We start from the raw sequence: 72,089 nt of genomic DNA on the forward strand, positions 1-72,089 counted from the left end.
CCCTCAAACTATCTTATTCCGCATTTCCTCTCATGGCTGGAAATAGCGTTTTATGTATATATATAATTATATAATTATATATATATATATATATATATATATATATATCATATTAAAAAGAACAAAATGAATAAATAATATATATTGACAAACCGTTTCTTTAATGTCCTTGAAATTAATGGTCACACCCATGGACAGCATCAGCAGTACCAAAACAGTAGTTGCCAAGATTTGTGACGCCAAGGTCAGATTCACCCCAACATTCGGAGGGCTCATAGTGGTGCCATTGCCAGTGATATTTGTTGTAGATGGCACAGTCGACTCGGTGATCACGATCTCAGTCACATCCGTTGCATACCTTCCAAAATCCATTTTGCGTAGGAGGGAATAGGCGGCAACGTGATATCCTAAACACCCTTTGCCTATTAAGCAAAAGATAAGAAGAGTACATGTAGTTCAAGGAGCTGAAGATAATAGCATCAATTCTCATTATTTTCTACAAGGGACCCTCACATCAGTCAAATTAATATTCATGAGAATTAATCAGTCTGCGTTTTCACGATTATTACGAACTGCGCAAATGAAAATTAGTTATATAATTCATTATTACTTTCCTCACAAAACTTACATACCGCCTAAAATGATGATGCCGACATTTTAGACTGAATGCTTTTCATAAAACGCCGCATTGAATGTGGAACGATATAAGCAGGACATTACAAATGGTATCATAATAATAATACATGTCTCCGTATGGGAGATGGAATGAAAGGGAGCATATAAGGAAAGGGGTATGGAAGAAAAGAAAAAAATGGGGGTCTCCAGGCGGGAACTCATAAAACGCCCATAGGATTGTGAAATGGATTCATATAACATAACAAAATTGTGACACAGTCTCCACAGTGATGGATTACTAGCAGACTAGTATATACCTTCGTCATCCAAATGCGAATAATTATTAAAATGGAATCAATTACACACACACATACACACACATACACACACACACACACACAACTGACACAAATAACAACAACTAAAACTAAAACAACAACAACACAAATCTAATCAAATCAAAACAATACAAATCGGCAAAGAATAGTATATTGAAAAAACAGCATTAGTGATAATCAACTTTCACAAGAATATGTTGTAAATCAACATTTTCACCAAAAATATCTTGACCATTACATGGTGGTCATGCGAATCATGCAATAATCATTGATGATCAATTCCACAAGGAAATTAGGTCGAATTTCATGTATCTCACCAAATTTGAAAACACAATAGAAGAGTTTTTTTCGCAAAAACCGATAAGTCCATTTTTGAAGATTTTGAAGTACGGTCTCTGTCATATAGTACAAAATAATACACATTATATTGGTCACTACATATAAAGGTACATGTTTGAAGTTATGGTCAAAAGAAGCAAAAATTTTCTTAATATCCTTTTTATTTGTCTTGACCTTTAATCGCAAATATCTCCATTTGGCAAATATGGACTTATCGGTTTTTGCGAACAAACTCTTCATGATAGTTCCCGAATTCAAACATTGTAGAATTCCTGAGGGAGCTTTGGTTCGAGGAAAAATCTGATGTAGTTTCTACGTCATAGCAGCTACGGTGGGTATGAACAGCAGAGTGGGGAAAGAAACCTGAACGTGTATAGTGCTTTAGGTCTTGTATTCTACTTCATAAATACTCGCAAAGATATATTAGATTTTGGTTCTGATGATGACCAGGTGATGATAAAAGAAAATGATGATAAGGAAGACGATAGTGATTGGGGTGATGATGAAAGTGTTGGTGACAGAATGAAACGGTGGGTACAAAAACATTGCGTACATTCAATTGCAAGAGTTGGAATACAATTTACAAAATATAAGAGAGAGCCTGTTCATTGCAAAACAAATGATGTTCAAAGATTACACAGTCTGATAGTAACATATATCCCAATCTAGCCTAAAAAAAAAAAATAGCATGGCTTAACATAATCTAGAAGTGCGTTGCAAAGGTCTGGCACATTATGCCTTATGGATTTTTGTGCAATATACAGTAGCTCGATGTTTACTAAATGAAAGTTAAGCAAATTGGGAGCAGAATAAGAATGAACGGTATTACACAATTTGAAAGAAACTAAAGGTAAATTAGTCCAATGTTTTAAACAATATTTAAAATAAATATTATGCACATTTTATATATCGAATATATTCAGCGATTTTAATTTTGCCACGATAGCTGCACCAAAACTAAATTTGTAGAATTCTTTTTTTAAACCATATTGATTTTGATTCGAAATTTTGTGATGATGCAAAAAATTGTAAAGTTCATCATATACATTTTTTTTTCAAAAAATGATACATTTCTTGCTTAAGATTTCAGAGCATACAAGTTTCATGGAAATCGAAAGTTTATTTCATAAAAATTGAGTATATGAATATAAGAACGACCCAGTCCATGGATGACCATTTCGAGTAAACTGAAAAAAAGTCATATCTTTTTTATTTGTCCAATAATATTCTATCTAACTGTGATGGGAAGGCAACATTGTATATACAAATTAGAACATATAATATTATGACAATTAACATTTACATTAATTGTGGAGAGGCCATTTTGTGTGGTGGACTTGGGTCGTTCTTTGATTCATATGGACTTGGGTCGTTCTTTGATTCATATACTAGTACATGATATTCTGCTATAGAGATGAGAGAAGGATGAGAGAGGGCGCTATGATATGAATGTAAGAATGACCCAGGTCCTTCATTCTTACATTAATATAAGATTTAACTCATTCATTTCAGGCACTTCCGGGGGTAATTAGGATTTATCATTTATACACAAGATGAGTCCATGCATAAGCTACAATTTCCCATGTCAAACTGAATTTGGCCAAAATTGGACTTGGGTCGTTCTTATATGTTCAGGTCTTCAATTGATTATGAAATAACTGAGATATCAAAAAACAAAAGGGTCCTAATAGAAGCTGAGACCTATCTTTTATTAGGATCACTTTGTTTTTCTTTGCTTTTTGATTTCCATTTCAAAACCAATTTTCGTCAAACAAACTTTGAATTAATTCCTCTTGGAATTCGTCTTTTAGAATTTTTCTTTCGAATCGTATGATCTTTGATATTTCCTAGGAGGTTTGTAATTATCTCACAATGAGTCAAAATCTGAATTCCCCATCTCAACCAAAAATATCCATCCCCGTAAGATTACATTTCAGAGGGGTCGATTTAAGATGACAAAACAAATACAAGCTCCTTACAAAGGATACAAGTCATTTCATGTAGCATAGCATCCGACAGCTTTTCATCAACTAGTATTCCTGCGACACCCCCCCCCCCCAATGTAAATTTGCTAGTGAAATCAGGAAAAGAGATGACTAAACAGCTATGGGTTTTTGTTCCTCGCTGTGTCACTTTCAATACCATTTATTTTTTTGAGCCCTTTTCCTCCGTGGTGTTAACGGTACATCAGAACAGGGTACACCAGTAGAATCAGTGGTACACATTCTGCGCAATTTCCAAAACATTTACAACGAAATGTACGGCGACAAAGATAAAAAGATAAAATGTTATCTATTCAGTGAAAAAAAAAATGTATGATATAAACCACAAAGGACATGCGGAGGACTTTCCCGGCTGTCTTCGCGAAATGCTCTGAAAAATAGGGACTTTGGTTGAAAGTGTTGTAATCTGAACAGATATTGCTATACTTCACGCCTCAGAAATGTTTTACCTGGTGAATCATAATGACAGTTATCTTTCGTCTCTGTGATCATAAACATTAACCCTACTATCCTATCATGCGGCTACTGGACAGCTTCAAAAGGTTTCTGTTGATCCTTATTTAACATTATTTAGTGGTATAATCAAAAGATACCAGTTATTTTGATAGTTTGCTTATAAATACATGACGTAAGATATGTCTCACCTCAAAGAGTTGCACAGAAAAGATAAGATTATTTAACCCTTTGTAGAATACACTGCTTCAGCTGTAAATGAAATGAACTTGTTTCGTGTACGGTCCACGTATCACGAGCAACGACCGGCTCTACAACCTCTGAAATCACTGGTCGGCAGTTTGTTTTGAGAGGTCGTCAAAAGGTGTCTTTTTTTTTTAAAGCCGTAAATTCTTGTCAGCGTTCGAGAACGTTGTTGATTCTGCAAGAGTATTTAGAGGTTGCATCGAAAACTTTTGCTGACCAAAGTAATAGTCGACAAAATTTAGAAATTCCGGTCTCCAATTGGTTGTCAATGATCGTCATTGGTTTTGGCTGCTAGAGGTTGGCAACGAGTCTTTATGTGCGTGTGTGGCTATGTGGGCCTAAGTATTTAATATCAAATTGGATGATAAGGGGTCACAGCTCTGGCAGTCACGTGTGAATAAGGTCCTCCAAACACTGTGCACCATGCAATACACACAAATATTGAGTGTATGATGTATACATACCGCGACAATATATTTATACAACACATGGATAGATGCTTGCCATCTGATTGGATGAATGCGAGTCACGTGACATTCAGAAGAATCAGCTATCCCACGCTCACTCTTATCGGCAGTGCAATAGACGTCTATAGAACGGTAAATCAAGAAGAGCCAGCCGATTGACTACTTGACTCACGATTGACTACTCACTGCGCATGTTGCGTAGGACATGTAAGATATGATCATAATAATGCACTTGTGTGTACGCATGATTATGCAGTATTATATACATATGATTTCTATGTGTGTGTGTGTGTGTGCGTGTGTTTGTACGTATGTTTGACATTATCGCATTCGCTTTCTTGATAGCATAACAAAACACAATCTATGCCACGAATCACACAAGCCTCATTCCAAAGCAAATGACACTGCCCATGGTCTACTTTAAGCAGAGGCCGTCTCGCTTTAACGGAGATGACCCCAGCTGGTACTCAGCAAATACAACAACAACAACAACAACAACAACAACAACAACAACAACAACAAAAACATCGAACAACACCGAACAACAACAACAAGACCCACAAGAACAACAACACAACATACAAACACAAAAAACTAGGCGTAAGCCACATATCCTAACACTGAACAGGTTAAAACTTCAGCAGATAAACACCGACCTCAACCATCGCAAGAATGAACTACGTCCTCGAAAACTCAGAATCATCAAAGCCCCCAAAGCATTGAAACATCATGGGCAAGCTGATGTAGGCATTTTTTTTTACCATCTAATCTGGAACAATGTGCGTCGAGAAATATTTTGAGATGAAAACTAGAAAATTCTCAGAATCGAAAGTTCTTCTGATACGTAAATGAATAATCAATACACGTACCACGTGTCTCTACTTAACTGTAAACAAGGAATTTAACGGTCATTTCACCACCGGGGCCTTGGAATGGGCGGGGCGAACCACATTTTGAATACGATTTCCACATCAGCTTACATATGTGACCCTGCACCTCTAAACAAACAAAATGTCGCCAGACATGAATTTTTATTTAAGACCATATTCTGAAAGAGCAGACTTTAAGCTTTAAAATGATGTATAACTCAAATCAAATGGACTCTCCTAACCTATCTAAATATTGGAAAGAAAGCACAAAATCAGGGAAAGTGTGAACTGAGAAAAGATGCTCTGAAGTACAGTGCCTATTCAAGCGCTTAATCTTTACCAAACCGTGCTGGCTGTGCGATGAATGGGACAAAAAACAGGAAGTAAACCACCAGAGTAACAACAATGAAGGTATTATCAGATTAAAGTGAAATTAAGCATGCCTCATTAACACATTCTGTCCATAATTAATGCCAACTTTCAAAGCAGTAGCACTATTTTTTCAAAAGTTATTAGAGTTGAAAGTGAAGAGTGTGGACAAGATTTTTCAGAAATGAAAAAGGGATTCTAAAGACACACCTAATCACACTATTCTACCAAAAATGTTCGAGATAAACTGCTAAAAAAACACACTTTCCTGCCCGTTTTATGATACCAAATTTTAGCATAATGTAAAAGAAGACCCGCTCTTTCAGAAAATATGAAAAAGTCAAGTTCGGCTAGGTTGACCCATTTCACTTATTTTCAGTCCTCACGCAAAATCAGTGTGTGCGACTTTATGTTCGTTTTGAGGTGCACAGTCACATATAACATGCACTCCGTACGTTATACAATTATGATAATATTTACTTCTAGTAAAGATCATCATCGTCATCATTCGAGCACAACCACGACTACATTTGTACTCGTCACTGATCTGCTGATGTCCACTCAGCAAGTCCTAGAGTTATGATGTACGTTGTAAAAGTTTCCTTCATGATGCAACATTACATGTCTGTATGGGGACATTTACCTATAGTCAAGCCTTGCTTATGAATTCCCCTCTACTTTCCTTACACTGTGTTTTCTGTACCTCCTTTCTTAGTGTGTATTTAATGTAGAAGTGTTCATATCCTTACTTTTTTCTATGTATTCGATATAATGTAGGATCAATTTTGCATGAACTATGCAGACACTTGATATATTTTGCCACAATATACGACATCTAATGCAGAAATAAATACAAACTGAATTGAAATGAACAACATGCCTCTCCCCTGCGATTACAAGAACTGTCTAGTATGGCAGAAGTTATCGCTACCAAAAGTTTCTTTTGTCCGTTATCCATCACTTATTGTCCTGTTCAGATAAGTGGTGAAAATCTTGTCGATCATGAATCAGTTAAACGTTTTAAGTATTTGGCTAGGGATTCAGCGCTTGCGACTGTTGTAGCAGATTTGATGTGCGGGGTATATCGTCTGTCTTTGCTGGATGGTCGTAACCATGTTTGGCAATTCATCAATAAAAGATATATATATATATATATATATATATATATATATATATATGAGTATATGAATATAAGAACGACCCAAGTCCATGGATGACCATTTCAAGTAAACTTAAAAACACTTCATATTTTTTTTATTTGTCCAAAAATATTCTATTTAACTGTGATGGGAAAGCAACATTGTATATACAATTTAGAACATATATTATTATGACAATTAACATTTACATTAATTGTGGAGAGGCCATTTTGTGTGATGGACTTGGGTCGTTCTTTGATTCATATGGACTTGGGTCTTTCTTTGATTCATGCACATGATATTCTGCTATAGAGATGAGAGAAGGACGAGAGAGGGCGCTATAATATAAATGTAAGAACGACCCAAGTCCTTCATGTTTACATTCATATAATATTTAATTCATTTATTTCAGGCACTTCCGGGGGTAATTAGGATTTATCATTTATACACAACATGAGTCCATGCATAAGCTACAATTTCCCATGTCAAACTAAATTTGGCCAAAAATTGGACTTGGGTCGTTCTTATATTCATATACTCATATATATATATATATATATATATATATATATATATATATATCATATCGGAGCAAATCATTGCAAATAACAGTTTTGGGGATAGATCTGGCTCTCTAAGAGTAGTGCTTTTGATTTCAGTTTTAACAATAATAATAATAATAATAATAAATCATTTATTAAGCGCAGAAACTATGTCTATATATTCTACAGCGCTTCAAGAGCTCTTAAGTTCCTATGTTGCACAATGCTGCATGGGAAGTACAAAAAGAAATAAGCCCATGCTAAAACAAAAAAGTTTTCACTTTTGATTTAAAACTATTTAAAGTCTGACATTTCCGAATGTCTAATGGTAATCTATTCGACAACCTAGGGGCTGCACAAGAAAATGATCGGTCACCTAAGGTAACTTTTGTTTTGATTTGGGGTATCTGCAATGTCAATCTATCATTTGTACTGCGGAGATTATGGCTATGAGTCTGAGATTTAAATTTTAATAAATTACTGATATAACTGATATAACTGATATAACCAGGGGCCTGACCATTCATTTAACATACATATATGGCTACTGTAGGGTGTGTAGCTGTGCTTTGTCTTTTGTCATCATTGAACGATGTATTGCCATGCTGGCAGTATTTTTTTCCTTTTCCTTTTCTCTCTTTTGATGAAGATATTACAAATTGCTAGCTGACGTGGCTGACTCTCCCAATTTTTTGAGCAGTGGATTGGACGTTTTCCGTGTGGGATTGGTATAGTTTATTGTTCTATCTCTTTCAGTGATATTGTTACAAATTGCTAGCTGATCTGGCTGACTCCCTCATTTCCTTTTTTTCTTTTCTTTTCTTTTTTTGAGCGGTGGATTCGAAGTTTTGCGTGTCGGATAGGTATGTTTTTGGCATCTGTTTTTCGTGCAAAGCACTTTTTTTGGAGTAAACAATATATAGATATATTGTAGTTTTTGAGTATTTGACTTGAAATTTCCTACATATTATCATCATAGTCGGTTGGCGTACATGTACAATGTATATTGTGTATATACATTTATTCATATGTACGTGTAAACACAACTGTAAGTATATTAATGTATCTCTTCATATTCTAAATCAGTTTATTCTATTTTCAGCTGTGATTATTATTGTATAATCAGTTTCTGATGGAATATTGCATTTGGAAAGCGAGTTGTATTTATAGTATATGTAAAAAGGCTCAATTTTTGAATCTGTTCTACAAATTGTCAGATGTGAATGATTATTGTATTGTATTGTATTGCCTTGTTTGTACATTTAAATCAAGAAGACGCAATTCAGCCTCTACCTGGGCTGCTATGTTGTTTCCTTTTGATGAAATAAACCAATATTTTATCTGTCTATATCTATCTATCCCCAACACCTATCATTAAACGATGTGCAAATTAATCAATCTTTTGGCATGTTTCGTTTAAAACCAACAAGACAAATAAAACCAAATATTAGGAACCAAAATGAAAGTACAAACATTCACCAAATAGATGAGTACCATTTGCCCCTTATATACTTAAGCTCCCTTCGATAAAGCATTGTACAAATGCATTGTATTAATGTATCGTCGTGAGAGGACTGCGTATACAAGCTCGCACTTTTAGCAGCCCCTCAATTTCCATTTCCTGCAGTCTTCAGTGAAACAAGGTGGTGGGTGATAGTTTGTTAACTGACATACACTATTATTTTAACGTTTGCAATATTCAGATACATTTTTTTTTTCAAATTATGATATGACAGAAATGAAATGAATTGCGTAGGGTCGACAGACCAGTTCTTTGTTCTTCGACGAGCAGTTTATTTCCAGAAAGAAGAACTCGCATTGATTTTCAAAATAAACTTTTGGGCATTGCAGTTGCGTGTACAACTTTCTAAGAGTAACTGGCAACATGTGTATGCTTAATATCAATAGCATTACTTTGAAGATGGTTGTTTTCAAAGGATGATTAATTTTCATAGTTTCAGGTTTGTCATAAATTCAAGGTCGTTGCGAAAATACACACACACAAAAAAAAACAACGATGACTATTACACGGCTGATGATGAATTGAGTATGTGACAGAATTTCGGAAAACAGACAAGAAAATGATTGCTCCTCCTGCCTTGAATTAGTAACGTTTTACTCTTTTTTGAAGAGTATGAGCTCGAATTTTCTTCTGTTTTGCCATACCATTCAATAAGAAATGATCATCATAATAGTCTTTTCAAGAGCTGCGTAGTTGAAAATAATTCTGTGAACATATTTAAAGAAGTTATTAAACAAGTCATCAACGAAAAAAAAAAACAACTCCCAATTTTTCAAATACTCACTGTTCATAATACCCACGTGCAATTCAGCACATTATTTAAAATGATCTCTTGGTGTATTACCTTATTATGCTGCTTCGCAAATAAACACAAACGCACATGCGCGCACAAACACAAACACACACACACACACACACACACACACACACACACACAGAATTTGACGTTTCTTGTAAGCCAAACGCTTGTAAGATCAGTCATTCATACGTCGTTTGTGGTCTTCTGTTAGTTCAACAGTATATCCAGCTAGGCAGACATTCACTAATGACGAGTATTAATAGGCATACATGCAAATGGTGTAGACGTATTAACAAATTTGAGGTTGTCTCTCTCTCTCTCTCTCTGTGGGTGTATGTGCGTTTGTGTGTTTGTGTGTTGTAAGCAGGTAGAAACTTTAGCTGAAATGGAAATATTGTAATTTCACTGCACAACCTTCGAGCAAAAAGTAAATTGCTCTTTTTTATATTTCTTTCTTTCTTTTAACGTTTTTATTCGACAAATACCTCGCTCTCAAATATGAAACCTATCGTAAACATACACCAGTTCTCTAAAGATTATTCTTCGTGGCTTTTGACTTCAACAGGTTCCTAACAGCTAACATATATTCGAAATACCTTTTTATTGCTTTTCTTCAGACTACCATCATTATAACGTAAACCTATTAAAGGATTTAATGAGGATCACAAGAGCTCTGCTAGCCATAGCATGGGGAAAAAATAGTCCACCCCAAATTTATCAAATGGAAATTTTCTTCAATGGACCTTTCAGCTGCAAATGAGAGGAGATGGAGATGGACAGATTCAGTCGATTTCCTTTTTCCTCGCCTAAAAGGATCAATAGTAGACGGTCAAATGGTCCATTGTTGCTGTCCTTTATGAATGCCATTACACGCTAGTCAGAATTAGCAGATTAGGGAGAGGTACAGCCATTATCAGTGAAGATGTATCACTTATTTTGTTATTATTTGAAAATTAACGCTTTCAAGTTGGAAATACGAGCACTCGAACAGTGTTATGAAATAATGATAGAGTTATGGTAATTTTCTCTATTCTGTAATTCATCACTGTGTGTGTGTGTGCTTTATCTAAATACTGTACATTATTTTGGGCTGACCCCTGATATTAGTATGTGTGTGCGTGGTTGGAGGTGTGTATGTGTGCGTGTCTGAATATAATGTGCGTGGGTGAGTTAGTGTGCGGTACACGAGCGCGTGTATTGTATAGTTATGTGACTGCCTGAAGAATATGAGGTATTCATCAACTTAGATATTATTGTCACTTTTGTATTGAGCTCAATTTTAGACATGATTAATATTCTTGATATTGGATAATAATATTTTAATAAATGATATTTTAATAGTTGTATTTACTATAATTATGAGCTCCCTTGTGGGACATGGTATATTTAATATTCTTGTCTAGTGTCTCTAAGATTTACAATGTTTGTTTTCTGTTACTATTGACTGGGGCAAATTATTTGTTTTATAGGGCCCCAATTTTTTTCTTTCCCTCTCTCTCTCTCTCTCTCTCTCTCTTCTTTCTTTAAACAACAACAACGAGCATTCTCATGAAAGAGTAAATAAAATCATGTCTTATGCGTCAAGATCAATGAAATAATGAATTCAAAAGACAAGCAACCATACACACGAGCACACACACATAATACATGCATATCTTCAAAATTGCGGGTTCATGCACATACTAAAAGCTCGTGATAGTATTCGCTTAATTGTAATGCTGCAACTATTACGAGTAGCAAAATGAAATAACGAATATCTGAAGTATAGGAGGCAGTCACAATACAGGTTCAGAGCAGAATGAGATTTGGTATTTACCGACGGACTAATATAAATGTTACATTTAAGCATGCACTGATTATGAAACTCAAGCAGAAAAAAAAAACACATAAAAAAAACACCATTGTATGTTGGAGGACTGCTTATTAAGCAATATGGGAGATCAACGCAATGAACAAATGAGAACAAAATCGAGAATTATCTTCCACCCTCACCGATCTCCGACTATTAAGGCCACCAGTTAAAACCATGAATCATACTGAGCAGCTAAATTTGTCACTTTATATTCAGCAGAAGAAATAAGGTGTTAATATACACTGGCTATCTTCATCTCAACTTAAGTTTTATTTATTTATTCATCTATTTATTTATTTATATATTCATTTATTTATTTATATACGTGTAAATATTCATTTGTTTATTTATCTGTTTATTCATTTTGGTTGCCATTGTGACATTTTATTACTTTACAAATCTAATTTTGACAACCCTCTCCGAAAACCAGACGATTAATTTGATAATACTCTAGTTCTTTACAACAAAATCAAGACACTCAGAGCCTGCGATATAAACACTTTGCACGTCTCAAAGTCATTAGATTTTATTTGAATGCTGCAAATATCTACTATACAAACAGCTTTTTTATTGTTGTTTTGATCCTCGAAATTAGTTAGTTTTAGCATGATAAATTTGAGTATGAATAAATCTATACACTTACATGATTTATATTGTGTTATGTTGGAAAGATGTCTATTACACACACACACACACACAAACACACACACACACAAAATAAATAAATAAGTAAATATAATTATATATAAAATTTATATCAAATGCGTACGTACTGCAAATATTTCTATATTTACACATCTTCCCATAACAGAGCTTTGTTTTTAGTACCTCATTCTCCTTTATTTGTCATGATTTTGTTAGTTATCTGCTTATTACTTTTGTGTACATCTTCTATCAGATTGGGAACAAAGCATTCCATCTCTACGTTCAAAACATGGAGAGAGATTGTATGACTCTTTTGCGTTTTCTTCTCTTTCCTTGTATACCTGTACTTATCAAGTTTTACATTTCACTGTCAATGAAAGAGAAAAATGCAACGAACTGAAAATAATTATCCGTATGAAACTGATACAATCAAAGCTACAGTATTGATGGTGCATTAACAGTATTGATTGAAAATCTAAAGAGACGATAGAAAACACTGTGAAAAGATTGTGGAATGCAATATAATATAGGTTTTCCCGGCCAATTTCGCACTTGTGTCAGTCCAATTCCTAATTGCTGCATTCAATTTAGCAAAATTTAGCGTAGATGACATGTTCGGTAGTTCAATTTTATGATCTCTTCATTCAAATTCATTTTGGAGCATTCAAATTACCTTTAGCGTCATTCTAATTAACACTTTTTCAATTGAAATTCGTAAAACTAGCACCATTTCGTTATTCGTTCATTCAATTTAGAATGATATAGTCACGTGATCACGGACATGCCGCACTCGTTCATTCAAATTCATTTTTGGGCATCCAATTTAACATCTTTTGCAGTCAATTTAGCACGCATGTTTATGCTTTGGTTCTTTCTTTATTTTTTTTTTGTCAACACAGTTGCTGTTTTGCAAGCGTCATTACATTTCATATTTTCGTACTTATTTGAAAGATTTTGGCAACAGGTTTTTTTTTTTTTTCTTCAATGTGCTTAGTGATTCTTCCAGTCCGAAGATTTAGTGCATCATGTGGCCACAACTTATTTGGCCGTTGAGTGCTTTATTCCTAGTGTGTCGGCCAGTTCTAGGAAGTCAAGGTTATGATCATCAAATGTTTCTATAATTCTTTTTCTGTCTTCTTGAGAAATACGTCTGTATCTAATTTGTGCTGTCATGACTGTAAGAAGATGAAGTTAGTATTGGTACATGTAGGCCTAAAATGACATGTATGAAAGAAAAGGGGCGTTACAGAACAACAAACCCGAGTTATGTATGGTAAAAAATATGATACTTTTACTGCTTAACAGTGCGTGGATGAAACAAAAAGTCACATAGAAATACGCGTTTAAATGTTATCACCTTTTCAAAAGAGAAATAACATGACGTTAATTTGAATGAACATGTTAGGAATTTGACTGCCCATACGCGAAATTGAATGACTGAAATACCCCTTTCGGCCAGTGTTGGCGAATTTGAATGACTGAAGAGCACGTGCCAATTTGAATGCTCGTTTTACGAATTCGAATGGCACATGTGCAAATTTCATTGATCGAAATGCTAAATTGAACGACCAACTTGCAATTTTGAATGACAGAATGGGCAGTGACGAGGATTTTCGCTAAATTGAATGAACCTTTTATCAAATGGACTGACAAAAGTGCGAAATTGGCCGGGAAAACCTATAAAAACGAAATAAGAACGGAGAAACCTTTTGAAAGGAACAAATTTTTATCATATAAAAAGGTGGAAGAAGCTAACTCTTTTCGTCTCCTTTCTTGGCAACAAAACTGCGAGTTTCTTGAATTGCAGATAAATATGTTTCTAGATTTCTACGATAAGATTTGCTCGAGGCTTTAGAAAGAAAATGAAGACGAAGAAAGAATTGAATGAAAACCTGCCAGTTGCCCTTTGTGGTGATATTTTATCGAACCACAGAAATTAAGGATTGTCCTGCCGTTTTTACATCCACAGTCAAAATTACCGACGGCAATCAAAAGCGAATGCGAAATGTATGGCATTTCAGTCTCCCGCCTTTCCCTGATGACAATCGTAATGTGACATTTAGCTCCATGGCCACAGATATTTGCACCGCTTTTGTCCACTTTCACCGTCGGATTTCTATTCAGCACCAAGTAACTGCGTGTGAACCGTTACCATTCATCCCTAATTTCTATACCATCTTCCGTCTCAAAGTTTTCCTTACAATGGCATCATAATAGTACCAATTAGTAGTCTCTCTTTATTTCACTGAAATCTGCTCTTTCTAGGTCATTGCTAGGTGACTTATCTATGTCTTCTTAAATTCTCCCTTCTTGATAAGAAGGCATACACTATAGAGGCATAAAAATGATTATAGACGTAGCACCGTGCATCGCGAAGCGCATGCGCATCTCACCAGTATTTCAAGTTTTCAAATCACAACTGAAGTACTTATTGACGGATTTTTGTGGGATTGCGATATTTGCTGTGCCACAAGCGATTACGAGAATACCTACAGCGTCTGGAAAGAGCAACGCTGTAAGTGAAACCCTTTATTTTGTTCTTTTCTCCCTGTCAAAAACCGTGAAAACTGTAGAAGCAATCTGTGTATACTTAATAATATTTGAATTAGTTCTTATATTACCTGTTTTTCTTTTCAAAGAATAATTGTGTATATATATATATATATATATATATATATATATATATAGTGACTCAGAGAGAGGGAGAGAGAGAGAGACAGACAGATAGATAGACAGACAGACATACAGAGAGACAAAGCTAGAGAGATTTTATTCAGGGAATTTTGAATTCCCCGTGGCAGGAGAAATGAAATGCCTGCTACAAATGATCCTCAAACATTATGTAGAAAATTCTTCTGATTAACAAATAAACGCGCCCCTTTTCCAAAATTTGATTTTAATTTGATACTTTATTCAATACAACTCAAATCGTCTTAATGTTTGCAGAAAATAAAACGAATCAAGTGTCAATCTTGTTATCAATGCGTTACACCTACATCAATATCGAAATGTGAACCCTGTTCGTTGATTCTTCCTTCAGTTAAAAATGAAATAAAGCATTTTCATTAACATTACTTGTCACAATCTTCGCTTTTATTTCATTTGCGATATTGGAGTTACTCTTTGAAATATTTCTGTCTTGATAGTACCTGTCTCACAACTGTAGATCATAACTACCTATTAGAAGGAAAAGGTTTTTTTTTTTATATTAAAAATCTCATGTCTAAGCATGCATATCTTAATGCACCTGTTGCTCTCACTTCTTCGTTTGGATTTATCAAGTCTGACATGTGTAAATTTTATGAACGATTATTTTAGTGGCAATGTGTTTTTATTATAGCTAACTTTGTATCGTTATGTTTTGCTCATTAAGGAATCACTACATTGCAACTGCCAACTCTAAAAATTATAAATTTCTACATGCGTAACATGTGATTACACTTTTGATATCTACACGCTGACGAAGAAAAGTTCTGCATTTTGTTGAGCCCTCTTCTTATCGTTCTCACTCTTGATACACAACAAATTTTGTCCATTCAAGGTCTGTGCTGACATGGACAGAAATCCTTATTATTACTCTCCTGATGTTGTAAATTCTCCCTAATATCAAATCTCTTTTTTATAATAGAGGAGTACCAATTCACGTTAGTTATTAAAGGATTTTGACAATATCCACGAATACTCTAGAAATCCTCAATACTCTAGAAATCCTCAATGATGTAAGTAATAAAAGGATAATATCTTAGTTTGTTAGTGTATTCGCCGGTGTGCTGCGATATAGTTATTGAATAATATCGCAGAAAGTGAAATTACGTCGCCCGTGGTCAAACATAAAATCAAACCAAATTTCCAATCTAAATCACACAGAGGAAGCACAGTCAAGATGAGCATCCGTTATGACTTCGGTTTCTGTTGCTGGACAATAGCAGTCGGTATTCTTGTCCACGGAGAACACGACCCGCCAACACCCTTCTTCACATCGTTTGACGCAACGACTGTTGATATTGTCAGTGACATTGGAGTGTCCACCAAAGTTGACGCAGCCTCTCCCGGTGATTTCCCGCAGAACATATCAGCAGGAACTGACATCGGAACGCTTCAATTAAACGACACTCAGCAGGGGTCATCGTCCGAGTGGGTATTGAGGCTGGAATGGTCTCTTGTTCATACTCTGGACGCAGTGTGTTCTTGCGTTGGCACGGTTGGAAACATGCTCGTGATCCTAGCCCTGGGAATGCAAGTGCGAGTCCTGAAACATTCCACTGACGTCTTCATTGGAGCTCTGGCAGCGGCCGATCTCTTGACTTCAGTCTTCATTGTACCCATCCCTGTTGCCGTGCGCGTGCCGTACACACCACTTGGCAAATTCTACTGCAAATTCATTTACAGCAGCTATTTCGTGTGGGTCGCCGTACACGCTTCGATCTACACCCTGGTAGGTATGGCTATTGAACGCACCATTGCTGTTGTCAGTCCACTGCACTTCAAAGCTATCGTCACTCCGCGAAAAGTTTACATCTACCTCTCCATGGTTTGGCTTCTGTCGTTCACCACTGGCCTTTACCAGGTTGACCTAGAGATCATTAACAACACCTGCACGATTCTGCACCCTCCAGTCGTCCGCAAAGCCGTCGTGTTTTTCTTACTGATTTTCCGATTTGGCGTACCCGTTGTTGTGATGATCAGTACCCAGGTCGTAACGGCCTGTTCACTCCACCGACAATTTCGCCTTTCACAGAAAGCATTTCATGTAACCAATGCCGCATCATCCGTTCACATAAGAGCTCGAAATCGCATCACTTGGATGACTTTTCTCATCGTAATGGCGTACATCCTTACATTCGCTCCACATCATATTGCCGCAGGGATCTACGTCATAAAGGGGAAACTGTTCTCGTCCTACCTGTTCAGTCCTCTACATAATGTTCTGTCAGGTTTGACCTTCTCCAACTCCTGCGCTAACCCATTTATCTACGCATCCCAGTACCCGAGATTCCGCTCCGCGATCAGAGATACATTTATGTGCAGATGTGCTGGAAAAAAAATCAACGCCCCTCTCTTTACGGTAGAATCGACTTCTTGTAAGCGTTAGAAAAAAAAAAAACCCAAGTCAATCAGAATCTTATGGTCAACTACGAAAACCTTTTGGGATTTAGGTGAGTGTAGTCATTTTGCTAAACGAAAAAGACAGGCCATCAGGTTAATGAGCAACTGCTGTTAATCCGGTATCGGACGAATATCACGTTTTTACAGTAATCATTGAAACAGCGTGCTACTTCGGGTGCTACACCCCTATAGGCTAAGCAGGGAGGTCCCTGGGCTAAGAGAGCGTTTATACAATTTTCGAGTGTCCCTGCAGGCAGTCTTCAAAGTGTGACATAAAAGTAATTCTTCGCCAAATGGTTTATTTTACGGACATGCCTCTAATCCAGCAAATTTACAGTGCAATGAAATTTGGCACCGAAACAATTATCGGTACTTCTTTTGAAACACCCTTTGATCCTTTCTAGGGACCCTATAATTGCACTTTTTTATCAAACCCTCTTGACATAGTCATAGATTTTATCTCAGTAATTGATGGTGTGTTTATGTTCTTTGCAAAGTTAAAAGTATATTCTTTGAAACAAAACATACAAATTCCTTCCTTTTCCAAGATGTTGGCTGTATTGATTAGTAATAGTACCGCAATGAATGACCTTTAATCTACAAATTGAAAACAAATGTTACTTTTTAAATTTTTTTCACAACAGAGTGGCATGATTTAGACTAGGAGTGTGTACTTTCATTCTAATGGCTAATTCCGGGGGAGCTAGAAGAATCTCACATATTACTTTCGTTATGTCTACGAAAGTTCTACGTCAGTTATGTAATGTGAATTATAAATTATGGCAAATTATCTTTTTTCAAGATACTCCTTATATTGTATTAGTAAACCGTAGAGTATGATAGCGCGAACATGCGCACAATATACTAATGTGGACTATGAGCACATTACGAGCGCAAAACGCGATGTTCTCGATCAGCTGTTGGCATGCATCTTCAGGTATGAAATTGATACGCTATACATGTAGTGAAGCACTTATTCATCTTATGATAAACTTTGCTATCAAAACAATAATGATACGCCTGCTGTTATTTTTTTCTTGTAGGAGAGTTTGCACATTATACAAAAAGTCTCGAGCACACACACACACACACACACACGTACACTAGGAGATACAATACATACGCACAATGTAGCAACACAACACACATGTAGCATTCTAAAATTTGTGTGTGAAATAGTATCTTGTTCAAAATAAAGGTACATAGACGTGATACTCTTGTACTCAAATTGTAAATATTTTCATTGTGGTAATGGTAATTAATGTTTCATGAATGACGTTGCCCGGGGGAAGTAATTTATACGTCATACCAAATAAGAGCACGAAACCAATCATTTTGATCAACGAATTGTTATTACAAGTGGAAGATAGAACTTGAGACCAAAGTAGAGGTACTCTCTAAAGTAGCATCATTGAAGAAAAAAATACATGCTATCTACAGTCATGACAGTTTCTATTCACATTCACCACTCTCACAATTGGTGAGGTATTTACATAAAGATTAGTAAGTTGTTGCAGTGGAATCTAAGGTCTCAAGCCATTATGCATCAGAAAACACACATTCAAGTACGATTTCCATCGCTTTATCCTTTACGCAGAGCATGTTACGAAATGTAGATCATGAAATTGCAAATCATGGTGTGATACTTTGTCACCGAAGTGAGTTCACAAGATTTTCCTTTCACTGCGTGAAAGAAGTATTGGTTACAAGATGTTGTCGACATGTTGTTTTTTTCCTCAAAAGTGATTACTTATATTATCTGATGAGAACTGTTTAAATGCTTGCTTTATTAGAACCAATATGAGCATAATATCAAACACTGTGAGCTGAAACGTACAATTTAAATCCTAGGCAGATTTTTCAAATGTCGTAAATAAGCGTGAGGACCGGAAGAATCACATGTTTTTGAGTACACTGGAATTTTTTGCTAAGTAGGCCCAAATTGTTTACTCATTGTATCTAGCTTTCAATCACAACATCGTGTGCTAAAGTGATTACTTATCGTACTTAACTTTCAGTCACAAGCTACTAATACTCACAACATCGTGTGCCTTGTCAAGTGACAACAAGATTTTGTGAAATTGCAAAAGTAAAGAAAAAAGAAAGAAAAACAGAGAAACCTTCAGTCCGAATAACTTTTGAAAGTTTGACATGTGTTTGATTGTGGCGACGTGCAGAATGAATTGAAAGAATAGGAAAATGGACTATTCAAGAATATTCCATGCTTTGACTCACTAACAGTACAATTATTGCTTCACTACAAAGTGGACACATTTTCTTTTTAAAAGGGATTGAAATTTGAAAAAAGGCACAAAATTATCATTATTTGAACAAACATACATGTAAGGAGAAAACATTACAATTGCAGTTTATTTGTCTGAATTCATTGGTAGCAACAAAATACGAGCCAGTGTCGAAAGTCTTGTACTTTCAACACTCGTCTTCAACACCTAAGCGGTCAATCTATACTCTACACTCGTTCTGACAACGTTTCTGAAAGAAAGTATGTAAAGGAGCATAATTTGTGTTTAAAAGAAAACACCAATCCAAACAACGATAAGAGTTGTTAGGAGACTCCAGGCATTCACGGCCAATTTCCGTGCAGAGCTGGTGTCGCAGGTATCGCCACATGGGATGTCTAGAGAAAATAAGAAGACAGGAATAGAGTTACTTTAAGAGAAGGATGTTACACCATTGTAACTTCATTCTGTTATAAATCTAACCAATGCTATTATGAACGTTCAAAATATCAGCATAAACCACTTTATCAAAGGTAATATGAATACTATAGTTATAACAGTTATCGAAATATATAATTATAATACGGTGGTTTCACAAAATAATATTGTGAAAGTGCAGTTTTGCTGTCATTTCAAAATGGATCTTAATCGTGTTACCCACGACGACCGTTAGCTATGGTTATTTATACATTTATTGGAAATTTGACATAATCACAACTACATTCAAAACGTCTTAAAGCTGGTAAGTTTTTTTTTTTAACGAAATTATCACCGCAGACAAGATGTAGATACTGGCAAACGTGTGGACTGTTTCAGACTTAAAGCACTTGCAAAATGTGACAGTACAAACTGTTCCCGATGACTCTGTTCTAATATTACAAATCAACAATAAAGCCTGATCAAAATTAAACTTGCTTAGATAAAATAAGAGCTTTCTGTCTTCTATCTTTCCTGGCTGGTGACTTGCGACTTACCTGATTTACTAGGATAGACAGTAAATCTCGTCTTGACACCGAATTTGTTGTGTTTGTTGGCATTGTCGTGAAGTAGCCATATACCGGCCTGTCTGGCTTCCATTTCGGCTGTCAGAAAATCACCTGAAAGGACAAAGATGATGGTAATGTTGATGATGACGACGATGAGAGTGATTATAAACATTTTCATGACAGTAATTACGACATACAGGACTTCTTTTGATTTTAATTGGATAGCTAACATTTTCAATTCAATTCAATCAATTCAATCATAGTTTATTTCCAATCATCGAAAATCATCGAAAATCAAAAAAAAAACATAGTACAAAGTATAAATGTGATGAAATAAGGTTCAAACGTTTGCAAAAGATTCATTTTACAAAGTATTCCTGACAAATGTAATGGAAACAGTCCAGTCAAACCTTTTATCAGTTGTTTCGCAAGTCTAGCCCTCAAGGATTTAAATTACCCCCACTTAACGTGAAAATAATAAATTCTCGTGTTCGTGTTTAATAAATCACAACAAATTTGAATAGTCCGATGGCCAACGAATTATCACATCAAAATTTACAAAGACGACAGCCACTAAAGTAATCATTACGTTTATCAATTACAATGTCAATTTCATGTAGATACAGTAGACAAAAGAATGACGATTTTCTCTTCTTTCATTCTCGTATGAAACGTGCGAAAAGTATGAGTTCAAGCGAACGATAGGCTGCAATTTGTTCTATGATAATGACACTAATCATGAACTCTGTCATTGTAATCAGTGGTTTGTTAGGGTGTATAATGTACTCCATTCGCGGATAGCCCCTTCAATAATCTTAACTAGATTTTCGAAATACATTTTACCCTATTTCCTTCTGACTCTTCCATTCTTTCTATTTTTCTGTTTGTCCCTCTCTTTTTGCAATCAATTATGCTTTGTTTGGGACCGCAGCAAGTTTTGTTTTTCAATCATCGACTTCCATTCGCTATTATCTATTACCATTGAAGTACTGGACATTGAGCAGACTTTACTCTCGACATTCATTTTTCTGTTTACATTCATGCTGAACCCCAAGTTTTCTCGTATAAATTGTATTCGTGAATTCTTTGTTTGATTGAATGTTTATCTTACTGACAAAATGAACAAAATCGAAACGATTTCAATTCAGATTCATGTTAATGTTGCGTTGGTAGGCAGCCCTTATCTGCCTATAGTTTCTCCAATCAGGTAGGGGAAAAAAGACAGGAGTGTAATCATATTATCACATTGGACTAGATGACTACACCCAGTTTATTGTTCAGCCATTTTGTTGCTTTGATTTAGTTTCTCCTTTTTTTTTCATTCATACGGGAAAACGATGAAAAAAGCAAGGAGACATTTATAAAATATGCAAGTTGCATTTCTAAGGCACGTGTTGACTCATAAAAATGAAATACTAGTAATTATTTTACAACTTTGGGTGATTTTATTCCGACTTAGCTAACAGTTATCAAGAGCTTCGAATATTTGCATTTGCTCACCTGGAAGACTAGTGACCGTATCCAAAGTTTTGGTGACTTGCGACTGGAAGGTGACGGTGTGACCGTGGAAATTTATGGCATGCACATCTGCACCGCCACCAACGGTGATCATGTACCAGGCCACTTGCTCGCCAACGGCCATACTGATGTTGAGTGGGAATCCAAATATGTAGCCATTGATTGCTGTTGGGATTTGAAGAATTGGAAGGCAGGTTGGTAATTAACGTAATGATAGTCTTTTCGGTTGTTTCAAAGCCATTCATGAGTGATTATACATACCAAGACAATAATAAAGCGCCTTACACGAATTTGATATACACATGGCAAGAGAGATAGTTGAGGATGTTGTTAAGAATTGCTATCAAAAAATAAGAAAAAAAAAGGAACGACAAAGATATGAAAATGACGTTAGTAGCAAGTTCTATAATTGGAAAATAGGGGTTTATGATAATTTTTATATAAAAACATTCTTCCCTGTGCAAAAGAAGAAGAAGAAGAGTTTGATGGGAAATCCACAGATTGTCAAAATTGTATATGATGCGTAGGCCTATATATAATCTGTTTAAGCCTTACAACCATCTTTCAGAAATGGTCCCTAGTGAAGTGACCTGCTATGAGCACAATCAAATAGAACACGATCGACACACTCGGAGTTAAGAGAGAGATTGACTTTATTGGAAGAGCTGCATTCAGCCAACGCTCGAGACAGACTGACCAAAACACTGGACTGCCTGGTCATAAATACGTCGGTACATTGCTACTACCAGTATGGTGGTCCACCATGATGTGAGGACACCTGTCTCTTTAATCCCTCCGATATACGAGTGATGTGATATTAAGCCCTCTGGCCGACAGAGCTCAGACACCCTGTCTGGTCCGAGTCTAGCCTGATTACATAATATACTACATTCCTCCCCCCTTAGATTACAACCTCCATTAAAGTGATAACTTGCAACTGCATCAAAATAGAACGAGTTTCTATAGGAGCTAGCAAAACTTGGAAAACGTCAGTCTTCAACAGTTATATCATTAACACTGCATTCACATAGCCAAATAACCTGAATAAAGTACTAAATGAAAAACACACACAAAAAAACTCACAAAATATTATCATTATATAGGTATTACTTATCATTCGACCAGGTAAAGAATATGGGGTACATATCCTAGACATTACAAACATGAAACAAAACAAAAATAAACAAAAGAAACATTCAGAACATATTAACAGATAGTACATGAACAAAGTTTCCTAGGACAACATTCTACATGAGCAGCCATGCACGGACTATTCGCTTATAGGGTGTAAGCGGCCTTATTGTCGTTGTTGTGAATAAGAGCATGACAACACAGGAAATAAACAAGCATTTGACTACGCTTGTTACTAACATTTACATAATGTACAATGGACTTAGCGTCCTTTGAGACACATGTTCACTTAAGCTATACTCTATCGTCAAATGATGGTGACCATTGCGACCCTCACAAACACAGAAAGTTTGGTCAGCATACCCCTGGAATTAAAATACATGTATTATGCAAAATATGGTCACCCTTTTAAACTGACCTGGAATTAACAATGCCAAATTAATATACGGAAGAAAGTCAAAACAAAACAAAATTGTCAGACATTTGCCCAAACAAACCAAATAAGGATAGCATCACCTAACAATTGTGTGAATGAACGAAACATACCAAATAATAATGATAATAATCATAGCATCTGAAGAGATGATGAGGGAGAGAATATAACTTCCAAACCATCACACTCACGACATGTATACACACAACGAAACTAAAACCCCAAACTGTGTACAAAAATGTAGTTGCCAATTAAGTACACCTTGACAATAAACTCGCCCAGAATTCCAGAACGAAGGGGTGGGGTTGAAGGCATTGTTCTAATGTTTCAATGTTCCTGACTATGGACGAATAAGTTAAAACAAACATGAACTTGACATGAAATGCTGATTTTCAAGTAAATTTTTCAACATACTCGCTGCATTTGGGATTATACTACCCCGAACTTTTACAGTATAAATGAAGGCATGCCTAGATATTACTCTTCGTTTCTGTGTAGGGATACAGACAACAAAAAACACATAAGGAAAGAAAAAAAACAACAACAACTCAACTGATATAACACAGTGTCATCTACCAAGTTTGTCGGCATTATGGAAATCCATATCGGTCAGGTGGATTCCGCTGCCTGATCGGGTAGGTTTTACGGTTCGGCGCTAACTGGTCTTGCCGTTGGAGCTCGCTGTCGTTCTGCGACATGACCGGGGGTGGTAGCTCCGCTGGTGGGTCGGTCGTCGCGGTCGCGTCTACACTTCCTTGGATATCTAGTCCTTCATCGCTGGTGATGTCGCGTGCGGTATTCGTCAGTCGAGATGTACCGCCACTCGAGGGCGATATCGTAGAATTGTAACGCTTGCGAATGTGGTCCGCGTGACGTTTAATTGCCCGACCGCTGTTGTCGGCGATAGCGACTTCGAATGAAACCGGCCCATTCTGCGAAACGATTTCTCCACTCCACCACTTGGGAGATTTCGAGGTGAAGTTTTTGGCATACACTTTGTCTCCCACAGCAAAGGTACGCGACTTCGAGCTGCTGTCATGCATTAGCTTTTGCTTTTCCTGACGATCATGCACGCGTGACGCGATATCGGGTCTCAAACGATCGAGTGCGGTCGTCAGACGACGACCCATTAGCATTTCAGCGGGCGAGATTCCTGTCGTTGAGTGTGGAGTTGTGCGATATTGCAGAAGAAATCTCGCGATATTTGTTTCCAACGAACTATCTCCCGTGCGCTTCATCGCGTCTTTGAATGTGCGAACGGCACGTTCTGCTAGGCCGTTAGACGCTGGGTGATATGGGGCCGACTTCGCGTGTGCGATTCCATTTTTCTTCAAGAAGACGCTGAACTCCGCGCTAGCGAAGGCGGGACCATTGTCGGAGACTACTTTATCTGGCAATCCGTGCGTTGCGAAAAGTAGCCGTAACTTCGCTATTGTCGACGCTGTCGTCGTCGAACCAACTGGGATCACTTCAAGCCATTTGGAGTACGCATCGACCACGATGAGGAAATATTTCCCCATGAACGGCCCAGCGTGGTCAATGTGCAGGCGTGACCATGGACGATTTGGCCACTGCCATGGATGAAGCGGTGTGGGTGCCGGCATTGGCTGATTTTCCTGGCAATTGCTACACGATTTCGATGTACTTTCGATGTCGTGATCCATTTTTGGCCACCACACAAACGCTCTCGCGAAACTTTTCATCCGAGACACGCCTGGATGTCCCGCGTGGAGCGTCTCCAACACTTGCTTCCTTCCCTGCCTAGGAACGATCACCCGATTTCCCCAGAGCACACACTCATCTAGCATTGATAGCTCATCGCGGCGCACATGATACGGCTTCATGTCGACATCGACGTCCTCTCGCTGCTCAGGCCAACCGCGCTCTACGTAGGTTAACACGCGAGACAAGACCGGGTCACGGCGCGTCCACTTCCGAATGTCGGCTGTAGTGATGGGCGATGATTCAAGCGTGTCGAGGAGGAGCACTGTTTCCGCCGGCAACGGCACCGTGGGCGGCACATCGGCGAGTGGTAGACGACTGAGAGCATCGGCATTAGCGTGTAATCCTGTCGGTTTGAAACGGAGTGTATACTCATAGCTCGCGAGAGTGAGGGCCCAACGCTGAATGCGAGCTGATGCTTGAGCAGGGATAGGGCGGTCCTCGTTGAACAGGCCGAGGAGGGGCTTGTGATCGGTGACGAGCGTGAAGTGGCGCCCATGCAGGTAAGAATGGAAGCGTGTTACCCCAAACACACAAGCTAAACCTTCCTTCTCGATTTGCGAATATTTCTTCTCGGCTTCCGCGAGTGTTCGCGAGGCGAACGCAATCGGCTTTTCTGACCCGTCTTCCATGCGATGCGCGATCACCGCGCCGATGCCGTATTGCGAGGCATCACAGGACACGACCAGCTCTCGGCTTGGATCATAATGTACCAAAACTTGTGATGATAACAGCAGCTTCTTGGACGAGTCGAATGCCGTTTGCTGAGCTGAGCTCCATTTCCACGGTGTCCCTTTCTTGAGGAGGCGTACACAGGTGCTAGCGTGGTCGACAAATTCGGGAGAAATTTGCCGTAGTATGTGAGCAGCCCCAGATAGGCTCGCAGTTCAGTGACGTTGCGGGGTGCAGGGGCATTCGTGATCGCTGTAACTTTACCCGAAGTCGGATGCAGGCCTTGCTCGTCGATGGTGTGACCCAAATACTCAACCGACGGCTGCATGAACTTGCACTTGCTTCGCTTCAAGCGCAGCCCAGACTCCTCCAGCCGCCCGAGCACCATGTCGATTGTCGAAAGATGGTCGTGGTCATTGACCCCGGTGATGAGGATGTCATCGAGGTATACCGTGACGTGGGGAATATCGCGTAGCAAATTCTCCATTACCCGTTGAAATATGGCTGGGGCGGACGACACCCCAAACGGGAGCCTGTTGTAGCGATATAGCCCCTTATGTGTGTTGATCACTACGTACTGGCGTGAGTCATCGTCGAGCTCGATCTGCTGATACGCTTGGGACAAATCCAGCTTCGAGAACTTTTGTCCCCCTGCAAGTGATGCGAACAGGTCCTCAATTCTCGGGAGTGGGTACTTGTCTAATTTCGCTACGCGATTGACTGTCATTTTAAAGTCACCACAGATACGAACTGACTGCTTATCAGCTTTCATCACGGGCACTATGGGTGCCGCCCATTCCGAAAACTGGACTGGTTCGATTACCCCATCGTGCTGCAATTTCTCCAACTCCTTCTCCACCAGGTCCCGCATCGCATACGGCACCACCCGTGCTTTGCAAAAGCGGGGCGCTGCATCCTTGTTCACGTGAAGCGTGGCTTGCAGACTTGTGAACTTGCCCAATTCCTCACGAAATACCGCGTCGTGACGTTGCAGGATGTCGTTGACGTCGGTTGTGGCTGCGGCGTTCATGTTATGCACACTTGCCCAATCCAGCCTCAGCTCATGCAGCCAACTTCTACCAAGGAGGCTGGGACCATCTTCTTTGACCACGATGAGCGGGAGCGTTTTCACCTGGCCATTGTGAGCGACGTGCACCTCGACCATGCCCACGACTTCCAATTCGTGGTTGGTATAAGTCCGCAGCTTCATAGTTGTTGGGCTTAGTCGTCGTTTAGGCCAATATGTCCGGAATGTCGTCTCCGACATGAGCGAAATAGATGCACCGGTGTCGATTTCCATTCCGACCTCTTGGCTGTCGATATTGACTTTTACTTTCAGTGGGGGCACATTTGACTTGCCGTCCACTCGATACAGCCTGAGATTGCCGTACTCCGCTGGTGGTGGAGCTGAACTCTCGTCCGCCGATTCCGTGCCGGCGTCATCGTCGTCCGCTTTTAACGCGTTCACCTGGCCACTGCTCTTGGGCGGTATTCCGCGTCTTTTGCTTAGACACACGCTGCTAATGTGTCCCCTTTTTTGGCAATGATGGCAATTGCTGTCCTTGAACCTGCACTTGTCAGATGTGTGTCCGCCCTTTCCACACCGGAAGCACGTTCTGGTCCTGGCTTGTTTCGGCTGAGGCGAGGAAGCCATTTGGTGTACTTCCTCCCTTGGAGCTTGCGCCGTCTGGAGGTCCCGAACATTATTGGCAGCCATTTCGATGCTGGTGGCGATTTCCACCGCCTTCCCGAGATTTAAGCTCTTCTCCGCAAGAAGCCGACGTTGGATGCGGTCATCCCGCACGCCGCAAACCAGGCGATCACGTAGCATTACATCAAGCGACGTCCCGAAATTGCAAAACTCTGCTAGAGAACGAAGTGATGCCATGTAGCCCGCTATCGTTTCATTATCCATGCGAAACCGGCTGTTGAATTTACATCTTTGCACTATTTCGCTTGGAATCGGGCAATGATGTGCGTTCATCGCTGCCACGAGATCGTCATACTTCATGGCAGAGGGCTTGGTTGGGGCCACCAGGTTCCGTAGCAATTTGTATGACGAAGGCCCAATGACTGTGAGCAGTGTCGCCTGCTTTTTTCCCTCAGATGTAATGTCATTGGCTTTAAAATAGAGGTCCAGCCGTTCGACGTACTGCGACCATTCCTCTCTCCCCTCCAGAAACTCCTCAATTTTCCCGATGAGAGCCATCCTATACAGTACATGTATAGGTGCATTCGAAAAATATCCTCGTCGCCAGTGAAGTGACCTGCTATGAGCACAATCAAATAGAACACGATCGACACACTCGGAGTTAAGAGAGAGATTGACTTTATTGGAAGAGCTGCATTCAGCCAACGCTCGAGACAGACTGACCAAAACACTGGACTGCCTGGTCATAAATACGTCGGTACATTGCTACTACCAGTATGGTGGTCCACCATGATGTGAGGACACCTGTCTCTTTAATCCCTCCGATATACGAGTGATGTGATATTAAGCCCTCTGGCCGACAGAGCTCAGACACCCTGTCTGGTCCGAGTCTAGCCTGATTACATAATATACTACACCTAGTGTAATTGGTAATCTTACCAAAGGCATCATTGCTGTGCTCAAAGGACAGGGCCAACTTGTCCACGCTGCTTGGATCTCCAGCATACGTGTTGATGTTGTCGTCCAGGTACCAGTTATCGTTTTCGTCGAAGATGGTGAGCAGGAGGGCGTATTCGCGGTCGACGTCCTGACGACGTCCACCGCGATCCAGGGTGGCCCTGCGGCAAATGATCAGCGGTCCGATCAGCCCCGAGTTGGTGTCCTTCTTCGCGATGGTGCTGGAGTAGTAGGGCCACACCACGCAGTTCGGCTGGTCTTCGGTGGGTCCCGCCTCTGGTCCAAAGTTCCACCTGGACAACACAACAAAGGAACGCATTTGCTGTGACTAGCGTAGTGGATGATGTTTACGACCTCCCTTTGTCCCGGATATTCTTAAAGTGCGCGCGCATCTTCTTTTATCAAAGTACGTCGTCTATGATCTTACATCCACAGTGGTTCCTTTGAAACAGAATGCTTGAAAGAGGCTTGCCCGACACAGCAACATTTAGTGGGTGCTATCTGGAATCCGTTCACTGAAATTATATGTGAAAGATGATCTCAATAGGCTGTCACTACATCCTGTTATTATCCTGTATCTACACATCTAGACCAAGTATATCAATCTAATCGGGTTGCCATAAATCAATTTAGATGACGTTTTACCAAGTCAGATGTCGTGATGAACAAAAAATTTTCAGTGACTCTCATACGTTTCTCATGTCAACGGGACTAACTACTGCATTGCTCTTACTTGTAGACTGCATTCTCCCCCGGCTGGATGGGGCGAGGCGTGTCGTAGGTTTGCCCGCCGTATTCCATGAGCTGGCCGGGGAGGTTATGGGCATTGACCGAATACGGCCTCGTGGCCTTGTTCTTGAAGAAGATTTTGAAGGTGTCGCCAATCTCAGTGCGGATGAACGGGCCGAGGATTCCCAGATGCTGGTCCCAATAGGAGCGGGTTTTGGGCTCTTCGAAAGTCATGTCCGTGTACTCCACAAAGCGCACCTTTTTGTACAGTCTTCCGATCTCGGTGGGTCCCTTCCGAATGAAATAATTTCCATCGCTGCAAAAACAAAGACACAAGAGATTTAAAGACATAAAAAAAAAAACACGAGATCTTAGACCTAATGATACAAGAATATTGGTTTTTTTTTTTTAATGGAATCCGTAATTAAGATACTTCTATTATACTCTGTAGTCTGTCTTCACTCTTCAGTTCTTTTCCCAACTATCAAACACAAACATAGGACCCGCATAATACTATACTAGTAATATCATTATACATTATGTATGTAATTTGATATTATACATGAATATATATGTGTGTACGTGTGCGATGAATATCAATAATCGAGACAATAATGAGGACAGAAGATGTCGCACGATCTTCTGTCGTCATTATTGTCTCGATTATATCATTCTGCCAAAGATGACAGAAGCGTTCGATAAAAATCATCCCACTATATATATATATGTATATTATATATATATATATATCTATATATATATATATATATGTGTATATATATACATGTATAATTATACATATATATATATATAATATATATATATATTATATATATATATATTGAATAAATATATATGTATATATATATATATACATTAATTGTGTGTATGTGTGTGCGTGTGTGTGTGTGTGTGTGTGTGAGTATGTAGGTGCCTATGTATAAGTATAATATTGAATATTTCCGTGTATTGCCAATAACGTTTTTACCTGGTAGGGTCGGTCATGCTCTGGTTTTGGATGTAGTCAAATTCTGTCGGGGCAAAGTCCCAAATGACCTCCTCCGCGGCCAGGTAGATGACACGTTCTCCCTGATCTCCATCACCGTGCCGATCTCGGTTCGGTCGATCTCGGTTCGGTCCGTTTTGCCCCTGGGCACACTGTGACACGGTGTAGTTCACCTCCAGGTCGTAGTTGTACACGTTGCCGTTTAAGATCCAAGTCCCTGCATGTACAAAACAGCAGAATAGAAGGAGAAAAAGAATTGTTGGGCCATGATATCAAGAGCAACAAACACACACACACACACACATACACACACACATTCGAAACAAGTGTCACGTGCCACATGTAGGCTACATAGGCCCTACATGTCATGGATATAGTATGTTACATTGTACACAGATACGCTGAAAACTTAAATTGGTTGTCACATGCGGACTAGCATAAAACTAGGTAAGTCCTTCATGTTCAGTCTAGCAGGACGGAGTAGCTTTTGTGCAAGTCCGGTAGGACATTAACTAACAAAATGCTATAGTCCAGGTGGGCACCATCTGGACTTTTGTTAGTTCAGCAACCAATTTAAGCTTATAGTGCACACATATTCATATAATTATATGCAAAATGTAGTCCCTATACAATAGTCATGAACAGTGACAAAGAAAGAGGGAGAGACAAACAGACAGACAGACAGACAGACAGACAGACAAACAGACAAACTTACCGGGCATTCCAGCTGTGAGGGCTACCTGCTCCGTTTCTCCGGGAAGGAGCGGCAGGGTGTTGGCTCGTCGCCCCTTGTAGAGGAACGTCTGGTACGGGATGTGGAGCCCCATGTATGTCTCATCATTGCCGATGCATGGGGCGTGCCAGCTGACACGATCGCCCTCGCACAAGTCCAGCCCGCGGAGGTTGTCACTGACGAAGCCGTTGATGGCTGTAAGTAAGCATTGCAGAGATTGATTGCCTTTCATTATTATGATTTATAGTACAGTTGTAAATTGATTTGAATTCAATTTATTTTCCTGACTTCATTTGATTTCATTTCATTTGATTTCATTTCATTTGATTCAAATCGAATATATCCCATGTTCTGATAGATTTTATACATTGATTTTCAAAACTAATTTGATTGTTGACTTCGACATGATAGGACGTTTTAAATTGATTGGAATAAACAGAGAAACTGATCAGAAATTAATATTATTTATCAGGGGGAAATTGAGCAAAGAAAATGGGATTCCATCGGGATTCGAACCCGAAACCTCCGGATTGCCAGCCCGGTGCTCTACCGACTGAGCTATAGAAAGCCCTAGTTCAGTGTTTGTCCCAGAAACCCTAAATTCTCAATGCTCGAATGGTCAGAAGCTATAGCAGTGTGTTTGTGTGTGACACACACGTACACACTTGAACCTGGCATAAACCCAATTTATGGTTGGAATTGATTTGATTTAATTTGATTTGATTTTAATTAGTTTCAATACATGATATATCTTTATAATATTGATTTTAAACAATTTGATCGTTGAGATTTGATTTGACTCAAATTGAAATAATCTTTCTCTATAGGCCTATCTTACATTTTGGCTTTATTTTGGCCTAGTATATGGTAGTGATACGGAAACTTACTAAATTCATGTAACTATCCGTTACGTCGATAGCAATCGGATTCTGCCCTTTCTTCCTTTAAAAGTTTTCCATACCAAATTGGCCAAGATTTCATCAAAATTTATAAATGACGGAATAACTAGAGACCATCTTACGGATAGAAGATCAACTTCCTAAACTTTCTAACCTTCAAGATCTTTACCTAAACTTCCATTTTTACCATTATTATCTACAATGCGAGTTGCATTCAGTGACATAATGCATTTGATGGATTATATACATGTATTGTCAAATCAGTCCAATGTAATTTCGGCAACAGATCATATCCATATACCACAGTGTTTCGATTACATTCTTGAATTTGAATTTGAATTTATTGCCACTTCATGGGGTGGAACACCTTGATCAGCAGAGCTGCTTTGTGGACCCCTATGGACCCCAATAATAACCAACCAACAAACAAAGTTATTGGTATTGCCCAACATTTAGTTGCAATTTTTTTGTGTGTTTTTTTGTGTGTTTTTCCTTCTTTTTGTGTGTGGATGATAGTTTCAAGATACGTAACATAAACGTCTAGATGGCTTTTAAAAATTGCATGTTTAGCACTCGACTTACTTCTCAGTTCCGCCACGGGGAAATCGTCATTATATGGGACATTTTGATTTGTTGGCCAATACCAGCTGAGTTCTTCGTTCAGCGAAACGATCATAGTGATAACCTCGCGGACCTCGGACGCCTGTGAATGAGTGGAAATAATCATGTTGATGATAAATGACGGCGACATTGATTACAATAACAATATTAGAATATCATAGACACAATAACAATGCTGAAATATCCATGGGAGCAGATATTATAATGGATAAGACTTATGACTATTAGTAGGAAGTTCCAAAATTAGATACGCGCTTTATAATACGAAGCCCCCTCGGCCAAAGTGTGAAGATGAATATAACTGCACTGTATACAATGTCATGGTATAATAACGACTGGGCCTCTGGAAAAACACTTCTCATATTATTGAAGAGAATAGCCTAGAAAAAAAAAAACATTGCATTATCTTTTTCCTCATCATCATATCAATATAATAATATTGACAATGATAATCATAATAATAACTATACACAATGAGGATGATGAAAATATTAAGAAAGGAAGAGGTATTTTTATTTCTAGTAGTTATTTCACTGCACTACGACTATGACATTACTACTTCTAAGCCCACTACAATTAATAATATTGAAAAAAATACTGCTTGCAAGGGATTACTTACAAATACACGTATCTTAACTTTCTCATCGTCTCCAATTTTATCCTATGGCCTCATAATATCCTAAATGTAACATTGTGATTGACTCATGTTACAACCACAGGTTTCCTTTATTTATTTTTTTTTACAATTGAAATGAATAAAGAATTGAAAGTATGCAGTGATAATGGCATTAAGAACAACAACCAATTATCTTATTCACTAAGGATATTAGCAACATTTATAATACTACTTACTGTCCCACTGTCCCCTATCTGTGCAGGGTTGGGCAAAAATTGCCGGAGTACTCTTAAAATTAAAACTGGTTGTCAAAGCTGAGGTACTATAGGCACAAAAACGTACTTGGAATCTAATAAATGAGTCCAGGACAACTCATCGCGCCTGTTCATTGGCGCTGTGTTGATACGGCAGGACATTCTCATGTATAGTTTTGTTTGAACTTTTGATGTTTGTTTGTTTGTTTGTTTGTTTGTTTTTAGAGAATAAGTGTGTATTACCCGGCTTCCATCAGCCCGGAGTGAGCCTTGTTTGCAGACGAGCAGTGGCCCGACCAACCCCGAGTGCAGGTCCTGCTCACCGCCCACCGTGGAGTAGTAAATTCCCGTGATGCACTGCTCGTCCATGTCTGTCGGTCCGTAGGATGCTGGGACGGTCCACGTGTAATTGCGTGATTGGTTAGGCCCGACAACATCATCGCTTCGACTGGCATCACCTCGACCGGCAGCACCTGTTGTAAACGACGAACATGCAGGTACGAGTCTGTTTATTCGTGTTTTTCTTAAGTCTTACCAACAGTGTTTGCTCACTAGAATGTCTGAATTCAATTCAATTCAATTCAATTCAATTCAATTCAATTCAATTCAATTCAATTCAATTCAACTCAATTCAAACTTTATTTTCACCTTTTTTGAATGAAGAGAAGCCGGAGAAGATTGAGCAATAGATAAACTGTAACTTATGTTTGCATAAATGTATGCACAATATAGTTTGTTTATTTTCATTTTGCGTTGTGTCAAGAGAAAAAATTAAATATTTGAATTAATCATTTATTTGTTTTAACTGTCAGATTCAAATTAAACTGTGCTCATTTAGTTTGTTCAATTGACTTTGTATTCATTTATGTATGAAAAAGAAATTCAGAAAAAAAAAATCAAATCAAATCAAATCAAATCAAATCAAATCAAATCAAATCAAATTAAATCAAATCAAATTCAAGATGAAAATACGTAGAATATGGATAGACAGACGTTACCGTAGCTATTATCAGGTTCACTGTGTAATTGGATTATAAATGATAGTGTCATGGTTTATATTTACACAAGGTGGCCTCTTCAGTGTTACCATGGTTTTTCAGAGGGCCCAGCTGTCATCATTACCCCAGCATTACCATGTTGTGCTACCAAGTTTTAAACCTTGCTCAAGAGGGACATCCGAGGTAAAAATGTCTTGTCCATGCAATGACTTACTCGGTTGGACTCAAACTCGAGACCTCCGGTCCAAAGTCAAGGCTTACCCGGTATAACATCGTGTCTCCATTTTGAAACTTCACTAGCTATAAGCATTATACTTGGTTTGTGGTCTGGTGCCAAACTTTCTAGGTCAGGGTTTGGTGTAGTATTTACTCCACTTTTCACGCAGTGTTTGGTGTAACGTCTAGTTCTCATTACTATTTTACTTGAGTGACATATTTTTGTTTTCCGCTAAAACATGCGGTTGTTGTCATTCTAGGAGCCTTTTGTGGTAAACAGACTACGCATTCAAACAGAAACTTTCCTTGATACACAAAAACCGAATCGTCGGCGGAAAAAAAAAAAAAAAATATATATATATATCTACATACCTTGCTCGGCTGGGTATGGCCACCCTTCGTTGAGCTTGTCATACTTGACGTTATTAGGGTGGATGTTGTATGACCTCGAGGCAAAGTTCATCAGCATCACCTCGATCGTATCCCCAACCTCGGCCCGAATGACCGGCCCGGCGAATCCGAGGTACTGCTCCTCCTGCGGCCGCTGCTTCTCTGTCGTGAACGTCTCGTCCGTGTAGGCAATGTACTGAGCCTTTCTGAAGATTGGCCCGGTACCAGTTGGCGACTTGCTGTAATACAAATTGAGAATATTGTAACACTACGCCTTTACTTGTGCCTTTCGTTTTAAAGATTATTCCCTTTATGAATACCTCATAATATTTATCATTCTCCTTCGTTTTCTTTTTTTTTCTACCCTTCATCCTACTTTTTTTCTTTGTCATCTTTTCTCTCACATTCCATTATCACAATTCATGATAATGACGTCTGTACAGTGGTGATTTTGATGAAACTGACAATGATGATTAGCGATGAGCATGAAAGGAGATTACGATTTTAATAATCTTAACATTTATCATTGGTATCATTTTTAAAACTAGTAACAACATCTTTAATATTTACAAAAATGATGATTTTCACAGAAACTATGAAGTCAATATCTTCTAGATGGCATGTTATCATTAACAGAGCTTCTAGGCAGAAATAATTACAGTCAAACCTGTCTATAGCGGCCACCCAAGGGAGAAGGAGAAGTGACTAGTATAGACAGGTGGCCCCTTGAGACGGGGTCTTTTTCATGGTTTTTCTCTTGGGGATTTTTTTAGTGGCCATATACGGCTGTTGGTCACCACTGACAGACGGATGGGCAATAAGGCGGGTTGATTGTATGCAAGTTTACCTGACGTAGGGGGCGTAATTCCAATTAACCTCTCTGATGCCAATGTAGTGTCTTATCACTCTTCCGGTAAGTGACGATCCTCCACCCGACGAACCAGTTGATCTGGTACAGTTTGGATTCACCGTGTACACAGCACTTCCTCCGTCTGATAACGGTCACCGCAAAAAAAAAGAGAGAAATGAAATGAAAATAGATTTAATGTATCATAGCCGGATAATTATATTCGATAAATTCTAGTGACGATGAAATTGATCATAGAAGTTACGTCGTCACAAAGGGATAATGAAATACCCTTCTTTTCTCCCGCCCCCTGAAAAACAAACAAACAAGCAAGCAATCATAATGGTATCGTTTGTGATGACAGACCACATATTCATTTAGGAGAAATCTACATTGATCATCATCAATTTTATTGCGGAGTTTTGCAAAAATATCATAACAAGGTTTACGTATATGCCTCGTCATCTACCATTATCAGAAGGCTGATCACAGATTACACATCGGGTCATAAAATATTCTTTTTAGTTTTTATTTTCTTTTGTAATTCGAACCCAGATAATACCTGTTGATAGAAGCAATGATTTCATATATACTGAATGGTATCATAGACTAAGTGGTATTTGTCCGCTATCTCAGAAAAAAAAAATCATGTATTATCATCCCATAAATTTAATACATAACTTGTTCGGTTTCCGTCAAAAACAACAGGTAAATAAATCAGAAACTTTACTTGTTGCATCCGAGGTGGAAAGGGAAGAGAGCAGCCATGTTCCCGGGTTCTCGGCAGTCATCCTGACCACGTTAACTGGTCCCGGAATTAGAGGGATATTGTCTGCCCGTCTCCCATCCTGTTCCTGTAAGGATGTGGAAATTGTTTGAGAGCAACGATTTCTAAAAGATGATAATTATGCGGCAGTGCTCTGGAGAAACTATTGGGAACTCGGAACTTCCTGCAAAATAATATCGGGTCATTTTCGAATTCCAGGAACTAAAATTCTGCGGTTATTTATTTTGTTATATTTTATTTTGCTCAATTCCACTCAAGGCAAGTTCCTTTTAAGCTGTATAACAAGTATAAAGCGGAGAACACTTCGCAGTAAGTTGTTGCTTCAGTTACCATATCAATGGAGACAACATTATTGATTGTTCAACACAACAGTACTACAATGATCAATGATGATAATAAAATATTGATAATAATAATGATGATGATGATAATAATAATAAGTATAACAAAACTACTTCTACTACTACTACTACTACTACTCCTACTATACTACTACTACTACTACTACTGCCACTACTACTAATACTACTACTACTACTACTGCTACTGATAATAATAATGTCTTCTTTATCCAGGGTAGCCTCTTCAGCGTTGCCACTGTTCTACCAGAAGGCCCTGCCATAATTATTACTTTAGCGTTGCCAGGTACCCATTTTATACGCCTGGGTCGAGAGGGACATTGTGGATACAAACATCTTGTCCAAGGACGTAAGCATGATAAACTATACCTGTCAAAAGGGTCATTCTGATCATAATCGCTGTCACATTTATTGTTATCATCATCGTCGGTCATTTATCTACAGTAAGATTGAGAGATCCAATTATTTCGTCACAAGAAACTGTAAAATATCATTATGCCATCATCGATCATAACTGAACCTTGCACAAAAATACATTCCCAGTTTTTATCCATTAATTTTCTCTTACTCTTTTAAAAAGATTATTTCTTCCTTTTATTTTGTTCTGATATAAAGTTGTATCTTACTAGTGGATTTCCGTTGAAGAAAACTGTGTAAATAGAAGTCTCTCCTCCCACAGTGAAGACGAACCATCGAGTGGTCTCGCCCTGGCAGAGCTCCAGATCGGGCAGGTTCCCGTACGAGTAACCGTTGACGGTGTACATCATGTTGCTGCCCAGAAAGCCCATTGTCTCTGCAAGTTTTGAAAGGAGTGACCGGAAAGATTTACCAGTGAGCAGTAACTCTGCCACTAGCATTTACACTGCTACAATCAAACCTACTCTGCGGCGAACGCCAGTTCTCAACAACCCCTGTCTACAATGACCACATTTCGTGCTACACAGGTTTGACTGTTCATTTTCCGTCTTCATCTTCCCTACTTCTCATTATTTACGGAATAAACATGTTTATTTCTTTTCTTCTTTATTTTTTTTTCTCATCAGCTTTGTTATTGTTATTACGTGTATATCTGCTATGTTATGTTATCATTGTTGCCATTACCATTACCATTACCATTACCATTAATCTTATAATTTCTCATTCCGTTCTCTTTCTTCCCTCTTCGTTTTACCTTTTTTGTTCCTCTTTTTTATTTCCTTCTTCAAAAGTGTACTAGCTTTGATTCACGCACAAAATAAAGGAATGGATTAGGTATACGATGCGCCGAAGACGCTCATTTAAAGCCAGAATCAACTGAGGCGAATTAGACTAAGGTTGATATTCTGCATTAAAGAAGACCGCATGGATGTTGTGGATCATCGCCATTCTCACCTCGCTCCTGGTCCGAAACCTGGGGCACGTAGGTCTGGATGTTCTCGTTGATGTACCAGCTCTTGTTCTCATCGAAGAAAGCATACAGGAGGACGTGGTCGTTGTCAGTGGTAGAAAGCCGTCCTGATGAATGAGAACAGAGTGATTCCGGGTTTAGTCTTGTTTGTATGTTTGCTTCATTTCCATCTGAGAAGATGGTTGAATCGAACCAGGGTCCTGGCTCATGAGACAAACGCGCTACCGACCGAGCTAACTCTGTGAGTGACATGGGAACATCCTGCTCCAGCTCTTCATTCCCAAACTCAAAGGTAGGCCTAATCTTTGAGAATCTTCGATCGAAATGGCACGCACACACACAAAAACAGGAAAACATGATCAAACAAGCAAAACACGCATACACACGAACCATAAAACACACACATTTGCACCCTAGGATGGAACGAATTCACATAATTTGCACCATAAATGTATGTAATCTAGAAATATGGTACTAATGTCTTCATATGCCCAATACATTCAAGTACAACTCATGTCGAAAGGTTTGCATTAATCTAAGCCATGTTTGTCGAGGGTATGACTTCTTAGCTTAGGTTTAGGTAGGTGCAAGTATTACTAGTATTAGACACCCACCTGCCATGTTAATGATAAAACGTCATCCTGTTTTAAGTCATGTGATAGATACGGTAGAAGATGGTATTCTTTTCTTTTAATAAGATAACTAAACAAATATTATCCTGATATGCTGCTTAATTGTATGAAAAATCAAAATTACGATAACCAGTGACCATAGTGATGACGATGATGATGATGATGATGATGATGACACTTCTGCTCATGGTAAATGGCAATGATTCTGAGCAATGACAACAAAAACAAATAGAACAGCAGTAACACCAACACAACAACACCCGTAATAGCAACAATAATTACACAATGCACCTAGAGATAAAGAATGAAACAGCCGACAAAGAGGTGTGGCCACAAACCTCGTCGGCAAACAATAGTAACGCCCACCAGCCCAGAGTTGATGTCCTGCGTATCAAATCGATGCGAATTGTACATCCAGGCGATGCAGTCCTCCCCACCGTCGCGGTTCGGGCCCGAGCGTTCTGCGTTGACGCTCCACCTGTACACATACGTCTGGCCTGGTCCAACATTGTCGTCTTCCTTCTCTGACCCTGAAGTACCGTCATTGTAGAGGGCGCCTGCAAATGTCAGAAAAAAATAAAAGAAAGCGAGTTGGGAGGGGGAATAATGATTACACACTGTAAAGGGGTGCATAAATGAGGCGAGTGCCTGTGGGAAAAACTCGGCATGAAAGAAGAGCATAATACTCCACACTAATTTCATTTTAGGTACACTTATGACTCAGATTCTTTGATGATAGTATATCACTTTCTTAATTTTGTTGAACTAAGGGCAAAAATGTCATTTAGCCTACATTGTATTATATTTGATAATCATGAGCATTATGCTGTTTCATGAAAGAAACAATAACAAACATTTGCTATGGTAGTGTGGTTGGAGTGTTGCTGTAGGGCTTGCAATTTATAGGTCTTCAGCCTTTGACGAAAACTGTTTTATGTTTCAGGCAGGTGCAAATCAAATTTAGTGTTATAAATAATTTCACCAAACGCCAATGAGAAATCATCGGGTCCTGTACAAATTTCTACGTGGATTCAAGAATCATGTCAGTAATTAATTAAGGTATATAATTCGTCATTTTCATTTGTAATGTTCTTTGCGATCTTCTGACCTTCTGAGGATTTTGTGTACGTCAGACCGCTTGGATTAATGGAGTAGGGACGGGACGCCATGTTCCGGAAGTGAACCGTGATGGTGTCGCCAACTTCCGCCCTAAGGGTGGGGCCCAGAATACCAAGCCATGCCGGGCGAGGGGACTGGGTGGTGAAGGTGTCATCGGTGTATTCCCGAAAGAGGGCCTTCTTGTACCGACTGCCGATCCGGTTTGGATTCGAAAAGACTCTATTCGCTCCCGCTCTGTCAAAGAAAAGACATTGAATAAAACACGAGAAAATATTACAAACGAGAATGACATGACTACCCAAGAAAACTCAACCACACAAAAAGGACACAGTCTTATCAAAGGGATGGTATAGTTCTGGTTCAGATAGGGGTGCAGGTTTCCAACTTTGTGTATGTGTGTGCGTGTGTGTGTGTGTTTGAGAAATAATGAGAAACCTCTTGTGAAATATAAAAGAACATCCAATTCATAGAAGATTTCACAGTTTACTTGATGAAGATTGGTCTTGAAATGGCTGAAATATAAAAAGAAAGAAATCCTAATAAAATGCGACAGGCCACGACTTTTATTAGGATCTCTTTGTTTCACCATATTTTTGGATATCTCAGTTATTTCAAAATCGATTTTCAACAAATGAAATTTCAATTTCCCTTAGAATTGCATACTCTTTAACATTAATACCCGTCAATACTATTGAGTGTTATCTTGCTGAGCTGAAACTACGGAACCCAGTGGGACTTATATACCATACAACTACTCTATATTAGAGTTTTTCTTTCATATTTTCTTTTTGTTTGTCCATACGTGGTTAAAACCCTAAAGAATCGTAATTTCATGCCGCATGTGTATTAAAGGTAAGCTTCTTTATACGGAAAAGAATTCTAATCTTTTGATGCTTGGAAAAGATCTGGGTTCTGCCGCCGTAATTCGCCCACAGGAAGGACTTTCGCAGTATAAAGAAAAGGGGACATAACATCTCCGATCAGATCATGGACCAGATGTCAGCATAATATCTATCGTCTTAAAAGTATCTCTGGCATTTTCCCGAACCTTGAAATGCTGAATTTGGCATCTGAACTATAACGACTGAAAAGCTGAAAACAAATGTCTTGATAATTAGAAAATCGTACCTTTGTTTTTCGTTTTGTGATCATTTCCATCAAGTGTACGGCAACATGTCTCTTTTTCTTGGATTGTAAGCGAAAGACAACTTCGTTATACAGCGAAGTTTGGGTGATATTCCAATGCTTCACCGTTCGTACTATAAAGACAAGTGTAATTACGTAATGCACCTGTCTTTGCTACTGTTTATCTACAGTGTCTAGACGACCTGGCATTTTTTCCAGTGTCAAAAGAGGACCTATAAGGTCAAAATGCAAACGGACGCCACACCTGCGATAAACTTCACAATCGCCAAGCAAACACTCGTCTCGAAGCTTGCAAAATATCTCAGACTACAGCAGAAGATAAGGAGAGCTCATGATCAGCCAAGTTTGTTGGAGGCAAAAGACAAGTGCACCTGCTGTTTGGGAATGTACCGCATGTCCCCCCCCCCCCCCAAAAAAAAAATAAAATAAAATAAAAAAATACAACGGTACGTATACCCTCCACAATGATAGCTTTAAAAATAGTGAATCAATGCAAATATAATTTCAGGGTATAAAACTATAACTCATTGCCCACATCTTACAGAAAACATCATTCGATTTGCTTCAGTGGTCAAAGAGAAATGAGGAATTTTGTAGAGCATGTTAGAAATCTCTTCCCTCCAAGTTCTGTCTATTGTGTTCACACATGAATTCGCATTTCCAAGAGCATCCAAGTCCGAAACTTGAAAGAATCAAACTCATGACATGCTTTACGGCAATTCACATTTCTCTGTGACCGCTTAAGCAAATTGAATGGGGTTTTCTGCAAAATAGACCTAAGATGTTATGTTTTAAGATTCTGAAGTAGCATTTAGGCGCTTTAATCATATTGGGTGTTATCAATGCGAAAGTGGATTGTATTTTTTGTTTTTTGGGACATACTGTACCGCGGATGAGGTTCAGTATTGGCTCGCTCCTCTGGCCATGATTTTGGCTGACTTGGCCATGCGTAAAGTAACTAAACTACATCACATGATTCAAGGATACATGGCACAGGGAAAGTGTTTTGTTGTTGTGTTTGTTTGGAATAATTGCTCCAGAATGTAGCAAGCACTTGACGGAAGAAACAATAAACAAGATTCGTATTTTCTTTCATCTGTATCAGAAAGCATGACATGCTATTGTTGCAACAGATATGATATAATGAAGGGGGAAAAAATGTTATCCTCTCAATGCTGCACGGAGAATTATTTCGTCGACACGAGATGTGCAAGTCCCTAAATATCAAAACTCATTTTCACCAGGTGATGATTATAGTACGGTGTAACAGTAATGGGAATGTACCGTATGCCCCCCCCCCAAAAAAAAAAATAAATAAATAAATAAAAATAAAAATAAAACGGTACCCTCCACAATGATAGCTTTAAAAATAGTGAATCAATGCAAATATAATTTCAGGGTATGAAACTATCACTCATTGCCCACATCTTACAGAAAACCCCATTCGATTTGCTCCAGTGGTCAAAGAGAAATGAGGAATCTTGTAGAGCATGTCAGAAATCTCTTCCCTCCAAGTTCTGTCTATTGTCTTCACACATTAATTTGCATTTCCAGGAGCATCCAAGTCCTAAACTTGAAAGAATCAAACTCATGACATGCTTTACGGCAATTCACATTTCTCTGTGACCGCTTAACCAAATTGAATGGGGTTTTCTGCAAAATATACCTAAGATGTTATGTTTTAAGATTCTGAAGTAGCATTTAGGCGCTTTAATCATATTGGGTGCATGTTATCAATGCGAAAGTGGATTGTATCTTCTTCCTTTTTTGGGGGGGGGGGGGGTCATACTGTACGGCGGATGATGTTCAGTATTGGCTCGCTCCTCTGGCCATGATTTCGGCTGACTTGGCCATGCGTAAAGTAACTAAACTTCATCAAATGATTCAAGGATGCATGGCAAAGGGAAAGTGTTTTGTATTTGTGTTTGTTTGGAATAATTGCTCCAGAATGTAGCAAGCACTTGACGGAAGAAAAAATAAACAAGATTCGTATTTTCTTTCATCTATATCAGAAAGCATGACATGCTATTATTGCGACAGATATGATATAACGAAGGAAAAAAAAATGTTATCCTCTCAATGCTGCACGGAGAATTATTTCGTCAACACGAGATGTGCAAGTCCCTAGATATCAAAACTCATTTTCACCAGGTGATGATCATAGTACGGTGTAACAGTAATGATTTGAAAGATATTAATAATAATCTATTACAAGTCAGAAGATGAAACGCGATGTCAAATGAACATAAATGTGTAAAGACTTTTGCCGTTAGGAGAAGACAAGTGTATACTAATACCTTTACCAGCTGTTCACCGAAACTCTCAATTTGCATTCATGTCGAAATACAGTCTTCGCATTAAGACTACACCTGACATCTAATGTTGCATAAGTTTGGCGGTTGGTGAGTAATACGTAGTATGACATGTTATTTAGTCTTGGTGTGATCTTATTTTTATATCCCATATTACGTTACGTCCCATGTTACGTTATGCCCCATAATGTAGGCTACCCATCGCTGCCAAAAATGCCATGTGGTCTGTTGAGATGCATCTTCTCGTTACCATTGGTCATAATTTGTTAAAGGGATGGTACAGTTTTGGTGGAGATGAGAATTGGGTTTTTAACTTTTTGCGAGATACCAAGAAAACACTTATGATATAGTACAGAGCATACCATTTTAGGAGGAATTCAAAGTTTATTTGATGAAAATCGGGTTTGGAATGATTGAAAAATCCAAAAACAAAGTAAAACAAAGCAATCGTAATAAAGTGTGGGTCCCACACTTTATTAGAATTGCTCTTTTTTGGATATCTCAGCCATTTCAAAGCCAATTTTCATCAAATAAAGGTTGAATTCCTCATTGAATCACATGCTCTTTCATATTTCATGAGAGGTTTGTCATTATCTCACCAAAAAATGTAAGAAACCTGAAATTAGGTCTCAACCAATACTATATGATCCCTTTAAGGAAAGTGAGTCGAGTACTAGGCATACTGGACAAGGATTGCAAAGTGCTTTGCAGATCATACATGGAATTCAGAATGTAAAAAGTGTCGTGGAAAAATCTCTCACGCAAGGGCAAAGAAAAAAGATAAAGAGACGAAGAAGACCAATGACGACTTTTCTACTGAAGACATCGAGGAATACACATCCCACAGGGCAACGTGCTTGATTACAAATGGGGCAAGTTGGCGTTAAGTCATGTCATACATGGCATAGTTGCTCAGCGCAAATTTGTGCCAACTGACATGACTATGACAATAATGAACATGTCATAATATGTACAATGATAATATCGTTGTACATCAAATGTATCAAAAATAATGAACATATTATGTTCATTTTTTTTGATACATTTGATATCCCATATAGTACTCGCATATATATATATATATACATATATATATACATATGTATATGTGTATTATATCTATGTATGTTTACATAAGGCTAAAGATGAGAGAAGAAAAAGAGATAAGGGATGGGGCAAGAATAACAAGAACGAGAAAAAAAAGAAAATTCAAGACTCGACAAAATACTTGGACAGAGATATTACATTTTGTGTTGTGAATGAGGGGGTGAAAAGGACACACAATAATATTATAGATAAACATCAAGTTTGTGTATGGGTGTGTTGGTGTGTGTGTGAGTGTGTGTGTGTGTGTGTGTGTGTGTACGTGTGTTATGACAGAGTAATTTCTGCGTCCCAATGATTTTTGTTCTTTTTTTGTATTGTTTATTGACGACTGATGTACTGATATAACAATATAAAGAACAAAATTGTCTTGTTCCCAAGGATCTCTGTGTACTGAGTTTGACTGTACTGCACGCCTGTATACATGCATGTTTGAACGAGAAGTGAGGAGACTCCCTCGCTCCAGGGGTCGAGTCAGGCCTACTTCCGGCTTGAAACAGGTGTTTGCCAACATCGAATCAAGGCGCAGGAAGACATCGCATCAATGTGACACAACGCTGCCATGCCAAGGGATATGTTCCCAGGCTCTACACTGTGTCAAAATGGCACATCTTAAAGGATGATCATCATACGCATCAACCTTTAAAATCACGTAAAAGAAGATACCCTTCAGTCACTTTACGAAGAATTGAGAAAATAAATTATGTATGCATTCACTTGGTGTTATCTTTTTGTCGGTATACTGTAAATGAATGATAACAGGAAGGAAAAACGCGAAAACTAGGCATTTCTTTATCATATTTTATCCAAGATAACAAAACATCTTGGCATTCTCACCATACAATGATCTTTGTTTTATGTGGGATTGCGTGAGACATAGACAGAGATGAACAATGAGGGGAATAGAGATCGTGTATATCTCCTGTATCTGGCGATACTCTCTGACCTTAACACGATATCGCCATGCGGGTACTATAACTGTATGGTATGCTGTAGATGATATCAGATATAGAGTGACATTGTCAAAATATATATTACGCTTGCTAAACAGGGCTTTTTTATCAGAGCATTTTCATCTTTAATTCACTTAAAGTAACACCAAGTTCTAAAGGTATTGTTTACCCTTGGGAGCAGTGACTTTATAATGTTCGAGATATTATATTTCATGCATAAATTATGTATAGTTCAACTGTATCACGTATCTTATAAAAATTTTGCAAAAAAAGAAACCCGAAGATATCAGAAGATATCATTGTTTTTCTCAATAAACCCTAACTGTAGACGGTTTAGTCTAGAAACATTTTTATTATAATTATTGTTCACATTTTGTACATTAAACAATACTTAATATTGATTATATTGATTCAAAATTTTAGATTTGTTGTTTTGGTCCATGACTCACATTTTATAAGTATTTTAAAGCATTAAAGCGAGTTTTTTGTTTCATCTGCAAATGGTAAATAAGGCCTCCAAATACGCCTATATTGCTTTTGCCTTGTTTCGCAAGTTTTGGGGATGATGGCGACTAACGATTGGAATTCTGTGAATGTGCGCTGAAGTCCTTCATTGCGGTATCTATTTTCAATGTGGGGTTGCAATTCTGTTTATATGTTTTAGGTATTTTCACATGCATTTGTAATTCAAGAATAATTCACCTATTTTGGAATCTTTCACGGATCATCTAAAAAAAATAACAAAGAAAATGAATATAAAATTTCCCAAAAAGAAAAGTAAACTTGCCTCTCACTTAAAAAAATTGAGGTTCGAAATTCAAACTGAAACTCTATGATGAACTTACTGGGTATTTTGGTCACATTTGATATGTAAAATCTAATGTATTCATTTTGTAACGCTGAATGATTTTTTTCCCTTTATTCCGTGATTATGCAATTTACTGGATTTTTATTCCTTGCTGTAAATACCATTTGTTCTGACCAATAAATCATATACTATGATAAATGATATATTATGATATATAATATTATATCATATTATATTATATTATATCATATTATATTAGATTGTATTATATCATATTATATCATATTATTTCATATCATATTATATTATATTACATTATATTATTATATTATATTATATTATATTATATTATATTATATTATATTATATTGTATTATATTATATTACATTACATCATATTGTATAATGTTTTAAAATATTTTTATATGTTACATCCTATGGGAAAATAATGCAAGGATGTAGGTCTACTTACGAATTGGGCGGAAAGCTCTGGCCAGTGATGTTATCAATGCCACTTGGCACGTAGTCCCAAGTTTCCTCCACAGCCGCTATGTAGTACACGCGATTGGCTGCGCAGGCGCATCCGATCAAGCAGCCAATCACTGCCACTAGGAGGAGCATGCGCAGAGCACGATCCATCATGTTGGATTTCACACGACCTATTCCATGAAAGAGAAAGAGAGGTTGAACGTAAGTAATTAAAGTTTAGATTGAAGTTCTTCGGATTTTGTACCAAAATCGAATCAGAAAATCCAAACCAGGATATAAATATTGAAGGGAGTAACAAAAAAGATCCCATAATCTTGATATGCACGCTTTCAGGATTACACCACGAACTTATCGTTGAATTCATTGTGTGTGTGTGTGTGTGAGGGAACTGTGGTGGTCTACCATTACCACTAGGCCCCATGTCACAGTGGAAATTGACAAAAGTTGCCAAAAATTGACAAAATTGACCAAAGTTGCACAAAATTGTACAAAATTGCATAAACTTTTCACAAAGTTGCTCAAAATTGCGCAAAGTTGTACAAAGTTGCATAAACTTTTCACAAAGTTGCACAAAATTGCGCAAAATTGTACAAAGTTGCACAAACTTTTCTCAAAGTTGCACTAAATTGCGCAAAATTGTACTAAGTTGCACAAACTTTTCTCAAAGTTGCACTAAATTGCGCAAAATTGTACAAAGTTGCACAAACTTTTCTCAAAGTTGCACTAAATTGCGCAAAATTGTACAAAGTTGCACTAAATTGCGCAAAATTGTACAAAGTTGCACTAAATTGCGCAAAATTGTACAAAGTTGCACTAAATTGCGCAAAATTGTACAAAGTTGCACTAAAAATTGCGCAAAATTGTACAAAGTTGCACTAAATTGCGCAAAATTGTACAAAGTTGCACTAAATTGCATAAACTTCTCACGAAGTTGCACAAAAATGTGCAAAGTTGTACAAAGTTGCATGACCTTCTCACAAAGTTGCAAAAAATTGCGCAAAGTTGTACAAAGTTACATTAACTTTTCACAAAGTTATGCAAAATTGCGCAAAGGTTCACAAAGTCACATAAAATTGTAGGGGCAAGCATGGTGTCACCGGACACCATGGTATTACCGGACACGCACATTTTTGCGTACTAATGACATTCTGTACGCGCGAGACTTCGTAGATTAGCCTCACAGAACTTTGTGTGGACCGAAATCGCAAAAAACGCCACATAAAAATGTAAAAAAAACGAAAAAATTCACATTTTACCTCAAATTTATAGTTGAGTGACCCGTACCTTGTTTATAGTTAATATTTATGCATGTTTGAATCACATTTCGCGACTGAAATTCTATGAAATCCCACTCACATACAGGAAAAATGCTGAAGATTCTATTAGAACCAAAAGTTCACTGATCAATATCGGAAAAATTGTAGCTATCGTCCTCAAACGCGAACGATGCGGAATAGTTGTGCGCTAAGGGGCACGCAACTCATCACCCGCGCGTGCAGCTCCCATAGACAAAGCACGTATACTCTAACCAGTTGTCGATTTCTCACAAGGTTTTATTGCGTGAACTGTTCGAAATGGTCAAGACAGACATTTTACTGTAAAATACGAAATTTGAGCTTCATTTGCAGATTTTTTTGTGTGTCATCCGCTCGGTGAGAATGTGTATGGTGATTTGTGGGATGAATTGTGATTCTGGTGCAAGGATTAGGTGCGAAAGACCTCGATTATTCGATTACGAAAATAGCGTCCGGTAATACAATGCGATTTTGCACCGCGCAAAAAACCACTATTTTTAGAGGGGTATGTTTGAAGCATATTTTCTAAAAACTGGAACGAAGAAATGACGTAAGTTGGCTGAATTCGTAATTTCCATGAGTCTGTGAATAAGTGGTGTTGTTTTTAGCCGAAATTTCACTCTATGAGTACGGAATTCAAAGCCACAAAGAAAAGCGTCCGGTAATAGGATGTTCCACCCTACTAAGTTCCATTAACCCGTTGAAGACGAGCTGATTTTGCTATTACACGCAATTCTTATGACCCCAGCCCGATTATACCCGGGACTCGTCTTCAACGGGTTAACTTCTCACAAAATTCCACTTTAATTCTTCTCCCTTCCCCAAATGAGGTCCAAATGTGCTTGCTCCGTACATTCTGTGCGTTTTCCTATCTTGTTAACTCTAATATCTTTGGTACTATCAAAGAGTTAACAAGATAGGAAAGCGTGCAGTATGCATGGAGCAAGCACATTTGGACCGCAATCGGCAGTCAGGCACAAGATCGAAATACCGTTCTTCCCCAAAAGAACGGTTTATGGTTGTTTTGGGGCCTGATGAATAATACATAAACCTTAGTCCCGTCATGCTTTGCGATGCGTTGCGTGTTATACCTATGGCCAACAAATGTTTGGTTTGCAGTACCGTTTTTCAAAAAATATTTACGGAAAATGTCATGGCTCAATATTTTTTACAAAGCGCATGAATCATGAAGAATACATAATGATACTTCTCTGTTAATATAAAAGAAAATGAGCCATGACATTTTTGAGAATTTCCACTGGAATACGTAATTAGGCTCGATATTTTTGAAGATTTGAACGAACCGTTCCTTATAGACGTGTTCGAACAGGCGCTTTGTCAAATAACGCAATCTGGTAAGGGTATTGTTTGTTATCAGTTGGGTTGCAACTCGCTAATGTTTATCAATGTAACATCTTATCGTGAAGCTCAGAGACATAGAGTAGAAGGGGGGGGGGTGGAGCAGAATAGATGATTTGGTAATGTAGACAAACTATGTATTCACCTGTCAAATACAACCACATCACAATAGTCAGAAGGCGAACTGCATACATTAGTATTGCCAAGTCGGACAAACATTGTAGCTTGTCAAACCTATAGCAACATTCACAGCGGGTGACGATCATTCCATCCATTACAATGTTATTGTTTGTTATCAGGTGAACAAATGTTTGCTTATCGAAATTTAACAAAGGTGTGTGCATAAAATTTGACATTACGAAACCCCTCTATTGAACCGGGGGGTAAGATTATGTAATTGTTCTTGTTTTGATTTCTTATATACCAAGATATGCAATTGAATTATGACAAACGAGCAGGGGAAAACATTCTAAAACGGTACTAAAAACATCTCCCGCTCTGCGTATGGGTCAACACCCTGTTTGGTTTTCAAATTATGGGGTTTGCTTCTCCTGCTTGACCCCCCCCCCCCCCACCAAGCATGCACATCAGGCCAGGTAGTTTTTGGACCATAGTAATCGCGAAATGGAACTGCATTGTCTTAGAATAAAAGCGCTACATATTGAGACACTAAAAATATGTGTGTTTGTGTGTATGTATGTATGTATGTATGTGTGTGTGTGTGCGTGTGTGTATACTACTAATAACGTAACAAAACTGCAATACCTTCAAAAAGAAACTATACTGAGAAATATTCTGTGCATGTGTGTGTGTTTGTGTGTGTGTGTGTGTGTGTGTGTGTGAGAATGAAGTTACCATGTCACCCGTTCACGTATACGCAACTCCTATCATTCTTGCGTGCAGATCGATTAATAATTTTGATGTTTTTGGTTGTTTTGAATAAACGACTGCGTAGAGTCTATGTAGCACGATCTCTACGCCATCACGCGGCGGGTGATTGAAAACAGCCAAAAACCATTCTTTTCCATAAGATCGGTAAATCGATCTTGCGCCTGACTGATCGGGCAGAACTATAATCACAGAGCTAAGAACACAACTCAGTCCGCCCGCAAGCATTGATTATTTATAAGATAAATGGTGTTAATATTATCTTTAAAAGATTTTAAAATTATACACGATTTTTGTGATATAAAGTGCTTGAATCGTAACAAAATATTTTAGAAAAATAAGGATTAATTCGTGTACATGAAAAATAGGCAATGCCACAATACGCCAAAACACAATCAGTGACAAAAGAAATAAGCGCATCAATCACCAATCAGTTGCGTCGAATTTATTGATCACGCGCCTTGCCATGATTAAGTTTCACTGCGCAATATATGGGTGATTGCGCACGCGTCCATTTGTATTGTACATTAATTGGATTTATAAAATGGGTTCAAGAATGTAGCCAATTGGAAGCGCTGAAATGAGTCACGTGTGCGTGCATTATTTTCTTCAGGTAAGCACTAAGAAGAGTCTCTCTTCCACCTCCCTGGCCTGACGTACGTCACAATAGCCGGGTTCACACGTACACCAATTAGCGGGATACAAATCTCGAGATTTGCATCGCGATCGTCATCCCGAGTTTTTTGCACGTGTGGACAGAAAAAACCCGAAAATTAGCGGGATAAGCATCGCGATGCTAATCCCAAGAAATCTTGCGCTGGTTCGTCAATTAGCGGGATAATTGGCCGCGCGCTGGTACGTGTGAACGGTCGGGATTACAATCTCGAGTTTTTATATCCCATCATGCAATGCGCACATCACAACAGCGAGGCCTCTGCGAAGAGGTCCTTCACCTCTTTGGAGCACAACAACAACAGCGCGCGAACCACACCACTGACGCGTAAAAGACAATGGACAAAGGTAAGTGCGCGCAAGCAGTGACAGAAGCCGGGTTCACACGTACACCAATTAGCGGGATACAAATCTCGAGATTTGCATCGCGATCGTCATCCCTAGTTTTTTGCACGTGTGGACAGAAAAAACCCGAAAATTAGCGGGATAAGCATCGCGATTCTAATCCCAAGAAATCTTGCGCTGGTTCGTCAATTAGCGGGATAATTGGCCGCGCGCTGGTACGTGTGAACGGTCGGGATTACAATCTCGAGTTTTTACATCCCATCATGCAATGCGCACATCACAACAGCGAGGCCTCTGCGAAGAGGTCCTTCACCTCTTTGGAGAACAATAACAACAGCGCGCGAACCACACCACTGACGCGTAAAAGACAATGGACAAAGGTAAGTGCGCGCAAGCAGTGATAGAGAAGGGCGGTGCGTGACCCAGTTTGCAGGCTTTGTTGTTGTCTCTATCGGCACTTAGCGGGATAATTCGGTACGTGTGGACGCTCGCCAAATTAGCGGGATACCGATCGCGATCGCCATCCCGCTAATTTGGTACGTGTGGACGCTCGCCAAAAAACTCGGGATGAGCATCGCGATCGTCATCCCGCTAATTTGTACGTGTGAACCCGGCTAGAGAAGGGCGCTGTGTGACCCAGTTTGCAGGCTTTGTTGTTGTCTCTATCGGCAATTAGCGGGATAATTCGGTACGTGTGGACGCTCGCCAAATTAGCGGGATAGGCCTACCGATCGCGATCGCCATCCCGCTAATTTGGTACGTGTGGACGCTCGCCAAAAAACTCGGGATGAGCATCGCGATCGTCATCCCGCTAATTTGTACGTGTGAACCCGGCTATTGTTTTACACTAGCAGTGCGCACTCAGTTGTTACAAGTGCGTCACGCGCTACTATACGCGCTGTCAATCCTGTAAACAACTTCTAGTTCGGGCCGCGGACTGCCACAACAGCCGGTGTAGCGGCAGATAGCGTTCCGCGGCGTTTTTTTTGTTCTAAAACAGTATCCGCCGGCAGATCGTGTCCTAACACTGGCGGATACTGTTCTGAAGCGCAGGTATCGTTACTATCGTTGCTTCTCACTGTGGTTTCTTCTTTTCGCTGATTCTGCCAATGCGCCCCTGCTTGTTCGCTGCTTCCATTTCGAGTTTCACGTACAATAACTCTATATTTGCTGCTTCCGCCCCTCGCTGCTGCTGTTTCGCTGCCTCCACTTACACTCCAGACCGGTATTCCGAGGTTACAACAGCTAGCTCTGGTCCGCACGTATCTTTTTTTTTCGTAGCCATGCGAGAAATTATCTTATAGATATATGCTTTTGAATAGCATTATGATCCCTCCCCCTCCCTCCCCCACCCCCTCCCCTCGGCTCCCCCTCAAACGAGAAAATGAAAGGGAGGCAGAATTCACTCCAGTGCACATGGTGCAGGTATCATGCCTAGGTGAATGCAGCACTTTGCCTACTAAAATGTCCGCAGATTATAAAAATATCAACAGATTATAAAAATGTCAACCGTGAGTCCCTGTAACGTATTCAAAGAGAGGAATAAGTCCGCCCTGTTGTGTATTCATAGGGAGGCAGAATTCACTCCATCTCGTGACGATTCATGCAGCATTTTGCTTACTAAAATGGCTGCAGTAGCCACTTGGAACCTAATCCGCGCAGCGCGGAACTCTTTCGACACAGTCCCTGACGAAGATCACGTGCACGCGGCAGGTTAAGCAACGCTATTACAACGTAGTAGCCTGTACGTACAAAATCCGCCGCTGTACAGTATCTGCCGTCACTAATCGCGGCAGATTTCAGCCCATGTCGGAACGATAACTGCCGATTGAAACGATAACTGCCGGCGGATACTGTTCTAGAACAAAAAACGCCGCGGAACGCTATCTGCCGCTACACCGGCGGCCTTTCTTGTGCATAACAGTACGTGGCGTACGTATACTCTTATACGTACGTACAGTACTTACAGTGTGCGGGATTTCCGAGTGCGACGTGCGTAAATGTTTGGGACGAACATCTTCGGACATCTTGACTTTTGAGCGAGTGCTACATGTAGCTGACTGGTATTGACCCACAAAGGTACGTGAATAATGCTGTTAGTTTTCGACCCATTTTATAAAACTAATGATGCACAGGATTATTTCGTGGCGTTAGTGAAGGTGCGGCTCACTCTCGAGTATTGACAACGGTTGCAAACATGCACTCGGCTGCGCCTCGTGCATGTCGCACCATTGTCAATACTCTCGAGCGCGCCGCACCTTCACTAACACACTCTATCCTGTGCATCATTAGTATATTATAAAATGGGTTCAAGAATGTAGCCAAGTGGAAGCGCTGAAATGAGTCACGTGTGCGTGCATTATTTTCTTCAGGTAAGCACTAAGAAGAGTCTCTCTTCCACCTCCCTGGCCTGACGTACGTCACAATGTTTTACACTAGCAGTGCGCACTCAATCAGTTGTTACAAGTGCGTCACGCGCTACTATACGCGCTGTCAATCCTGTAAACAACTTCTAGTTCGGGCCGCGGGCTGCCACAACAGCCGGCGGCCTTTCTTGTGCATAACAGTACGTGGCGTACGTATACTCTTATACGAACGTACAGTACTTATAGTGTGCGGGATTTCCGAGTGCGACGTGCGTAAATGTTTGGGACGAACATCTTCGGACACCGTTTGAGCGAGTGCTACATGTAGCTGACTGGTATTGACCCACAAAGGTACGTGAATAATGCTGTTAGTTTTCGACCCATTTTATAAAACTAATGATGCACAGGATTATTTCGTGGCGTTAGTGAAGGTGCGGCTCACTCTCGAGTATTGACAACGGTTGCAAACATGCACTCGGCTGCGCCTCGTGCATGTCGCACCATTGTCAACACTCTCGAGCGCGCCGCACCTTCACTAACACACTCTATCCTGTGCATCATTAGTATATTATAAAATGGGTTCAAGAATGTAGCCAAGTGGAAGCGCTGAAATGAGTCACGTGTGCGTGCATTATTTTCTTCAGGTAAGCACTAAGAAGAGTCTCTCTTCCACCTCCCTGGCCTGATGTACGTCACAATGTTTTACACTAGCAGTGCGCACTCAATCAGTTGTTACAAGTGCGTCACGCGCTACTATACGCGCTGTCAATCCTGTAAACAACTTCTAGTTCGGGCCGCGGGATGCCACAACAGCCGGCGGCCTTTCTTGTGCATAACAGTACGTGGCGTACGTATACTCTTATACGTACGTACAGTACTTATAGTGTGCGGGATTTCCGAGTGCGACGTGCGTAAATGTTTGGGACGAACATCTTCGGACACCTTGACTTTTGAGCGAGTGCTACATGTAGCTGACTGGTATTGACCCACAAAGGTACGTGAATAATGCTGTTAGTTTTCGACCCATTTTATAAATCTAATGATGCACAGGATTATTTCGTGGCGTTAGTGAAGGTGCGGCTCACTCTCGAGTATTGACAACGGTTGCAAACATGCACTCGGCTGCGCCTCGTGCATGTCGCACCATTGTCAATACTCTCGAGCGCGCCACACCTTCACTAACACACTCTATCCTGTGCATCATTAGTATAATTGCGTACCACTATAACTGAGAAACTACCCACCAAGTGCGACTGAGTATACCCGCGTATGAATTAATTAGCACGCTTGATGACCGCGCGCTGTCCATTTGTTTTGTACATGAAAATCGCGCAGTTCCCAGTCTTTTCAATTAAGCGTCTTTGGTACTATGCTATATCCAGTGGTTAGAGATCGAAGGATAAAACCCAAACAAACTAAGAGATGACGTCATTTCGATTCATGGTGCGCCGGACGTGTCAAAACTTGAACTACTTGAAAAACGATTCTTTGCAAATTTGCGGCTGTTTCATTGGTTGAAAGTTAAAATGAGGTCTGTATCGATATTCACAAGAGATATCGATACGCCATCTTCATTCTTTTTCTCAAGTCGAATACTGTATAGTCGAGTCGAGTCAAGATACAAAAATATGTCGTCAAAAGCGAGCCCACTGCTGAAGAAACTCATGGAGTCTCATTTAGATATTAGACCAAGTGACTTGATCATTATTAATGATAAACACATAAAACAAATTATTTCTGATTTACGCGATTTCTTTAATTTTAAAGTGTTTATAATTCCATTTGATCAATTTTTTTTTTTAAATCATGATGATTATAATTTCATAACCCACATGTTACCGGAACAAGATAACACAGGAAGCCATGTACATGGCATCTGATATAAAGGTAAGCCCTAAGATTTATATTACTATTAGTCTATTCGAATTTGGAACAATTTAAAAAAATATATATTTATTTATTGTTTTGTGTTTGTTTTTATTTACATTTTTTTGTGTGTTGTGGTTGTAATAGAACGTGGCTCTAAAGGCAGTTTGGATTATTTAGGAATGGGGTGGGGGTTTTTCATTGCATTAGGCAGCTTTCTAACGCCAGACCGAACGTCAAGCTTAGTACGAGGTGACGTCTCAAATTCTTACCCTCGGGTCGTCTTCTAAATCTGAGGACGGGAGTCGGTGGAGATTTCCCCGATTCCACGTCGTCGCGACTTGTAACGACGTGAGTGACACTGTATTTCTTTGTAAGGCCTAGATCTATATGATTATGGATAATAATCTAATTCTGCTAGGTTTAATCTTCACGGGCCTAAAAGATAGATTGAAGTGTTAAAATTCACATAAGTTAAAGAGAGAGAGAGAGTGAGAGGGTGGGGGGGGGGGGGGGGGGGGGGGTTATGAGGCATTTCCCCCATCAGAAATGTTCCCCCCCCCCCCCAGTTAACCCAAACACTAAAAATGACCTCTAACATGTTGTTAGAGACTTTAGAGGTCACAGTCGCCAATTCCCCCGAAAATGTCAATCCAACTTAACACCCCAGGTTCTTCCTTCCCCTTGGCCTTCTTCTTCTTTCCTCTTTTTTTCTCTTTTCCTTTCCCCTTTCTCTTCTTCCATACCTAAAGAAAATTTGTGACAAATTTTAGACAAGTTGTCTGATTTTACCAACATCAGCAAAGAATAAGGGGAAAGCACGAATGACAATAAATCAGAGCGAAGAGATTGTGTTACATGCAGTCTCTTCGGCTCGATAAGAAACTTGACACCCCACCTCTCTCCCCTTGTGGAAATTTCCACAAAAGCAGGTGCCACACCCAGGTGCGTGCCAGACGAAAGAATGCGCGCGCTGGAATAAACAGCGTGTAAATATCCTGGAAATATCGATCGAAGAACCAGCTCATTAGTTGAATTAAAGGAATCATTGCAAAAATATCGTGATTCTATAGCCTTTCTTTTGGCGCATAGTAGGAAACATCAAACAGTCGAATATAGTGTACTTGATCGAATATCTTATGTTCCCTGAACACTAAAAAAAAAAAAGATCGATTAATCAGTCAATTAAAAATGCAATCACAGAAATAAAAAGGTCTCGTATGCCCAGAGAAATTCACTACGAGTAGGTTCAATGAGATGCAGTCATCACCTGGTTAGACAGCAAAATCGTGACAATTAATTTCAGTTCACGCTCATCATAACTGCTTATTACTTATCAAAGTTTTGGCCAGGGAGGTCTTTCTTCCACCTCCCTGGTTTTGGCTATCAACATTCGTTCGTACGTGTTTTTTGTTTGTTTGTTTGTTTTGTATGTTTTTCCTCAAGTGAAAGACGTAATGATTTCTTCGTATCGAACGTAGACTATGTTTACCGTTTATCCAAACAGTAGGCGCCTAGGCGTACTTTCTGAATATATTCAGAAATTTCTATCAACATTTTAAATATATTACAAGACTCCCAAATACCAGTTGAAAAAAAAATAAGAAATCGAATTTTTGAGATATGAACAACAACAAAAAATAACTAGATCTGTCGTCTTTGGGACACGATACATACATGGTATAAGTATGAACTTGATAGGCATATCACTTTCTGAGCTAACCTCTGCACAACTTTTGGGGAGAAATAAAGAAAGAAAGAAAGAAGAAGAAGAAGAAGAAGAAGAAAGAAAGAAAGAAAGAATCCGTACAGATACAGAAGGTGATTCGAGAGGATACTCGGATCACCTAAAAATGCATAGGAAAAGACCACTTCAACTTCGAATGACTTCGAATTTCTCAAAACCGTTCCCTAGTTCATGGACATCCCATAGAAACGCGTGTTTTGATATATAGGCCTACACGTTGCTATGGCATGTCCTCGAACTATTATATCTAGTTTCGCGAAACTACGGCCTGGCATGGCCACAGTAATTTTTTTCCGTAACCTCCCGCCTCCCCTTCCCCGATTCGAAAACAGCTTGATTGAAGCCCCTGCCTATATTTAAACACGAACCTTATTAAACCCTAAGTTAGGTACATGGTTTATATGGCTAGTGTTTGAATAGAATTTACTATTTTAAGTTAATAATAGACTGTCAGTATTGCAACTGATTAACAAATTGCCCTACATCGACGTAAATATTTTGTTCATAAATATGAATAAGACTCTCAGTAGTTCCATAATCGTTTGTGTGTCGATCGGCAGGTTAGGGTTACGGAAAAAATAATCGCGGCCTGGCCTCTGCTCTGCCATGCCTCGTCTTCTGTACACGTGTATGTACGCCTGTACTGTACGCCTGTACTGTATACATGTACAACACGGTCCACATCACGCACATGGTTTTGCAGCAGATTTCACGGTCGACGGTCGGTCGATGCTACACTACAGCAGTGAATGCGATTGAAGGATAGCGAGCTTCGCGATGCCGCGGGCTGTATGTGATGATTTTAATCACAAATCGTGTTTGGTAGTGTGGTTTTTTGAGCAAATTTGTGCTCAAACCTTCTGAAAAGACCTTTAGTCTGACATCAGATAGAAAAAGAAGACATACGAGAATGAAGTGAGTATCAGTACATGGGCGTCACCAGGGGGGGTGCGTTGGGTGCGAACGCACCCCCTTCAGACAAAAAAAAAAAAAAAAAACCAAAAAAAAAAAAAAAAACTTCAGTCTGCGAGCGACCTCAACGCCGGACACTAAATGATTATTATTTTTTCTTATATTGTTTTTTTTTTATTTTGCATCGGGGACAAAAACAAAAACAAAAACAAAAAAATCGTGCGCAAAAGCAATTCGCACCCCTGGTTCTGGCAGCACTGATTTTATACATAATTATCTACTAGTACAAGTGTATTCTATACAGTGTTGACTATATACATAGATTTTGGACATCCTTCCCATACTTGGTCACTTCGACGCCACCTCGCTGGTCATACCTCCCCCAGTCATGAACATAAACCGACACCCTTGACTACCAGTGGCGGATCCAGGGGGAGGTGCGCAACGGGCGTCCCCCCCTCCCGCCCCCTCTTAATTTCCAAAGCGAAAAAGTATAGCTACAAATGGCAGTTTTTGGACTGTAAAATGTCAAAATTTTCAATCTCGCTCGCTGGCATTTAGTCGTAATGCCATTCTCCTGATGTTGCTGCCAGTAATTGCCGGCAGTTCCACCCGGTGCGCCCCCCCCCCCCTTACTGCAAAGAATATTCTACAAACGGCAGTTTTGAGACTGTAAAATGTCACAATTTTCAAGCTCGCTCGCTCCGCTCGCTCGCATTTGAATTCTCCTAATATTGCTGCCAGTAATTGCCAGCAGTTGCGCCCGGTGCGCCCCCTCGATTTCGAAAGCAAAAAAAATATATATCATCAAACGGCAGTTTTGGGAGTGTAAAATGTCAAAATTTTCAAGCTCGCTCGCATTTAATCTTTATGCAATTCCCCTGATGTTACTGCCAGTAATGTCTGCAGTTGCGCCCGGTGCGCCCCCGCCCCCCCCTTAATTTCCAAAGCGAAAAAATATAGCTACAAACGGCAGTTTTTCTACTGTAAAATGTCAAAATTTTCAAGCTCGCTCTCTTCGCTCGCTCGCATTGAATCGTTATGCAATTCACCTGATGTTGCTGCCAGTAATTGCTAGCAGTTGTGCCCGGTGGCATGCGCTCCACCCCCCCCCCCTTAATGTAAAATTTTCAAGCTCGCTCGCATTTAATCGTTATGCAATTCACCTGATGTTGCTGCCAGTAATTGCCAGCAGTTCCGCCCGGTGCGCCTCCCTCCCTTAATTTCCAAAGCGAAAAAATATGGCTATAAGAACGGCAGTTTTTGGACTGTGAAATGTAAAATTTTCAAGCTCGCTCGCATTTAATCGTTATGCAATTCACCTGATGTTGCTGCCAGTAATTGCCAGCAGTTCCGCCCCCCTCCCTTTATTTCCAAAGCGAAAAAATATGGCTAAGAACGGCAGTTTTTGGACTGTAAAATGTAAAATTTTCAAGCTCGCTCTCTTCGCTCGCTCGCATTTAATCTTTATGCCTTTCTCCTGATGTTACTGCCAGTAATTGTCTGCAGTTGCGCCCAGCGCACCCCCCCCTTAATTTCCAAAGTGAAAAAATGATTACAAACGGCAGTTTTTCTACTGTAAAATGTCAAAATTTTCAAGCTCGCTCTCTTCGCTCGCTCGCATCGAATCATTATATGCAATTCACCTGATGTTGCTGCCAGTAATTGCCAGCAGTTGTGCCCGGTGGCATGCGCTCCACCCCCCTTAATTTCCAAAGCGAAATAATATGGCTAAGAACAGCAGTTTTTGGACTGTAAAATGTAAAATTTTCAAGCTCGCTCGCATTTAATCGTTATGCAGTTCACATGATGTTGCTGCCAGTAATTGCCAGCAGTTCCGCCCCCCTCCCTTCATTTCCAAAGCGAAAAAATATGGCTAAGAACGGCAGTTTTTGGACTGTAAAATGTAAAATTTTCAAGCTCGCTCTCTTCGCTCGCTCGCATTTAATCTTTATGCCTTTCTCCTGATGTTACTGCCAGTAATTGTCTGCAGTTGCGCCCGGCGCACCCCCCCCCTTAATTTCCAAAGTGAAAAAATGATTACAAACGGCAGTTTTTCTACTGTAAAATGTCAAAATTTTCAAGCTCGCTCTCTTCGCTCGCTCGCATTGAATCATTCTATGCAATTCACCTGATGTTGCTGCCAGTAATTGCCAGCAGTTGTGCCCGGTGGCATGCGCTCCACCCCCTTAATTTCCAAAGCGAAATAATATGGCTAAGAACGGCAGTTTTTTTGGACTGTAAAATGTAAAATTTTCAAGCTCGCTCGCATTTAATCGTTATGCAATTCACCTGATGTTGCTGCCAGTAATTGCCAGCAGTTCCGCCCGGTGCGACCCCCTCCCTTAATTTCCAAAGCGAAAAAATATGGCTATAAGAACGGCAGTTATTGGACTGTGAAATGTAAAATTTTTAAGCTCACTCTTCTTCGCTCGAGCGCATTTAATCTTTATGCAATTCCCCTGATGTTACTGCCAGTAATTGTCTGCAGTTGCGCCCGGTGCCCCCCCCCCTAATTTCCAAAGCAAAAAAATATAGCTACAAACGGCAGTTTTTCTACTGTGAAATGTCAACATTTTCAAGCTCGCTCTCTTCGCTCGCTCGCATTGAATCGTCATGCAATTCACCTGATGTTGCTGCCAGTAATTGCCAGCAGTTCCGCCGGTGGCATGCGCTCCACCCCCCCCCTTAATTTCCAAAGCGAAAAAATATGGCTAAGAACGACAGTTTTTGGACTGTAAAATGTAAAATTTCCAAGCTCGCTCGCATTTAATCGTTATGCAATTCACCTGATGTTGCTGCCAGTAATTGCCAGCAGTTCCGCCCGGTGCGCCCCCCCCCTCCCTTAATTTCCAAAGCGAAAAAATATGGCTAGGAACGGCAGTTTTGGGACTGTAAAATGTAAAATTTTCAAGCTCGCTCTCTTCGCTCGCTCGCATTTAATCGTTATGCAATTCACCTGATGCTGCTGCCAGTAATTGCCAGTAGTTCCGCCCGGTGCGCCCCCCCCCCTTGATTTCCAAAGCGAAAAAATATGGCTAAGAACGGCAGCTTTTGGACTGTAAAATGTAAAATTTTCAAGCTCGCTCGCATTCATTCGTCATGCAGTTCACCTGATGTTACTGCCAGTAATTGCCAGCAGTTCCGCCCGGTGCGCCCCCTCCCTTTATTTCAAAAGCGAAATAATATAGCAACAAACTGCAGTTTGTTTTTTTTTTTTGGTTTTTTTTTTTTTTTTTACTGTGAAAATGTCAAAATATTCAAGCTCGCACGCTCCGCTCGCTCGCATTTAATTGTTATGCCTTTCTCCTAGCTACGCCGGTGCCCTTTCCCCGCTTGGTTTCCCTCAACAACAGTAGAAGTCTAGGGATTGAGAGCTTCCTATATTCCAAATGTCGGTCAAAAAAAAAAAAAAATCTCGTTACATTAGGGTCAAAACGCACCCCCCTTGAAAAAAAGCTGGTGACGCCCCTGCAGTATGTTATAATAAAACTGAATGAAAATTGTGTCAGTTTCGCGTTTTCAGGAGCCGGTGAATTTGCCCGGCTCGCGATCGCGAGTTTGTTTTATTCTGTTACGGAGGGATACCATGCAAGAAGCCTCGCAAAATTACATGACGGTCCTATTATAAAATGGGTTCAAGAATGTAGCCAATAGGAAGCGCTGAAATGAGACACACCTCCTTCCTTTACTTCAGTACAACTGCACTGCCTGTAATCCTATGGTAGATTGCCGATCGTCTGTGCGCGCGGCGGCTCCTTTGATGAATTGCGTGCATACGCGTACGCGCCGTCAATCCTGTAAACAACTTCTAGTTCGGGCTGCCGGCCGGCCGGCCTGTCTTCCCTTGTGCATAACATATGTGGCGTACGTACGTATACTGTACTATACGTACACTTTGTACAGTACAGTAGACCAAGCGTTATGGGACCGGACACGTACATGGAGTCACTTTGAAGAGCAAATCCAACGATTTAGCAGGTTAATTCTCACGCCGTTTTCAGAGTATGTTGTCTAGTAGGCCTATATGAGAAGTCTATATCAAGTCTTTAAGGTAAAGGGTGCATATTCTATGTAAAATAAGTAAGTTTTCATGCGGGTGTCCGGAAACCCAACCCCCCATTATACTTATACTGTATGTGCGGGACTTCCGCGAGTGCGACGTGCGTAAAAGTTTGGGACGAACATCTTCGGACGTCTTGATCCACAAAGGTACGTGAAAAACGCTGAAAAATGATGTTAGTTTTCGAATTTTCGACCCATTTTATAAAACAAATGATGCACAGGATTATTTCGTGGCGTTAGTGTAGGCGTAGCTCACTCTCGGGTATTTACAATGTAGTGCATGTTTCCCAATTGTAAATACCCTCGAGTGCACTACGCCTACACTAACGCACTCTATCCTGTGCATCATTAGTATATTAACGAACCTTTTGACACACTCTGGTTAAATGACCGACTATGACGCACATAATGGGTCAGTATGTGACGGACATTTTGCTCCCGTGACGGTACCACGCATCATCAAATTGGTGGTACTTGACGCGACCATGACGCACTATTCCCGGGGGTCAAGAGGTGCGTCATACAAATGACAGCTGCATAAACATATACACTCGTGGCTATCTGGTTCAATGCTCAGACACTTCTGCTTGGAGAACAGTTGCTCTAGTTTGCGTTCCTAACAAGAAATATTATCCGTAGTGTTGCTCCACATAACAAGTCATGATGTACAATTTTATTATAACTAGCGGGTACCCGTGCTTCGCAGTGGCCATGGCCACTGTGCACAGTGAACGCGTCGCCGCAGTTACCGTGCATTCGCGTCTGACGCGAGCATCACCGTCATCGCGCGTATAACATGACCCTGATGTTGCAACGCGTAATCCATGTGTAGGACCGCATAGCAACCGGCTTGTGCCGAAAGGGTGGGTTGGGTGGTGGCGCGTCGCGTTAATGGGAACACCACCCTTCGTCCAAAGCCCCCCCCCCCCCCCCCCCCCCCCGGTTTTGCCGAAAGGGTGCGTTGGGAGCGTTGGATCGCGTCGCGTTGACTGGAACCCCACCCTTCGTCCAAACCCCCCCCCCCCCCCCCGTTTTGCCGAAAGGGTGCGTTGGTACTTTTTCTCTTTTTCTCATGTAACCCTATAAAGCCCAAGCTATCTTGATGTTATTGTTTGATGTTTCATCGTCACATTCGGCACATGGGTAGAGCAACTCATAGTCTACATGACCGCATACTTGATTTTTTTTTCTTCATGGTGACACATAGAGGGCGCTATTCACCAAAATATAAAGAAATACATAGGAAATATGCTAAAAACATGATTTTTCTGTATAATTTCTTTATCCCCACTATGTGTTATCATAGACCAATATTTTTCATATTTGCCACAAATGATTTGCAAGTCAAAGCTCATTATTTTTTATGGTCGAAATTTCTCAAGGTCACTACATGGGGGCGCTATTCATAACAAAATAAAGAAATACATTATGAGACCTGTGATGTATTGTTAGGAATAGGTACATGCATATAGTTATCATATTTCATATACCAATAATATCGGAATTTTAAGTTTGCAGATTGATAATGTGATAAACAAATGATATTAGAGGTATAACTTGGGTGGAGGAATCAAAATGACACAAAATAGAATGGCAATCTTTGGAAAATACTGTTATTTTCAAGTACCTCTATTATATCTACTGTTTTATGGCATTGTCACAGAAAAACAAAGGAAATAATAGGAAGAACATTTCAGGGCCATAATTACTTCACATTTTGCTCCTTCAGCAAATTTCAGCCAAGAAACGCCCATTTTATACATTATAATATGGGTAATTGGAATTGGAACAGAAAAATATGCAAAATCTGACTGACATGGTTGTCAGTTTTATTGTTGCCATGGCAACCAGCAATATCAAATATAGCTTAATCATATGTCAAAATGTTTGGAATAAGATTTTTAGAAAAGTCACCAAATTTGGTTAAAACTGAATTAAGGGCGAAGGAGTGGCGAATGAAAATCGGGTAGGGGGCACAATGTGCCCCCCCCCTTGGGCTTTATAGGGTTAAAAGACGAGTTTTGAATTCATATCTAACCAACTGATATTAAACAACAAATAGCAATTAGACCAAACAGTAATTGGACGAAATGATGACTAGACCAACTGGTATATATTAGACCAACTGATATTAAACAGTCTATTAGACCAACTGGCTGTAGACCAAGTTGTAATAGAGTGTAAACCGATCCGGACGATAGCCTCTTTGAAATGGTTGTTTGAAGGTTAAATATAAATTCAATTCTTTTGATATTACGTAAGAAAAAGTACCAACGCACCCTTTCGGCAAAACCGGGGGGGGGGGGGGGGGCTTTGGACGAAGGGTGGGGTTCCAGTCAACGCGACGCGACCCAACGCTCCCAACGCACCCTTTCGGCAAAACCGGGGGGGGGCTTTGGACGAAGGGTGGTGTTCCCATTAACGCGACGCGCCACCACCCAACCCACCCTTTCGGCACAAGCCATAGCAACCAAGCTGTTTATTATTCATTTTTTTTTTGTTATTTGCATAGTAAACGATTGACCCCCTACTCTAACCTACCCATTGCACATCTTAGATACCTGTTCTATCATTGTACGGGGTCAGTTCAGTATGAAAGTACATCGTTTAGGAGCCTATTCGTGAACAGACAAAGAGAGAGTCTCTGATTTTATTAGTTTAGATTTCAAACGGGTTAAGTTTGCATCATGTTTGCTCTAAATAGTAGGTGCCAAAAGAGGTGTTGCTAATGAGTAATGACATCCAAATAGTAGGCCTAATAATGTTACTTCTGAAAAACTGTTGCTGCTTATTGTCAATTAGAGAATGAAGGTATTGTTTTTAGTTGCTGACGTGCATCTGTCGTCTCATATAACACAGGCGATATCAAGAACTGTGAGGCGTAGCCGAACGGTTCTAATCTATGCTAAAAATAATGGAATCCGATCGCTTGTTATATGATATATAGATGCAAGTCAGCAGCTAAAAACAATACCTTTATTCTCATTCTTAAACACTTCAATTCAAGATTGGTTTTAATTTTAAAAATAGACTAACTTTTAGACTAGGCAATTTTTACATTTTTTACACAAAATATTACCTGGGCTTTAGAATCGATCAGTCCCGTTATTACTATGCGGCTCCAATTGGTTCGAGCAGCGCGTGTGCGCATTGCGTAGACGTGCACATGCTGCAGCCATGTGTATGTAACACGGCCAGGAACCAATGAAATTTCAAGAACTGACTAAAGTGTTTAAGAATGGTTGATAAAGTTTAGTGATAATGTTTGTGAGACAAATATTTCACCTTTATAAAACATTGTTAGAATTACACGCTTCATATAAACTGTGAAAAGTGTTAGTCATGATGAGAAGTACATAGGCTTAGGACATGATGATTTTGATTGGTGGGGGGGGGGGGGGGTTGGGACTGAGATGCAATGAAATTTCTGTCCAATGTTATGCATTCCAGGAGGCAAAGCTACTTGGCAGGGGTTCCAGGGGGAAAGCCCCTTATTGAGGATCATGGCAAAAATGTGACCGTCCACAACGAATCACTCGTTAAGTTGGTACCAAGGTGAGTCTGGTTTCTGGGTTCTGTTCGTTTCCAGTGGAAGAATTGAACAGGTGTTCTCTACGATAATGTGATCCATGGGCGTTTGTTTGCATTGATTGAATGAAGTATGTTATACATGACCGACCCAGTTACCACCCATTGCCTTTTATCGTTCTTCGTAATCAACAATGCCCAGGGATTGCACTATGGTACAGAACACCTAATCAATTCTTCTACTGAAAACAAACAGAAACTAGTCTCAAGTCGGTGCCGACTTTACAAGCGATTTGTGGTGGATGGTCACAAATATGCTGATGCCTTAATGAGATAACGAAGGTCTAGTAGATTTGTTCATAGGGTCTTCCTTTGCATATGAAGTGATGGCTTGAGAAAACTACTGGTAACCACAGTATTTCATGTGTTTTTACTACTATGTAAAGTGTGCTTGTGCATGTCAACCAAAATCAGTATCAGGTAGCCATTGCACATAGATATACCACTATTGTTATTTATATTAGGCCATATGAGCCGACCCATTCATTTTTAACAGAATTTTTATTGGACTTTTTTTATGGGAGTATCCGCTACAGACCCTATATGCATTCCACCATGCGGAACAGCATTACAATTGAAATTGCCGCCATCGTGGAGGACATGGCTTGTCATGTACACCATTTCGCTGGTTTGCATCAGAGTTGACAACCCATTGATACCGGGAATCGGTTGACCAGGCAACATTTCAATATAACCATTGTTTTCTGGCATCTTGTAGGGGCAGAAATTCTATGCATAGGGTCTATTGCATTTGCAAATGAAAGTGAGTCAGAATTCCCAGTTACACCAGCCCAAATCAAATTATTGTCCCCTGGATTTACATTTGGAAAACTGTTTATAAACAATGTCCCTGCTGTACATGTATCACAAGCAGTGGTGTGTGTATTGTGTAAAAGTATATTTCTTATATTTAAGAATCCCTATATTCCTTAGTTTCTTTTTGTTTGTTTGTTTGTTTTGTTTATTTTTTAAAGATATCGAAATGACAAAACTGGCTCAAAGCCTGTTCACTTACTCCTTTATCTAATTTTTATTTTCTTGTGACAGCTTCTAAAATCCACCAAGAACTAGTAAGAGAACTTAAGTCTGATGGAAAATGGTCAGAAAATTGTAACAAGCTCCTCTGCAGCACAGATGCTTCGTTTCTCCTTTATGAGTTTGACCGATTCAGGAGCATGACTGGCAAAGTTTATGGCGATAAGACCTATGAAGTACTGACAATAAATCCAGTTATGTTCTGGTGTCCAGTGATGGACTGTAAATCAAAGAAAGGTATGATACAATTATCTATAATGGAGCTCTAGGGTCATTCCATGCCAATTCACCCAATGAAAGTGCAATTTTGCACCCTTCCGTCTCAGAATTTGCTCAAATTTGGTACACATAAAGTTTAACATTACCTTCCCATGAAACAAAAAAAAAGCCATTCCGAGCTATGGCCCGCCCTATTTGATTCGTTTTGGCAAAAATGGTTGTGACCTTCCATTTCAACGGCACAATGCGTCTGAACTGGTTGACCAATTTTTGTGAAACTGGTACCATTCAAAATGAAATTCAAAGAGGAATTCAAAAATGGTATCAAACATATTATTGGAGAAAGTTAAAGTGCTATGACCTTTGACCTTTCCTTTAACCTTGCTTTTGCCCCCCAGACGAATAATATTTTTACTTGATTTTTATGTATGTTAATTGTCAGTATAGTATTAACATAACATGTAAATATCTAGGATGATATTTTATTTCTTCACCTTTAAAAACTCTTTTTAATGCAATTTACAAAGTTACTGTTACCCCCACATACTGATATTTTGTTGGTAATGTGTGTACAAGACTCCATTATAAATGAATACTTTCAAACTAAAGTAACATTACAATCAAATGCAATAATGTATTCCATATCTGTTGCTGATGCTTCAAAGATCTCAAGGATGTATCCAGTTTGGGACAGTAGAGCTGACTACATGTAGGAAGCATTTTGTTTCTGTCAAAACTGCAGATTTCTGATGATTTGTATATGTATACCTATTGCACCCCAATCAAAAGGGCTAAACAAATGTCTCTCTTCATAAGCAAATGGAGTCTACGTACATGTATACATTATCATTGTGTTTAATGTTTCCTTTATTACCTGAAATGTTTAGTTTTCTGTTTTAATTGAATGTAATTTAACTTCAGTTTGGAAGTATTCAAGTAAGCCTGAAGACACGTGAAAAGAACGTCGCTGCATTATTTTTTTCGCAAAAGTTCTTAATTTTTTTAATTATTATAATTTATGCAAATGAGGTGCATCAAATTTCATAAAATTCACAAATATATCAATATTTCCTTCAAAAATTATAATTGGATTCTAATTCTTTGCAGAAAGTATCCCAGAAGCATTGTCAACAAGATTATATGGTAATATTTTCAAATTTCAAAACATTTTCTTTGTATTGTATTGTTTTCCGAATTTCTTATGTATTCTATTGTTTTTATTTCTTATGTATTTCCTTGTTTTTAAGATTTTTTTTTGTTTTCTAATCTAAAATTAGTTGATGTGAAGTCACATAACATCTTTTAAATGGCCTAGAAGATTGAAAAAGCTGTGTTTTAGAGCAATTTATGAAATATGCTGCTTTGCACACAAACGTATGGGAAAAGCAGGTTTTTGCCAAATTTTGGGCAGACATGCACTTACGAAATGTCACGTGACCTCGCGACCGGTGGTCGGATTTTCGCAAAATTTATTTCAAAAGAAAAAAAAAGTCACCAAAAATTATCACGCGATCAGCGGCGGTCGCGCGGCAGCAGAAAATTTTTGTACGGGGGGGGGGGGGGTCAATTTGACCCCCCCAGTGGACATAGGGTTAAGGGAATCTCTTAACCATGATTAAGTTAAAGGAAGCACATAGTTTAAGGGACTCATGGCGAGTGTTTTATTACACAAGTGTTAATGGTGAAAATGGCCACAGGACAAAAGTTCCTTCTAAGTCAGCAATATTTAATTCTCCATATTCAGTGCCACAAAAATCTTCTTAATGTGTGTAATTATGGAAGTTATATCTCACTATAATAAATGCTTTTTCCTGACCCCCCCCCCCTACTATACTTCATGATCAATTTTGCCAAAACTGGTTTATGTCATTAAGAGACAATGCCGCCGAACTGTTCAATACAGTTAGAGGAAGGGTGGTAAACAAAATCCAGCAGTCATATCACATGTATCACATTTTTAAGTATAATAAATTGTTTCTTCCATTACAAAATATTTTTGCAAGCAGGTCTTTTTATTTTGTTCACTAGTACCACATAAAATACTCCAGGCATTGCATGTCATCGTTAGATTTGCGATAGTATATTTAATTAGTTAATGCTAGAGTTCCATGTAATTATCTCCCAAAGAATTTAAAAGGTGGGTGATCCGTTCCACAGCATCATCCCCCACTTTACCGTATTGCATATATGGAGATTTTGGAACCACATGAATGTTAATATTTTCTCCATGATCCCTTTAGATATGAACAAAATATTATAGAGGGCTAGAGGATTAAAAAATTAATAAAGAAATCTTTTATATACATGCACATCTGACATTGCACCATTCTTGGTGTCCTCATACTCTGTGACTGAAGTACATGTATGAATACAGAGTTTCAAAGATGATGTTCAACTATGTGATTGTTTGGCAGAAGTGCATGACCACAGGAAAGATGCAATAGTATTATTATAAAGTCCTGATATTTGAAATCATATACAAGATAAGATTTTGAGACGAATGAAAGAGAGCAGGCACCAAAAGTCAATATATTTTGAAAACCTGCTCAAAGTGGCATTGTATTGTGTGCAGGTGCTAAAAATTGCTAAAAAATGTTTGATATTGTGCAAAGTTCCCTTAAATTGTGCAAACTTTTCCAAAGTTTCCTGAAAATGTGCTAAGTTGCACAAAATTGCTGGAAATGGCGCAAAGTTGGGCAAAATTGCCTAAAATGGCGCAAAGTTGTACAAAATTGCCTGAAATGGTGCAAAGTTGCGCAAAATTGCCCGAAATGGCGCAAAATTGCACAGAAATGCCGGAAAATGGCACGAAGTTGCGTAAAATTGCTGGACATGGCGCAAAGTTGCGCAAAATTGCCGGAAGTTGCGGAAAATTGTCAGAAATGGGCACAAAATTGCCGGAAGTTGCGGAAAATTGCCAGAAATGGGCGCAAAATTGCCGGAAATGGCGCAAGGTTGCGCAAAATTGCCGGAAATGGCGCAAGGTTGCGCAAAATTGCCGGAAATGGCGCAAGGTTGCGCAAAATTGCCGGAAATGGTGCAAGGTTGCGCAAAATTGCCGGAAGTTGCGGAAAATTGCCAGAAATGGGCGCAAAATTGCCGGAAATGGCGCAAAGTTGCGCAAGCAAATGCAAAGTTGCCTAAACTTGCATGTCAACTTTGCATAATGTTGCGCAATCTTTGTCAATTTTGTCAATTTTTGGCAACTTTTGTCAATTTCCATTGTGACATGGGGCCTGTCAAATTACAGACCGATTTCGGTTGTCTCTCACGTTGCAAAAAATTCTTGAAAAATTTGTCCAAAAGCAGTTCATTTCTTATTTACTTCATCATGAATTGATTACTGTTGAACAGTCAGCATTCTTACAATATCATTCAACTGTTACGTGCTTGCACAGAGTAATTGATGACTGGCTTGAAGCTCTTAATGCCGGTGAAGTAGTGGCAGTGTGTTTCCTAGATATATCCAAATGTTTTGATGCAATTTCACATGAATTATTACTTTTGAAATTGCAATATCATGGAGTTTATGGCACTGAATTATGCTGGTTTGAGAGTTACCTGAAAGGAAGGAAACAAGCAGTATGTTTGAATGGAAAGCTATCAAAGCCAAACAAAGTAACAATAGGAATCCCTCAAGGTGGAGTTCTTGGACCCATACTCTTTTTGCTCTTTATCAATGATATCACTCAGAGTGTTAATTCAGGTATCTGTAATATATACGCTGATGACGTTGCAATCTACAGCTATGGGCAAAATGTGAATGATATTGAAATAAAGCTTCAAGCCTGCATTGATGAAATATATAGCTGGTATAGAAATAAATTGAAAATTAATGCTGATAAAACAAATGTAATGGTTGTATCCTCACGTTTTAAACCTAATTTGAAGGATTTGAATGTGAATCTTAATGGAATCAGACTTAAACAAGTCGATTGTGTAAAATATTTGGGTGTTAACATAGACAGTCATTTGACTTGGGATAATCATGTAAAACAGCTGTGTAAAAGCTTAGCATATAAAGTGTTTTCTTTACGACGACTTAGTAGCACCCTTGACACTCGGTTACTTAACATCCTATGCAAGTCTACCATTCAACCATGTTTTGACTATGCTTGTTCTGTGTGGGGAAACTGCTCCGCAAAAAATCGCGAATCTATACGACGCATTCAAAAAAGAGCTGCCCGTGTAGTTTCCAAACAATTTGGATATGGTGATATAAGCGTGACTGAATTGTTTAACCAATTGAAATGGCAGAGCCTAGAAACCCGACGTGACTATTTTCTTTGTATGCTCATGTATCAATGCATTCACGGTACAGCACCAGTCAGGCTTTGCAATGAAGTAGAAATGTATTTTGATAGACATGGCCTAAACACAAGAAATGCAAATTCGTTAAATGTAGTATTACCGAAGCCAAACAATGAAATGTTTAAACAATCTTTCAGATACTCGGGCTCCATTGCCTGGAATTCTCTTCCCACTGAATTGCAAAATGCACCAACTCTTTTGACTTTTAAAAGGTTTTACAAACGTACCTTTTTTAAGACATATATTGTGAAATAGCAGTTCTTAGTTATTCAATGCCTTGAAATCTATGTATACAGCCGTCACTACATTTTTATTTTGCCTAATGTCGTGTATTTGTATATCCAATGCTGATTGTAAACTTTTTTTTTCCTTTATTTGAATTTTGTGAGCTTTTCCTGCACG

The 72,089-nt window shown here is 39.3% G+C and overlaps 2 protein-coding genes across 2 annotated transcripts in view; both read right to left on the bottom strand.

Annotated features, from left to right (window-relative positions):
• Positions 1 to 372, bottom strand: part of LOC139733366 (ileal sodium/bile acid cotransporter-like) — a 3,694-nt gene extending 3,322 nt beyond the window's left edge. Inside the window, exon 1 of the mRNA XM_071644203.1 lies at positions 154 to 372. Within this exon, the coding sequence (XP_071500304.1) occupies positions 154 to 372 (219 nt within the window). The remainder of the gene's footprint in view (positions 1 to 153) is intronic.
• A 19,460-nt stretch (positions 373 to 19,832) lies between these two features.
• LOC139733367 (hephaestin-like protein) lies at positions 19,833 to 47,184 on the bottom strand. The gene is made up of 17 exons (XM_071644204.1): positions 47,003 to 47,184; positions 40,197 to 40,441; positions 39,427 to 39,645; positions 38,441 to 38,563; positions 37,696 to 37,862; positions 36,654 to 36,777; positions 35,924 to 36,068; positions 35,055 to 35,315; positions 33,716 to 33,914; positions 32,564 to 32,684; positions 31,065 to 31,277; positions 30,332 to 30,566; positions 29,348 to 29,659; positions 28,597 to 28,907; positions 22,031 to 22,213; positions 20,519 to 20,641; positions 19,833 to 19,942 (listed from the first exon to the last, which is right to left on the bottom strand). The coding sequence occupies exons 1-17, from the start codon at positions 47,170 to 47,172 to the stop codon at positions 19,833 to 19,835; spliced, it is 3,261 nt and encodes a 1,086-aa protein (XP_071500305.1). The 5' UTR covers positions 47,173 to 47,184.
• Positions 47,185 to 72,089: the final 24,905 nt, after the last annotated feature.

Source organism: Diadema antillarum, unplaced genomic scaffold (assembly GCF_040938485.1).
Source record: "Diadema antillarum isolate AM-2024a unplaced genomic scaffold, OU_Dant_1.0 seq00000472_RagTag, whole genome shotgun sequence".
Classification (NCBI taxonomy): domain Eukaryota; kingdom Metazoa; phylum Echinodermata; class Echinoidea; order Diadematoida; family Diadematidae; genus Diadema; species Diadema antillarum.

Coding starts and splice junctions, on each gene's coding strand:
- LOC139733367 (XM_071644204.1), bottom strand. CDS start 47,172: ATGATGGATCGTGCTCTGCGCATGCTCCTCCTAGTGGCAGTGATTGGC. Junction 33,915..35,054: donor TACCCAGCCGAGCAAGGTAT/GTAGATATATAT, acceptor TGCCAGTCGAAG/CGATGATGTTGTCGGGCCTA. Junction 30,567..31,064: donor CCTCACAGCTGGAATGCCCG/GTAAGTTTGTCT, acceptor TTGTACATGCAG/GGACTTGGATCTTAAACGGC.